The 72089-nt window shown below is 38.0% G+C and overlaps 1 protein-coding gene and 1 long non-coding RNA gene across 3 annotated transcripts; one reads left to right on the top strand and one right to left on the bottom strand.

Moving 5' to 3' along the window:
• The first annotated feature begins 10070 nt into the window (after positions 1-10070).
• Positions 10071-14526, top strand: LOC110737971. 2 transcript variants are annotated; one of them, XR_002514524.1, is made up of 4 exons: positions 10071-10220; positions 10299-10425; positions 11226-11610; positions 13767-14526. It is a non-coding gene; the product is annotated as an uncharacterized LOC110737971 (long non-coding RNA). The 2 variants fall into 2 exon arrangements; XR_002514523.1 differs by having other exon boundaries at positions 11226-13332; positions 13767-14521.
• A 47146-nt stretch (positions 14527-61672) lies between these two features.
• On the bottom strand, positions 61673-63973 carry LOC110737958. Its single transcript, XM_021918301.1, has 2 exons — positions 63885-63973; positions 61673-63167 (listed from the first exon to the last, which is right to left on the bottom strand). The coding sequence occupies exon 2, from the start codon at positions 63090-63092 to the stop codon at positions 62043-62045; it is 1050 nt and encodes a 349-aa protein (XP_021773993.1). The 5' UTR covers positions 63093-63167; positions 63885-63973; the 3' UTR covers positions 61673-62042.
• Positions 63974-72089: the final 8116 nt, after the last annotated feature.

The raw sequence follows: 72089 nt of genomic DNA, 5'->3' as shown, positions 1-72089 counted from the left end.
CTCTACTTAACTTTTAGATTAGTTTTCTCCCTCTTATACTTTGTTCTCAATCTATTCTTAATTCCAGATTTATTTTGGTAACAATTTCTCTTCTCTTAATCTTAGTTGTTTATTTTATTCCTTTGATCATGTCTTGTTTTATTGCTTTGATTAGTTTAGTTTTTATTATGTGTGAGTAGTTCTATTTCTAGGGTTTGTGGGGATCCATAAATAATATGAAGGGGTAATTTATTGTTGTTGATTGTCAATGCTAGATTAATTTCCTATTGATTGAATTAATGCTCTGTGACTAGATTTGCGCAGATCTTTTATGCATGACTTTAACAATATTGATTCGAGATTCGACAGATGAGAATTGATGTTTAGGTCTAGTTTCAATAGGCAGGTTAATTTATAAATGGTTAAGTCGAGATTCGAAAGATGAGATTTAATACCGGTAAACGAATTGTGTGATTGTAATACGTAGCGAAAGCCCTTTATAATCTGATTAATGTATGCATTGATGAATGATTATTATATTCTACCCTGGAATATTATTTATTGGTGAACCTATGCCCTAGATCCTTTTATATATTATTTTCTCCTTATTCTTAATCTTCGTAGTTTAGTTTCATATTCAAATTCACATATTGGTTACTTGATAGTATAGATTACATTAGTTAATTAGGAATAGAAAGACTCGTTTCTCTGTAGATTCCACCCTACTTCCCTATCTACATTAGTTAGAGGATTTAGGAATTAATTTTGATTTGGGGATACGACTTTACCCCGTCAAAGTTCGTACATGCGACAGTATGCCACCCGCAGTCAAACGGCTTGGCAGAATCAGCGAACAAACAAATCATAGGGCGATTAAAAAGAAAATTGAGAATGCGAAGGGTTTGTGGGCTGATTTAATACCAGAAATTCTATGAGCAAATAGAACAACAGTAAGAGAAGCAACTGGGAATCACCCTTCACATTGGTATTAGGAACAAAAGTAGTGGTACCAGCAGAAGTAGGGTTGCCAACATTCAAAATTCAGCATTACTTTGAAGATCAGAATGATTTGTTGTTACGACAACAACAGGTTTTTTGCCTGAAGTATGGGAGAAAGCAGCAGTCAAGTCATCCGCCTACAAGAACAGAATGTCAAGGGCATATAACAAACGGGTTGCATATCGGCCTTTATGTAATGGGGATCTGGTACTACGAAGGACAGCAGCCACGAGAAAGGGTAATGAATATGGAAAGTTGACGGCAAATTGGGAAGGACCATACCGGATAAGAGACATGGTAATGCAAGGGTCCTTCTACTTAGAAGCAATGGATGGAAAGCCACTGAAAAATGTTTGGAATACAGTGTTACTAAAAAAATATTATGTGTAAGAAGTGTAAATTGTTTTGTAAAAACAAAACTGATGTTAGTAAGACCAATATCAATGATGAATATATGAAAGTTATCAGCCAATAATTCTGTTGTCGAAAAAGGCGTCCTCCACTTAACAAATCATCGTTAAGTGGAACGGACAGCTAAAAACCGCTTCCGTGAAGTTAATGCGCTTACAACCTGATAAGTTGTGATCATTAACTCGCGAGGTTGCGGGTTCAAAATATAATTCCGGTAAAATCAATTCAAGTATATGCCAACAAGAGGCATAGCTTTGATAATAATCGCCGAGAGGGTGCCTAACTGACTATGAAATTAGTGCATTAGGTGATCGGTATTGTACTCTAAACCAACAAAAGAAATTCTGACCTAGTGCACATAATTGTTTAACAAATATATGCACTAAGGGGACATGAGATAGGGTTAATTTGATATTATCTTTGTTTTAATTGAAAAGCTGAGCTGGAAAGGGCAACACTTGATAAGTCAAAAGTGTAAAGTTGAGTTAGGACATTAAATCTAGTAATGTTATAACCTTGTAAAATTAGTTAGATAAGTCAGAATGCAAAACGTTTAAATTTTTAATACGATAATTTGAGTACGAAATTTGTGATGGAAGGCAAGAATTGCAGATAACTAAGACGCATGCAATTCATAGTTATGAGACAGAGGCAACATGAGTTATTACAATTTTTTTTTTTTAAAAAAAAAAAACTACATGTTTACAATAGTAAAAGATGACAATCGACAGGCACCACCACAAAAAGGGTATATACCGATAAAACAGCATTGTCAAAAAACAGTATAACAAAAACAAAGGATAAAGCATTTCAAACTAAAGCTAATAAGGCCCAATTACACAAGACCCACAAGAAGATGAGGGGGATGACTGCCTGCCCTTTCAAGCTTGTTTATTCTCAAGCACTGGAGAATCTAGGATGTTGGGATCTTTGGGGCCGTCATCAACACTTGGCTCATAGTTAAACAAATCATCTTCAGCAAATTGTTGTTGCTCAAAGTCGGAAGGTATTTTGTAGGCTTCGTTTTTGAACGCTTTTTCAACCTTAGTCAAGTCTTCTTTTTTCCAGCCGGCGGCATGGGAAATGCATCTCTGAGCAGCTGTCCAACCTCCATCAAAACGATCTTGGAGTCGTGTACAGAATTCTTTGTAAGCCAAGTAACGGCCAACTGCTCTTTGCCGAATGCAAGGCTTGTCAGTCTCCATCTTTTGAGCCTTTTCTTCAAGATTTTAAATTTTAGCCTTGATAGAGGAACGAACTAGTCGTTAATTGCCTATCCCAAAATCAAACACTACTTATAAAATCCTAAACCAACCTATAAAAAGTGTAGGTAAGTATAGGGTCGAACCCAAAGGAGTTAGTTGGTGTTATATTTAGCCTAAATCAAACTATTTCGGAGATTGAAGTGAGAAAATGGTTGGTGTTATGATAGCAAAATTAGACTAATCAAGTAATTCAATAAGCTAAATGCTAGGGATATTGGTTCCACATGCTAATTCAATAATCGTGCTAATCGACAATTTCTTCATTTGATTCAAGCATTGCAAAGGACAAACAATAGTAGCAATAAAGAGAGTTCAAGAGCTATCTCCTAGAGGCCAAACTAGGGTTCACTATGAATGGCTAATCAAGGAAATTCACCATCAAACCCAATCAATTAAAGCAATTCTCAAATTGATGGGTCATGTCATTAAGAAATGCAAAGCAATCTAGATTAATCTTATAGGTTTATCAATCCTAATCTAATTAATCACATGCAAAACTATGTCAACCAATTTAATTGCAACAATTCAATCAATCAAAGATCATCAACTAGCACCAATTATCAATCAAGCATGCTTCCCCTTCTCTTTAGCAACTAATCTACTCACTAATTATGGTGTAACTCAAGAACAAATCACTAGAATTAGCATTGATCATCATTCTAAATCAAAATCAAGAGAAAGCAATATCAACTACAATATCCCATTCAAATCCAAGCAATACAAACAATCAAAGATGAAACTAAATCAATCAAGTAAGAGATGAACTAGAAGAAGAAAATCTTACTAACATTAATGATTGAAAATGAAGAAAATCCAAGCACAATTGATCAAATGTTGAAATACAAATCCAATACCAAGAACTTCTCTCTAACTTCTCTCTCTAAAATTAAGCTAATGAAAATTATCTAAAAGTTATCTTCAAAAAGGAATTACAAGTGTATTTATAGGCAAAGAAGAAAAATGGGATTCCTGCGCCCTCTCCAATAAACCCCGCGCCCGCGGAAAAATGGGTACGGAACCCATTAAAAACTCCGCGGGCTTTCTGGGCAACACCCGCGCTCGCGGGTCTTCTAGCCCGCGGCAAAAGCACCCGCGCTTGCCGCAAAAGCGCGTTGAATCCCCTGCTCCTAAAGGCTGATTAGAGGGTCGCGGTCTCTCTGGTACGAGCGGGCTCTCCAAACTACCCGCGCCCGCGACGAGCCCGCGGAGAGTTCCTGGTCAAAATCTGCCAATTTGGTGCATATGAGCCCGCGCCTGCGGCCATCAATACCCGCTCCCGCGGCAAACTGGCAGGGCTTGATGCCCTCTCCATGCCCTCTCTGAACCCTCTCCATTCCCTTGCGAAAAGGAATAAAAGGGAAAAAGAACCAAATAAAAGGAAAACACGAAGAAAACACGAAAAACAAAAGGAAAGAAAGAAAGAAAGGAATTAAAGGAAAAAGGACCAAAAAAAGGTAAGAAAGCATAAAAAGGAAAATGAAATCATCCTAAAAGACTACCCTATGAGTGCTATAAATGACACTCATCAAATTCCCCCAAGCTACACTTTTGCTCGTCCCGAGCAAAACAAAGGCTAAAAAGGAATAAGAAGGGCTTATTCAAAATAAGAAAAGAAAAATAAAGAGGTGAGAATATACACTAACTCACTTTCATAGGAATCACGGTCAATTTTAGCAACAAAAGGCAAGCCATTTAAACCCCTAGATCACTCTAGAGGACGAGTGATGCTATCGTAAAGGTTTCTTAGAGATAACCTATAACTCTTAAATGGCCGCCTGGGGGTAGGAGACAAATGGCCGCCTGACTCTTCATGGGGCAGGAAGCAAATGGCCGCCTAGGGACATGAGGCAAATGGCCGCCTGACTCTTCACAGGGCAAGAGGCAAAAGGTCACCTGGGGGCAGGAGGCAAATGGCCGCCTGACTCTTCATGGGGCAGGAAGCAAATGGCCGCCTGGGGGCAGGAGGCAAATGGCCGCCTGACTCTTCATAGGGCAGGAAGCAAATGGTCGCCTGGGGTGTTTGTAATCCAATTATACTCTCAATGTCCTTCTACCCCATTGGGAGGACTTGTATAATTTCGGAAGGTAATCTAGGTTAGAACTTTGGTCGATCACCGGCTAACGTCTTTTGGACATCTGGTTCCCGAAGACTTGGTCGTTCTTTAGATTACCCAGGTGAGGCGGCTATGAGTTTACCAATGAGGTCGTTCAATTTTTGTCGCCTACATGCGTACGTAAAACAAACGATAGAGTGCTTTCTACGACGATTGCACCCGGAGGGGTGTCGCCGGACGCCATTGTCCATGTTGGGACAGACGATTTTATGAAAAAAGCAACCATCCGGCCGTTGGCCTCTAGTCTAGGTTGAGACCGGCTGTATAGCCACTAAGCGGTTTTGTGCCTAGTTTAGTTATCTGGCCATTGGCCGCATGTCACTCGGACGTTGAATTCGCTACTATGTTTCAAACTTAGTTTATTATCCGGCCATTGGCCTCACGTCACTTGGACATTAGTTTAGCTACTAAGTTTCAAACTTAGTTTATTATCCGGCCATTGGCCTCACGTCACTTGGACGTTGAATTTGTTACTAAGTTCCAAACTTAGTTTATTGAATTAATAAATCAATATTCAATAATAATAATAATAATAATAATAATAATGATAATAATAATAATAATAATAATAATAATGGTTATAATGAAAATTCATTATAATTATTATTATAAGGGAATAAATTAGTAATTTATTATACTGTTACCTCAAACATTCAATGCTTGGCGCGGCTTTGATTTGCTTTAAAAGTTTTAAGAATCGGAGCCGGAGATATCACAAGCTCCTTGATGTAGTACCATGCGGCATTTGTCATTTCATGCTGCTTGTCTTGAACTTAATTTGCCGCCTGTGCTAACTCATACAAGCTCAAACACAAGTTCTCAAAGGTTGGTCGGCATTGGCAATCGTTTGATTTTCAGTTGCTCTTCACCTATTTGCAGCTGCTTGAGTAAGCTTTCAAAGGGGTGAGCCTGTATAACAGATATCACAATGGGCTTCAAGCTTTAGCTTACAGACGGGCTTTATGGCAGCCGGGCTTGAGCTCAACGAACCGATGCCACAGCCGATCTTGATTGATTGTTTTATATATATATATATATATATATATATATATATATATATATATATATATATATATATATATATATATATATATATATATATATATATATATCATAATAATGATAAATATGACAGCCATTGCAGCCGGCTTTGAGGTTGAACAAGGCAAACATGGCAGCCGGACTTAATTGCGGCAGGAAACAGCCCCTGCTGCCACCATTGGTTGCTCTAACCGGCTCGGGCTGAATTTGAGTCGGCATATTTTCCGCTTGTATATGTGAGTTAGAGGCTAGCTTCTCTAATCTTGAGACATACTCAACATATTTGCCGTCTTGCTATATTGTGAGCTGAACACTTGATGTCGTCTAACAACTTTAATTAAAATGCTCAAGAATGACATTTTACTTGAATTGTTGTTCACATGGAGCTCGTAGCTTCCCACAAATGGATATTGGTCGTATGTAATATTACTGTAATAATGGAGTAGCTCGATAGTGCTTGCCATCTGGATAATTTATTACTTGACTAGTGTACATACAGCCGGGATAAATTGATGAGCAAGGATGCCCCTTCAGCCGGGATTAATCGATGAGCATTTGAGCCATAGCAACCGGTTAACCGAGGCAGGAAACAGCCCCTGCTGCCACCGTTCACAGCTCCGACCGACTGCCACCTTTGATAACCACCACCGGCTGACACTATTGGAGAAAAACTGCCCCATGCCGCCTGCATTAATATTTGCATAACACTAATGCGGCCTGTCAACCAAGTAGTTGTCCAGCCATGATTACATGGCAAACGAGCTTTCGGCATGACACACGGCACCATGGCCGGATGCCTTACCACCCACAATCGGCTTTTGGGCTGCTCTAAAAGCTTAATAATCGGAGCCGGAGGTGTTACAAGCTCCTTCTGTAGCGCCATGTGGCATTTGTCAATTTATGCCGCTTGCTTTTAATTTAGTTATCCTTTATGCTTACTCATACGGGCTAGGACACAAGTTCTTGAAGGTTAGTCGGCTTGGGGATGTCAAGCAACTGACCTTGAAAAATGAGTTTGATCACTGACTATACAGACGGCTCTTCATGCCGTATGTATATTGCCATAATGAGGAACAACGCAACCGGATTTAATTGGTGAAAAAGGCAGCCATGCATCCGGCTTTGAGGATGAACAAAGCAGCCCGCAATCTTCCTTATTTTATTAACAAGGCAGCCACACAGCCGGATTCAATTGGAGAACAAAGTAAAACAACAGCAGCCCCTGCAGCAAGGTGCTTGATTGTGGAACAGAGCAGGCGGTTGGGCCGGCTGACACCATTCACAGTGATTACCGGCTGCCACCATTGATAGCTCTGACCGGCTGTATCACTCAGGCATCCACCTTCTAAGTGCCGCTTGACTCCATTATATAAGTCGACATATTTGCCGCTTATAATGGAGTTAGCTTGGCCCGGCTGGTTGCTTTTATTTGAAAGACATACTCACGTCTCACGAACTAGAGATGACACTCCATTTCTATGAAATAGCGACTTTCGACCTCAAACGCAAATGCTGCATGCGGCTTTTCATATATCTAGATATATGGATATTTGTTTGATAAAGATTAGACATTACAATAATGCCGCATGTATTACTTGCTAGTTGGCCGTTTAAGTATCATGTTGCAACTAAGCTAGCTGCTTAATATTTTGCAAGTGATGTGCTTTGGCTTGATCCATCAGTTGAATAAACTAGTGGATTCTAGTAAATGAAGTATGCTATAGCTGTCATTTACTTATAAAGGTGGGAGTAGCTCTTTAGTGAGGATGTAATTTGTCAGCTCACTAAAGAAATAAAATAGTGTGGTTGGCCAATTTGGCCGGCTCACTCCTTTATTTTTTATTTTTGTTTTTTACAAAAAATGGATTAGCTCATTCTATTAGTTATCAAAACTAGTGGAATAAATAGATAAAGTAGCAGGCGGCTGCCGTATGTATACATCCGGTTGTGAAGCATGCGGCCGACTCATTAGATTGGTCGGATTAGGGTAGTGGAGTTAGCCAATTTAGCCGTCTCACCCCTAATGTATTATCCCCCAACTTAGATCAAACGGCATTGCCCTTTAACCTTCCATTGTGAGAATAAAAAATGCATATCTTAGTCTGACAGGCCTTTTTGGCCGCCTGACTCTCAACATTCAGCCTCATGACGCCTGCTGTACTTGACATCTGGCCTCATGACAATTGCTGCCTCCCGAAGGAGGCTACCCTCTTGAGTCGGTGATCCACTACCGTTGTGCCATTACAAATGTGTCTCCCCACAGACGGCGCCAAATGTTTTGGGGTTTTTTGTACGTACCCGAATGGAGGGTGTGTACGTCCCTCGGGAGACAGATCTGCAATGCAACACTCGAACGGCCCGATCACCTGCAAAACAACGGACCCCAGGGGGGCCGGAGGTCCGCCTCCAACGATCAAGTCAGTGACCGAAATAATGTATTTTAGAGAGAAAGTAGAGAGAAGGGAGAGTAAATGTGGGGGGCATTGCCCTTGGAGAGAGAATTGGATCCCTTGAAACTGATGTAATGATCAGTATTTATAGAGTATTGGGATATGTGCCTCTTAGGTTATTTAACCTAAATAGATTGGCTTCCCACCGTTTTACGGTTTCTAGGGTTGTGGGCTTAAAGCCAATTTTCACCCTTCTATCATTGAGTGACACGTGTCATGCTCTAATTGGCTCATTGAGCGTTGAGCTTGCGGACACGTGTCGAGGTGGCATTGGTCCACATATATAGGGGGTATTTTTACCCCCAAACAGAAGGTATTTACGAAAAGAGACGAGTGATGTGACGATCGAGTCAGAAATCCAACGGCTAGGGAAATTTTAAAATTTAAATGGAAAACCATTAGATTAGCAACACGTGTCTTACCCCAATCCATATTTCCCGCTCTTTCTACTAAAACCTAATAAACGTTTCAACTCCTACACGACTACGTTCTGTTAAGCAGACCTTGTGTCCTGTCGGCGCACAAGGTCACTTGGGGGGAAAAACAGAGTTTTTTCGCTCCAAGTTCTTTTCTTAGGTAAAACTTGTGTCTTGTCGGCACACAAGGTCACTTGGGGGGAAAACAGAGTTTTTTCGCTCCCAGTTCTTTTGCTAAGTAGACCTTGTGTCCTGTCGGCACACAAGGTCACTTGGGGGGGGAATGGAGTGTTTTCGCTCCTAGTTCTTTTACTAGGTAGACCTTGTGTCCTATCGGCACACAAGGTCACTTGGGGGGGAAAACGGTGTTTTTTTGCTCCCATTTCTTTTTTTGAGTAGACCTTGTGTCTTGTCGGCACACAAGGTCACTTGGGGGGGAAAACGGAGTTTTTCGCTCTCAAATCTTTTGTTAAGTAGACCTTGTGTCCTGTCGGCACACAAGGTCACTTGGGGGGGGGGGACGAAGTTTTTTCGCTCATCGTTCTTTTGTTAAGTAGACCTTGTGTCCTGTCGGCATACAAGATCACTTGGGGGGAAAACGTAGTTTTTTCGCTCCCAGTTCTTTTATTAAGTAGACCTTGTGTCCTGTCGGCACACAAGGTCACATGGGGGGGAACGGAGTTTTTTCGCTCCCAGTTCTTTTGTGAAGTAGACCTTATGTCCTTTCGGCACACAAGGTCACTTGGGCGGAAAACGGAGTTTTTTCGCTCCTAGTTCTTTTTATTAGGTAGACCTTGTGTCCTATCGGCACACAAGGTCACTTGGGGGAGAAACGGAGTTTTTTCCCTCCTAATTCTTTTATTAAGTAGACCGTGCCTAAACATGCCCAAAAATAACATCCTGTGTACAAAATACATTGTGCCAGAAGCCATCCTAAATATTACAGTCCATATTTTCGCTGGAAAAAGAAAGCCCGAACATATCATAAAATTAAATGATGAAAATATTAAAACACAGCTTCCTAAAAGAGAAATAGAACCTAAAGTTTGGTCATTATCCTAAAGTGAGAACGTAGATCTATAATCAAACGTCCTCACTTGGGGGGCTAGTTGTATGGGATGATATGTGAAATGGGCTGACATCTTCGTTAATATGGATATGAGCCAAGCGTAACTGATAAATAGGCTGATATGTCCCATAAAGCAAACATATTGGCTTGACGGTACTTGGCATGTGGCAACAATAGCTTGACAGTTGGCAAGAAAAGCCTTGCGTCCTTTGTAGCCACCTGTCATGAGATTTAATATAAATAGTAGGTTAAGCTTCATTAATGGTAAGCATTTATTACTCTCTCTCTACTTTCTCTCTCTAACTTATCTTCTTTTTCTTAAACATATTCTAGCTTTACCATCGGAGTTGTTATCCCCGGACCACCCCGAGGCTAGCTAACTTCTGCTCATTGTGTAGGTTTTCAGCTTGTCGATAGGAGTATCAGGATCTCGGGTTTGGACTCTGCGGCAATCGGATCTTTGCAGAAACACTTTGGTATCAGTTCAACACTTCTTCTCTTCTCTTTCTCTCTCTTCTTTATTAAATGATTTCTAAAATGGTGGATGTTTACAGAAACGAACTAGGGCTTGGAAATTGAATCGAGAACCTGTTAATGAGCGAAGTCCGACTGATCCTGATGTTGATGATTCTTTCGACAATTTTAAGAAGGTTCGCCCTAAAGCTAAGCGATTTTAAGAAGGTTCGACCTAATTAACTTTTCGCTTTTACTTGTACTAATAATATTAATGCACTTCGATTGTTTGCTATTTTCTGAAACAGTAATTAAGTTTGAATTAAGTCCGCGTTTCAGTAGCTAAAATGGCGGATGAAGCAAGCGGAACAGTATGTTAAAGCTTAATTTTAGCAAATTTTTAGTGTTTTTAATTTTAAATTAATGATGCAAATTTTGGCCTAATTTTTTAGTAATTTCGTTATTATTTGTTTAATGTAATTTTTTAGTTCAGTTGAGAAATTATAAGATTATTTCTGAAGGTTATGCACCCAATATGCTTAGCGTTGTTACAGGTGTAAATACCAAGTGATCGTGAAATGAAAGATGAAAATTGTTTGTGAAAATTAGTTCAGTTGAGAAATAATAAGATTGGTTTTTATAAAATAGTTATTCTGAAGGCTATTATTATTTGAGGAATGAGTTTTCCAGTTTGTGGGATGAATTAGATAGCTACTTTAAAATATATATATATAAAAAATGCTTGTACGCCAGTGTCATAAAATGTGTCTGCCAAAAAGATGTGATGGCTGCTTGTGTAACCGGAGGTATTGAGCTACTTTTACATATATAAGAATTCACATACTGATTGGATCTTTTGGCTACGTGATGCATATCAAAAAATTTTATATTCCTTTTATGAATGCCTTTGGTGCATATATTTCAAAAATTGAACTCTTGCATTTTTCATCCCTGCTATTTGTTTCTCTCTTTAGGATCCTTAGTGCACTTGTACTCTGGTGTAATGGGATACTATTCTTTTCTTTCAGTGAAGCAATCCACATAAAGAACTTGATACTCAATGATCTCTATTATCATCTACAAGGATAGTTGGAGGGACAAGACATTGAGCATGGTGCATTCAAGGAGCTTTCCCAGTTCTTATCTAGCTCAAATCTTCTGCAAACATACCAGAAGAAGTGTGTTAATGACTACTCGACAGGAGCCAACAATGCTTACCTATTTGATCTTTGGCGCCTCCAACATGCCATTGGCCTTCATATTTGGGATTACTCATAATGGAAAGCGTCAAAAAAGATAGCAGAGAATACATTATTTTATGTGTAGCGTGCCAACTCCATCCTGTTAATCCTTGGTTCAAGACTACCAGCGTTGCGAGCTCTTGTAACAATTTTCACTCTCGATATGTGGGATGTAAGTTTGTAGCTTTCCTTATTTTTCTTATGTTATCATTGTCTGAGTTTTGGGTAAGTTCTGCATAGTCATAAAAGACTTGATTACTATGATTAGTTCTGTAGTGTGGTTCTTAAGGATAGCCATCTAGAATGTGCATTTGCCCACTTCTCTATGAGTACTCAGTAGGGTGGAGCTACCGGAGCATTTATCTTCTATGATTTCAATTGATCAATTTGGTTGAATTCTGCGATTACATGTTTACTTCTACATTGTCTATTTTACAAACATGCATTGAACAATCCTCAATCCTTTTTCTAAAGGTTGTCTTTCCTATTTCCAATTGGTCTTTTTAATTGCTTACTGTATATTATGTTGTTTATCATATATTCACCTACTTGTTTGGTCATACTAAAAACTTGCAATTTTGGTGTGAAAAACTTGCTTGAGTCTAGACTATTTGGTAACAAGGTTAAAAAAATAATTAGGTCCTTATTTTGATTAGGGAGGTTGCTAGGGAGCTTACAATGTGATACTTGGTATAATACTTAAATTTACTTGAATATGTTAAGCTGATAATCATCTTCAATAGATTGTCATTGTTTTGGTTATGCAATTGGCGAAAGTTTAGTTATCAATAGCATCCTTCCCCCCAAGAAAAAATGTATTTTCTTCAATATGGTTTACATACAATTTGGGCTTTAATCTATATTCAACATATTGCAAGAAACTATGATGTTCTGCTACCGATAATTGGCTGTTAGTTATCTTTTTTTGTGCTTATGTTTGTTATGGTGTGACACTGTCTTGGTTAAAGCTGATCATTTATAAATGGCGATATCTACAATGAGTTACTTCTGGAGTTTCTGTGGCATTATTACCCCCAGGTTTGTGAACTTTTTTCTTTTCAATGCTCAAGTTAAATTGACTTATCTCATTGGGTCGTGAGGTCTTCATCTGTTTGGTTGTTGGATAAGATTGTATATTTTGGGGAAGTTTTGGTGAAAGTAGCTAGCTGAATAATGTTGTTAGTTTGAGATTATTTTGAGCTCCCTATGAATTTTGGCTCACATTACAAGGTAAATGTGATTTTAGTTACGTTTTGTTGTACTAGTAATCTACACCTTTATCCACATTTTATAAAAATTGTATAGTAACCTATTTTTTTTCCTAAAATCCCTTATGGCCTTATGTGGTCTTTGTTGATAACAAAATGATAGACCTCCTAGCTTATCACTGGTGATGTTATGCTGCTTCTTAATATTATTTATTTTTATTAACCTCTAATACATTTTCTTCCTCATTGTCATTTATTTCCCATGTCCAACCTCTATGGAAGTTTAAACTTTAAAGTTCCTTTTAAGGTGAAACCCTTCACCTGATTTTTTGTTTGATTGTTTGTTTGTTTTTTTTTTTTTAAAAAAAAATTTGTTTTGTTTTCTTTGGAGTGATGTACATAACCCTACCAAGTTTATTTCATGAAGACTGTCCTAGATAGACAATTAACTTATTTTAACCTTCACTTTAAAAGTAAACTAAAATTGTTCACTCCTTGGATGTTGTAGGTTGCTCTCCTTAACTATGATGGAGGTTGTTAGGAGTATGTCAGGATCATATGTTTTCCTACTACTATTGTGGATCTCCTACTAAGTAAGAATGTAGCTTCTTCTGTGGGAGAAGTAACTGCTTTCCCAGTTATTGTTTGGGTGTCTCTACTAGGAGTGTAAAACTTTAGTTTTCAAGGTTAGGCTCTAAATTGACAAATGCCTCTACTCTTGAGTGATTTATTGTTTTTTATTGGCATTTGGTGATACTGAACTACTGATGATTACTTGGTGGTTTCTACTTGATCTGTGGTAGCTAACGGTAATACATAATTGAAAAGTGAGATTTGATTCAATTCAGTGATTTGTATATAATAGAAATAACTGGAGAAATGGAAGGGCAACTCGTGTTCTTGGATAATATTTATGAGGAAAATGATAATTAGAAAACAAAAACCTAATTTTTAGGTCTAATTCTTTTGAGATCGTGATGTTATGGTTTTAGTGAAATGAACTGGAATGGTGTAGAAATTTGTGGTTTATGTTAGATGAACTGTAATATTATGGATTGGCATCGTATACATGTGTATATTGATTACTTGTAGTTTTAATTGTAGTTAATTTTTGTTGCAGACAACTATTGTGCTCTTTGGTGATCAGGAGATCCATTTGGTGGCAATGCGTACTAGAAGAACGGATGGTGTATCAGCTGCTTGTATATTAGTTTTTTTATATCAGCTACTTGTTTATGGAAATTCTAAAGTTTTTCTTTTTAAACAAGCTCTCTTAAGTTTTAGTTATTAGTTTATTGTATATTAACTTGTATACTATATTTTTAATTAGATTACACACTATTTGTTTTTTGTAACGGGCATTTTGAAATGTCCGTTACAAATAACCCCGTTATTCAAAACGGGAACTTGTTTTGCCCGTTACGAATTTCTACTTATTTGTAACGGGCAAATGCCCGTTACAAATAACATTTGCTATCCGTAACGGCCGCATATGTAACGGTTGTTGCCCGTTACGGATGGGTTGTTTTTACCCGTTACGGATAGGCTTTTTTTCACTAATGCCCCTAGCTAGCCATGCTAGGCTCGACTTTGTGTGCATGCTAGCTACCTTTGTTTTGGGTGTGTTTGTCCCTCAGGAGAGTCACAGCTCCAAGATTTTTCCGACGCGCTCTGTTCCTGCAAAATATGAAGACTCCGGTTGGTAAAAGCTCTGTCTCTGACGATCAAGTTAGTATTTGTCGAAGAATAAAAAAAGGTGCGAAAAAAGATGAATGTGAAATCTTCTCGGATTATGAGATCGGATGCTTTTTCTTATGTGAGAGAATGTAGGGATATTGTAATAAATGTACCTGCAACAAAAATAGGGGAAATCTTCCTATTTATAGGGTTACTGGGAAAAGTGTCATTTCTTAGGTCATTCTAACCTAAGTTTGGTGGGTTGCGCCGTAATACGGCTTTCTTGGGATTTAGGCTAGGAAGGCAACCTTTTCTCCCATTTTTTTGGAGGGACATGTGTCATTAGGTGAGAGATCCAGCTGGGCCTCTCATAGGTTGACACGTGTCAGCTTCTAATAGGGCCACGCGTCTTGGGTAGTTTTACCCAAAATATTTGCCCCTTAAAGATGTGATGTGGCATGCCACGGGGCATCTGTGACATTTGTCACGCATCTAGGAAAATTACGGGGTTGCCACAGGATTTACCCTCTATAAATACTATCTTTGCCCCATTTTTTGCATATTCACGAAAAAAACTCATGAGAGAATATGAGAGAACCTTTGACTTTTCATAAAAAAAACTTTCCATCTCCCGCTTACTTTCAACTATCTGACACAATTGGCTCAAGCAACTTTCAATTGTACCTTCAAAAGGTAACCATCTGCTCTTTCTCTCTCTTTTTATTTCACTTTTCCGTATGTGTTTGTTTTTCCTCATTATAAATGGTTTCACAAACACAAACGACACGGCCTAGGATAGCAGTCAGCTGGTTACCTAGGACGGCTGAATCTCGTACTAGGGTTACCGCTAGCCCCAATCTGCACTCGTCCCCAATTCCGACCGTCTCTATTTTTGTGCAGGATACTATGGCAAAAACTAAAAGGACAACTCATGCGTCAAGTGATGAAGAGGACAAGATTCCTATTACAGTGCCTAGGAACGAAATCTCCTATCATCCTTCTGGTATCCCAACCACTCCGAATGACTCCATTTTTAGATGAATTAAGAATGAATCTGGTGATGGGTCATCAGGCTCCGAACAGGGGTCATCCCAGACGGATACTACCTCAGGCGGCTGTAAGAGCGAAGAGAGGCCGCTTGAGGCTGTCGAAGAGGAATCTGAGGGGGGAAACTGCCTCTACCGAACGAGGTCAGGAGGAGACATGTTCCTCTCTTCAAGAGCTGTACACCTCATATGTTACTTACATTACCGCTGCAACTCAAAGACTCATGCGAAAAAACATAGAGGATATCTTTTACACCTTAGTGATTGGGCCCAACTATAAAATAAATGTCCGAGCCCTTGACAACACAGTTGTCTGGCCACATGGCCAAAGCTATGGGGACTCTAGCTTTGGCTGTTATGTAGCCGCAATATAGGCGGGCCTTCGGTTCCCTGTGATCCAGCTGTCAAAAGGATCCTTGATGGGTACCGTCAGGGAGTAGGGAAGCTAGCACCCAATTCTTAGGTTAACATTTTCGGATATGTGGCCGCCTGCAGGATGTAAGGAGTAGAACCTTGCTTTGAGGCATTCACCTCTATGCATTACTTAAGTAAGGCTCACAAGTCATCCCGACCCGTTTGGTACACTTTGTCTTGTAACAAAGGTTAAATTATTACTTTGGGGAAAAAGTCTAAGTGGAAAGATTGGAGGAATAAATTTTACATCATCTCTTCCCTAGACACCACCCAAAATAAAAAATTCAACTCTTAGAACCAGAACCCCTATCCCTTGGGTATAAAAGCAATTCTCCTACATGTATCTTACGAAGGTTGGGATCAAATTTTAACGCCAAGGATGTTTAAGGTTGAAATTAAAACTTTACAAGGGGATCTGAGAAGGAGATTATCCAAATGAGTTACATCCCTAGGTTTGAATGGTTTATGGATCCCTTTTTCCTGGGAGCCCATTGTCTGAGCAAAGAAAAAGGAAACGGTGGGCTGCCGGATGAGTGTTTTGTAGAGCATTTAAATTTTTACGTTGCTTTTTTTACTAACCACTCACTCGGCCTTCCTGCAAAAGAAGTTATGTCTCAACTGGACCCTAGGAAAAAGCCTAGAAACTTAGCCAGCGCATACCGTCAGATGATCGGGTAAAAGAGCTAGATCATCAAAAACGATTAACTAGAGCATGTAAGCTCTCATACATCCATTAGATTGTCTTAGACTTATTAGTTACACTTTTGCTAAAAGTTGTATTTTTACAGGAATCATCTTTGAAGCCGCCGGTACTGCCGGATTTCGATTTTGCGAGCAAATCTTAATCCCACCCCTCAACCAGCGGTAAGTCGCCGGCTGCTATAACTCTTAAGCAGGCGGAGGAATCCAAGTCCCCAAACAACAAGCATCCTACAGGTGCTGCCGCCAACTCTCCAGGTGGTCTTTCCAACAGGTATAAGGACAAGAGCGCCTAGGATTTGGTCGTGATACCAGGTAGCACCACCTTGTAGGGTTAAGACTTATTGCCAGTCGCCAACAAGCTCTGAAGCCAGCCGGTCTATTAGAATGATCTATGCCAGCCTCTCGCCAAATGTTTTATGTGCAAATGCTCCTCAGATTACGAATGTGCGGCAAATAGCTAAGCATATTCTCATGGCCGTCTCCGCTGAAAAGCGTGACTCCATTAAAGGAGTCGGCTTCTTTAACTTTGATGCCATACTAGTGACCCTCGTTTTTCTCTATACGACGATCTTAGCCGTCTAAGTACATTAGAAGCAATAAGTCATGTTAATTAAAGTTACACTTATTTCATGAAAACCACCAAGATGTATTACATACAGGCGGATTGCCTACTCCTAGGTAGAGTAGTTACTATCCAATTATATACCTATCTGTATATCTCATTGGGAATACTTTTTATAGGATAATAATTCTAAGTCGTTATCTAAGTAAGGGCATCATGCAAATTCCGGATGTGTTGTTAGACACAACCTCTTTCAAAGTCATTTACATTTCCTTTAGATAACTTTCCTTAGACAGCTATGAGTTAACTAATTTGACCTTTCAATCTTTGCCGTCTATATGTGGTTGTAGAGAACTTTGTCACCCAGATGAGAGTTTCTCTCTACGACGATTCCACCCGGATGGGCATCGCCGTATGCCTTACTTATGTTGGAGCAGACAAATTTATAAAATTATATATCATCCGGCCGTTGGCCTCACGTCTCTTAGACATTTGTTTAGCCACTAAGTTTTATACTTAGTTTACCATTTGGCCATTAGCCTCGTTTTTCTTTGTTACTGGTTCAAATCTAGTTCAAAATTAATTATGATTTAGTTCATTAGAATTGACCGTCTGTACCTTGTACAGATGTGTGAACATCTACTTTTGGCCTCCGTTCACGACAGGAAGTGCAATGACGATAAATAAAACCATCTTTGTGTTTGATCGAAGTGAAGAATGCTTATTGTTTGGGGGTTTTCTATGTGTCCTTCGGGAGAGTTACAATTTCCCAGCAGACTTCCTTCTTACGCCTGTACCTGCTCCTAGCAGACTTCCTTCTTACGCCTGTACCTGCACAAGTAACGGAGACTCCGGATGGGGGTGGGAGTTCCGCCTCCGAAGATTTAGTTAGTATCTTTTCGAAGTGGAATAAGAGCAATAAAAGCTTCTCGGTTCGAGAGCGTTTCAGTAGGTTTGAGCTTTTTTTTGTGTGGTTGCAATTAATGTGTGTTCCCTATAAATGAGGTCTACCCTTACTATTTATAGTGAGGGAGAACTATACCTCAATTAGGGTACAAGGGACACGTGTCGCAAAGGGATTGGGCCTTTGCAGACCGTTGAAAGATTGACACGTGTCAAGCCGTTATTGGGCCACGTGTCTTAGGGTATTTTCACCCTAAACATCTGCCCCTCACAGGTGAGATGTGGCAAACTCACGTGTCACCTGTGACAGACGTAGGGTGCATGGGGTAAGTGACGGTTCGTCTGCTTCCCCTTTTTTTTTTTTTTTTTTTTTTTTTTTTTTTTTTTGAATTTCAAATTTTCGCGCAGAAGGTGACTGTTCGCCTTCTGCCTCTTTCTATAAGTAGGGTGGCTACCTCTTTCCTCCGCACTTTATTTTCTTCAAAATTTTTAAAAATTTCCTGAGAAGCTCTGATACCGGCTGCTTCTTTCAAGACTTTCGAGCATCCGGTTTTCGCAAGAACTTGACATCTGCCTTCCGGCTGAGTGCGGATTTAGTAAGGTACCGTCTGCTTTCTCCCTCTGCCCCTAGATTAAGGGCCTCACTCGGCATTTTGCCGCCTGGGTATATTTTGTCCAAAAGTTCTGAATAACCCCTACCTCATCCGGGATTTCCCGTCTGAGGTTTTTGAAATATTTCCCTAGTTTTAAAATGCCCTCATCCGGCATTTTTCCGCATGGGGCTGGCTTGGGACAAGTCCAAAAATCCCCCTCATCCGGCGTTTTGCCGCATGGGCCTGACATTACTCCCATCCGGCATTGTGCCGCATGGGACCCCTTTGAGCCAACTTTGTTTTTATTCAGACTAGTTACAAGTAACCCCATCCGGCCTTTAGCCGTATGGGGGTGGTCTGATCAACCTTTGCTTTCAAACATCATTCAAATTGCCCCCATCCGGCATTTAACCGTATGGGGGTAGTTTGAGCAGCCTTGGCTTTTTCTCAAACATCATTCAAATTGCCCCCATCCGGCATTTAACCGTATGGGGGTAATTTGAGCAGCCTTGGCTTTTTCTCAAACATCATTCAAATTGCCCCCATCCGGCATTTAACCGTATGGGGGTAGTTTGAGCAGCCTTGGCTTTTTTCTCATACATCATTCAAATTGCCCCCATCCGGCATTTAACCGTATGGGGGTAGTTTGAGCAGCCTTGGCTTTTTCTCAAACATCATTCAAATTGCCCCCATCCGGCATTTAACCGTATGGGGGTAGTTTGAGCAGCCTTGGCTTTTTCTCAAACCTCATTCAAATTGCCCCCATCCGGCATTTAACCGTATGGGGGTCGTTTGAGCAGCCTTGGCTTTTTCTCAAACGTACAAATAGCCCCCATCCGGCATTTAACCGTATGGGGGTCGTTTGAGCAGCCTTGGCTCAAACTGTTTCAAATTGCCCCCATCCGGCTTTTAACCGTATGGGGGTCGTTTGAGCAGCCTTGGCTTTTTCTCAAACGTACAAATAGACCCCATCCGGCTTTTAACCGTATGGGGGTCGTTTGAGCAGCCTTGAGCTTCTTCTCAAACATACAAATAGCCCCCATCCGGCATTTAACCGTATGGGGGTTGTTTGAGCAGCCTTGGCTCAAACTGTTTCAAATTGCCCCCATCCGGCTTTTAACCGTATGGGGTTCGTTTGAGTAGCCTTGGCTTTTTCTCAAACGTACAAATAGACCCCATCCGGCATTTAACCGTATGGGGGTCGTTTGAGCAGCCTTGGCTCAAACTTTGTTTCAAATTGCCCCCATCCGGCTTTTAACCGTATGGGGGTCATTTGAGCAATTTCAAGCCCATCACTGCTAACCCTCATCCGGGAATCCACCGCTTGGGGAGCTTTTGAATGAGCTTCTATCAAATACGTCTGATCTTATGTATATTTCAGCTTAAAACACATTCGGAGACTTCCGCCTGTGAAGGTTTCAAGCAATCAACTCAGCAAATTTCAACCTCCAAAGGTACCGTCTGCACCCTGTTTCAATTCTTTTTGTTAATTTTCCGGTTGCATAGATAGGATATGGACCCTTCAATTATACACTCGGCACAGCCTATTACTGCTGTCAGGCGGTCACCAGGCACGGCTGAGTCTAGGACTGGGACTGCCGTCTGGGGGTATTTGGGCGAACCTTCACCTACCTCGAATCCGACCGTCTCTGTTCATGTGCAGGACAGAATGGCTCGGATAAGATGGACGGCAGTTGACCCGGATTACAAGTCCGACGACGCAGCCGAAGATCCGGCTGATCCCAGAAACGAGGACCAGACGGCAGGACCGTCTGGTGAAATTCCTTTAGAAGAAACCCTATGGACTCGTCAAGATTCCCCGAGCGGTCCGAGCACACCGGGTGACAGCATATTAGAAGACTCTGATTCTAATGCCGAAGGATCCGGCGATGAATCTGCTGGAGAAGAGTCTGGGTCCGAATCTGAAGCCCCTGCACAGGAGGCTGAGCCTATTGTTGAGGAGGCCTACAAATGGCCGGCTAAGGGGGATCCGACTGACATGACCATGTCTGCGAGAGACGTGGTCACCCTTACTGCAACCCTTCCTGCCTTTCTTTTTAAAAGGAAACCAGTTGGGAAGGACTGGGAAATAAGAGTCCCGCCTGTTAATGCAGCCGTCGTATGGACGGACGACTTGGACCATGCTGATGATTTTTTCGGCTGTTATGAGGCGGCATTCAAAGCAGGCCTCCGGTTCCCCCTTCACCCCTGCATCAAGGACATATTGCTGGGGTATGACTTGGGCGTATGGCAATTGACTCCTAACTCTTGGGTCAATATTTTGGGGTACATTGCCGCATGTTAGCTGCAGGAGGTAAACCCCAGTTGGGAGGCTTTTGCACACATGCATTACCTCAGCCGGGCTCCGGGTGGGTGGAATGCCTGGTACACCCTTACCACCAACCAAGAATACATGATGACTTTGGAGAAGCCATCAAAGTGGACCAACTGGAAGAGCAAATTTTATGTCGTCTCTTCCCCTTCCACTTCCCTTAATCACCGGCTGCGGCGGTATAATAAGCACCCGGCATTGCTGGGCAAAAAATGCGCGCTCCCGAAAGTGCCGTCTGAGGCCTGGGACCAAATAATGGAGACGGGTCTCTTCCTCAAAACGACCCATCTGATGGAGGACGGTAGTGAAATCATCGTCCCAAAGTTCTGGGTACCCCTCCCGGAATGGTTCAGGGACGAGGCCTTTTTGTCCCTTTGCAATCTAAGTTCAATGTTTAAAAAGAGTAGGTTCATTAACCCATCCGGTTTTCTGACGCCTGCCTATGCGTACACGTTCTAACTCGAATTTCCCTTTTTGCAGGTAAAGCTAAAAGAATGGTGCCTCCCGAAAAGACACCTGCCTTCTCAGCCATTGAGCTGAGAAAGAAGCAAATTGAAGAGAAGAAGGCGGCACTGGCCGCCAAGAATGCTGGGGTAAAACCTCTTCCATTTCTTACCGGATGACATATGATGAGCTGCCTTTGTTTCTGACCGATTGCTTTGTTTTGACTATTTTCAGGGTGGAACCCAAGGCATGCCAAAATCACTGGCAGGCATGCACAAAAGACCGGCTGGTGTGATACCCCAGCCGGCTTCAAAAGCTCCAAGGCTGCCGGGTCCACCTTTGGCAGCTAGTCCTGCAAAGAGGACGTCTGACCCTGCCAGGCCAACCACTGCAGGGAAGAGCCTGCAGCTAACGCCGAGTGCTTCGGCGGGCAAGACCCGGATGGGATCTGGCTCAGATGCGGCTGGGGGGGATGGCACCCCACAGCCTGAACAAGGTAAAACCTCTGCCTTTGACCCCCCTGGCCGCTTGGGCATATGAGAGTCAAAACTCAAGCAAGCCAGTCTGGGGGCTCCTCTGGCAGCCGCATGAATATAGGCGGCGCATATGCCCAGTATTTGACAGATAACCCTTCCTTTGCAGATGACTCTACCAGCCGGCCCGACTACAACCAATACGCCAAGAGAATGGTCAAGACTCTGACCCGTTCTGAAAAGGAGGCGGTGCCGGCTGTACACCAGGTTAACCTGGATCGCATCAACTCTCTTCTTGCTGAGGTAAATAACCCGAATGCCCTATGCTTGTCTCAAGCTCTGCTTTTGCCGGATGAGTAGTAATTATCATCAATAGTTCTAACTCCTTTTCCGGTTGGTACCATAGGTGATGCTGAGAGTGGACGGGCTCCGAGTCCCCTTGCGTAAAAAGCAAGAGGAGGTAAGAGACGCTCAGAAGCGTGCCCTTGACCTAATTGACGTTAGTCAATTTCACACTATTAAATATGATTTGGCAACTAAAGAGAGGGAGTTGCAACAGGAGGAATTACTGAAAGAGGCTGTGCTGGCTGGGGATGAGGCCAAGAAGAAAGTTAATGAACTTGAGCTCAAGGTCAAGGACCTCCAGGCTGATCTTAGAGCTCTGGAAGGAGCTGACAAGGAAAATGCCGACCTCCGCCAGAAAAACAGCGAGCTTACTGTCCAACTGGCTAATATTCAGGCGGCCCACAAAAAGGAGCTGAACGAGGAACTCAGCCGCCTGATTACAGAGAATGAAGCCGACTGCGAGGAGCGCATGAAGCTGGCTTGGGGCCTCATCCATCCGGACTCTGACTTCGACTATTTCCACGTCCGTTACTTGTATGCTTCTGAAGTTTATGAAGCTCGAGTACTCGGCACTCCTGCCCCTCCTCCTTTCGACGAGTGGGTTGAGAAGGGGTTAGGGTCAGAGCCGGATGGGGTGCCAATGGGTGACCAGCCGGAACAGCTGCAGGAGCAGACGGCTGAGACTCAGGTAGCTCAAGGGTTGGAGCAGCCTCAGCAACAAGAGCAGCAGCAAGATCAGCAACCATAAACTCTCTTTTTTTACCGGCCTGCGTGCCGTGTATTTTCAATGTATCTTTCCCGGACGGGGGTCCGGCTAACATTTCTGTTATTAATATTAATCTATTTAACCGACAGTCGGTTTTGCTACCTATTATTAGCAATTTTTTTATATATGCATTTTTACAAGTATTTCAGCCGTTCTATATATGCCGGATGAAGTAGTGATACCACAATATGCCCCTGAAATGGCTACCTGTTTACCCCAACAGTAGACTGGCAGCCGTTTCATGGTACCGGATGGGGGGTCAGTGACTGGCCTAACCTTGCCCCGTCTGGTACAATAAAAAGCCGGATGGGGGGTCAGTGACTGGCCTAACCTTGCCCCGTCTGGTACAATAAAAAGCCGGATGGGGGGTCAGCGACTGGCCTAACCTTGCCCCGTCTGGTACAATAAAAAGCCGGATGGGGGGTCAGTGACTGGCCTAACCTTGCCCCGTCTGGTACAATAAGAAGCCGGATGGGGGGTCAGTGACTGGCCTAACCTTGCCCCGTCTGGTACAATAAAAAGCCGGATGGGGGGTCAGTGACTGGCCTAACCTTGCCCCGTCTGGTACAATTACATATAGGATGGGATGTAAAACCGTTTAGATGGTTACGGTGGCCCATTAGGAATTTCATTTTTCCGGATGGACCTCTTTTGGGTCCTTGCCGGATGAATGCTAGATGCAAAGGATCACTCTAACGGCTGCAAAATTGTTTTAGACAAATGCCGTTTGAGTTATTGGATCGCTAGAACAATGTTCCACCCAGAAGGGAGCTGTTCTCTTCGGTGATTCACCCGGATGGGTGTCACCGGATGACTGCTCTTTTTGGAGCAGTGGTTTTAACGTGTTCTTCCGTCTGTGTTCTTGCACTAGACAGGTGCAAATACAATTGTATGAATGGAAATTATATGCTTTCATATTTCAATACAAAATTACCAATTCCTTAGAAATAGTACTTTTTCAAGTTATCTACATTCCAGGTACGAGACAACCGCATTCCGTCTGGGGTTTCCAGGCGGTATGTGCCGTTTCTAACTTCTTCAAAAATCCGGTAGGGTCCCTCCCAGTTTGGGGTCAGTTTCCCTTGTTCGTTTGCCCTACCGGTTGCTTCAAGCTTCCGTAATACAAAATCTCCAACTTTGAGGGGGCGTTTACGCACCCTTTTGTTGTAGGCCCTCGTCATTCGAAGGCGGTAGATTTCATGACGCAAGGCGGCGTTGCCCCTTCTTTCTGGAAGAGTATCCAGAGACAGGCGCATGGCTTCCCAATTTGCCTCTTCATCATACAACATGATTCGAAGTGTTGGCTCATATAATTCAATGGGAAGCACCGCTTCTGTGCCATATGCCATAAGGAATGGAGTTTCACCGGTTGACCCCTTCTCAGTAGTTCTGATGGACCAAAGAACGTGAGTCAACTCTTCCGCCCAAAGCCCGCCTGCCTTCTCGATCTTTTTCTTTATGCCGCCTGAGATGAGCTTGTTAAAAGCTTCAACCTGACCGTTTGCTTGCGGACGGCCAACGGATGCAAAGTAGTGGGAAATCCCTTGATCTTGCAACCAGGTCTTCAGGACAGGCGTTTCGAACTGGGGGCCATTGTCAAAGACCATTGACATTGGTACACCGAACCGGGTGATGACATTTCTCCAGATGAAGGAGATGACATCCTTAGTTTTGATGCCCTTAACCGCCTCGGCCTCGACCCACTTGGTGAAGTAATCAACAGCCACTAAGATGTATCTTCTGCCGCCTGGGGCAGGAGTGTATGGCCCCAAAATATCCATGCCCCATTTTGCAAAGGGAATTGGACTGTGAATAGCTGTTAAATCAGTTGCCGGCTGCCTTATCAGCCGGCCGAACCTCTGGCACTTGTCACATCGTTTCACCAGATCTAATGCATCTGCCTCAAGGGTAGGCCAAAAGTATCCTTGCCGCCGGGTTCTTTTGGCGAGGGTCCTCCCGCCAATGTGAGATCCACAGAAGCCGGCGTGCAGATCTTCCAGTATTTCCTTACCCCGTTCCGGGGTAACACACTTGAATAGCGGCTGCAAGTAACCCTTCCGGAACAGTTCACCTTTGTGCATTGCGAAGCTTAATGCTCGTCTTTTAAGAGCAGCTGCTTCGGCTGAGGTTTCCGGTAGAGTGCCGTCTACCAAATAATTCCGGATGGGGTCCATCCAAGTGGAGCTTCGATCTAGAACTCCAATGGGGTCATGTTCAATGCTCTTCTTTTCCATGACTTCCCAGAAGACTGATCTAGGCGTATCACATGTGGCGGATGATGCGAGCTTTGATAATGCATCCGCCTGATTATTCTCGGATCTGGGTACTTGACTTAGGTTGAATTCATCAAATGCCCCAGCCTCCTCTTTGGCCGCCTGAAGATACTTAATCATCACCGGATGGGTGGCCTCGTAGTCACCGTTGTACTGGCTAACGATGAGTTGGGAATCTGAGCAGGCATCAACTTTCCTTGCCCCGACTGCCTTACACATGCGGATACCGGCTAGCAGGGCCTCGTATTCAGCTTCATTATTCGAAGCTTGAAACTTGAATCGTAGAGCATACTCGTATTTGTCCCCCTCCGGAGAGTGAATAATTACACCCACTCCGCAACCATTCAGTGTAGAGCTCCCGTCTACATAAACCCTCCAAACTTGATCAGTATTATCCGGCTGTATTGGCCTTGTCATTTCAACAATGAAGTCGGCAAACGCCTGACCCTTCACTGCTCGCCTGGGTTCGAAAGTGATTTCTAAGCTTTGGATTTCCACAGCCCATTTAATCATTCTTCCGGATGACTCTAAAGTGGTCATAGGCCTTTTGAGCGGCTGATCAGTGTAAACGGTCACCGGATGTGCTAAAAAATACGGTTTCAGCCGCTTGACTGCTTTGAACAAAGCCAGACCGAATTTTTCGATCATGGGATAACGAAGTTCAGCATTCCGGAGGACATGGCTTATAAAGTATACCGGGAGCTGATTACCGTCTCTCTCAGCAAGGACAAGCCCTGTTGAGGTCCGTGTAATCTACACACATCCGCCAGGTTCCATTCGGCTTTTTCACAAGGACGACATTGGCTACCCAATCCGGGTAGTAACATTGCCGGATGAACCCAGCATTCAAGAGTTTCTTGACCTCGGTTGCTGCCGCCTGGGACCTTTCCTCGCCATGGTTCCGTTTCTTTTGCCTGACCGGCTTCTTCTTAGGATCCACAGCGAGTCTATGTACAGCAAGATCCGGACTTACACCCGGCATCTCTTCTACTTCAAAGGCAAACACATCTTTGAACTCCTTCAGCAAAAGGAGCAAATCTGATCCCAAACTTTCAAACGCAGCCGTTCCAACCTTGACGGTTCTGTCTGGCCGGTTGTCTTCAAGGACAACATCAACTATTTCTCCAGCCGGCTGAGGGCGAAGGACGTCTGTCCTCTCCCCGGACAGTGATTGCTATTGTTTCTCCTTTACAGGCGCCAGTTGGTCCGCCTTCCTCTTTTTACCGGCTGGCTTTGTAGCCGGTAAGCTTTGATCACAGTCGTCAAGTTCAACGATTTCTTTCTCTTGACCGCCTGTGTCAAGCGTTGGTTTGGTGTCCGAGAGGTAACACTCTCTCGCCATCTTTTGGTCCCCACTCAAGGAACCGACTGTGCCATCATCCCTTTCAAACTTAATCAACATTAGAGATGGGATGATGACTGCCTTTGAGAGGTTAAGGGTTGGACGGCCAATAATCAGATTGTAGGCAGTCAGCTCTTCTACAACAAGAAACTTGACAACCATGTGCCGGCCCTTACCCTTCTCTCCGAACCGGATGGGTAGATCAATCATGCCCACCGGATGTATTACTCCTCCCCCAAAACCTACAAGAGGGTATGAGGCCGGATGCATGCTACTGGGCTTATACTTGAGTTTCTCCAAGCACCGGTAGCTGATGAGGTCGGATGAGCTCCCGGTATCAATCAAGATCCGGCCAACTCTTTGATTGGCGATTTTGCACTCGATGACTATGGGGTCATCATGAGGCCGCCTGACCTCGCCTCTATCTCTCTCGGAGATGTTAACTTCCGGAAATGAATATTCAGACGACTGGCCCTCATCCACCGAGTTGACCAGTTTCCGAATGTTGTCTTTTGTGCCCCGGATGGTAGGCCCACCTCCCGCAAATCCACCGGCTATGGTGAGGATGGCTTCCTCATCCGTATCCGATTGAGTAGCCGTCTTCTTTGGGGGTGGTCCTCTTGCTTGTTTAGGAGTACCCCTTGACTTGGAAAGATAAGATTTGAGAGCCCCCTCATCAGCGAGCCGGTCGAAGAGCCGCCTGAGGCTAAAGCAACCCTCAGTGTCGTGGCCAATTTCCTCATGAAACATACAATATTTGCTCTTATCCCGGGCGCTTAGAGGACTCTTCATAGGAGACGGTTTTTCAAGATTCAACCGGTCCTTTACTTCGTTGAGAATGGAGGCACAGTCCTTGTTGAACTCGTACTTTGGCACATACGGATCCGACCTCTTCCTTTTCTGGAAAGGTTGTCCGGGTGAGTCTGCCGCCCATACCCCCTTTCTCTTGTCTTCCTTTTTGGCCGACTGGGTAGGCCGACTCTCTTTTTTATCGGATCTTTTGTAATCCGTTGGAAGTTTAACAGCACACAATTCCACTGCCTGAATGTAGGCCTCCGCCTTCATGAGCGCCTCGTGAAGAGTGGAGACCCTCTTCCTAACCAAGTCAAACTTAAAAGTTGATCCATCTTTTAAGCCTTTGAAGAAATCAGTATAGGCAACGTCATCAGACAATCCATGGATTTGGATCCTCATCAGGTTAAACCGCCTGACATATGACCGGAGCCCCTCTTTATCTCCCTGTTGTATTGCCCCTAGATCAAGGCTTGTTTTCTTGGCAGGGATGTTCATAGAAAAGTTGGACGTAAACCAGTAGGCCAAGGTCCTGAAATTATTGATGCATCCGGCTGGGAGGTTACCAAACCAACGTTGAGCAATCCCTTTCAACGTAGCCGGAAAGCACCGGCACCATGAGGCGTCATCCAAACCCTGCAAATACATCAGGTTGGTGTATGCCATGAGGTGATCTTCCGGGTTGGTGGTACCGTCGTAGGCGCCTACCAACACGTTTTTGATTTTAGACGGCTGGGTCATCTCGGTGATTTCTCTGGAGAACGCCGTTGGCTGTTCCCCAAGGTTAAGCAGCCGGAGCTGCCAGTCCATAGGCTGGACGGGCGGCTGATGCTGCCCCCCGAAAATACCTGCCTGTGCATAGGGGGATCCAAAGGGCGTATACGGTGTTCCATGCACCGCCGGTTGGATCATATGAGGGCCGGATCGAGCGGAAACCTCGCTCGTCCGGCTGTCATTGTTTGTTCTCGAGTGCCTTCCTGAGGTAGCATCGAAGCTGTCTCGAAAGGTCGATGTTGATGCCGACTCGGATCGCTGAGTCTTTTTATCTTGGATGAGCGTCCGGGCGTCAGAATAGACTTTCTTTGTTCCATCCGGCTGAATGTGCCGGACGGGCTTTCTTACTCCATCTACAGGAGTGTGCATCTTTGAGAAATCAAAGAGCCTAGCCGGCATATTTGACTTCGGATGCGGGGTAGATGCTCTACCCTTTACTGTTTTGGCTGTCTTTTTACCGTGACGCCTTTCTTCCGCCTGACCCTTACGGGGGCCGGCTGTATTGTCAAGAAGGCCTTTGATCTCTCCTTTGAAGCTCATCATCATATTCATGAGCTTATCTCTGGAGACTGGGGAGTCTCCAGCGGTAGAGGTTAACCCAAGCGGCCCCCTAGTTGGCTTGCTAGGAGCCGCCTGGTTCCCTTCCCGTTCTCTCTTATCTTTGGAACGGGTGTTCTTGGTCCTTAAAGAGCCATCCGCAGCAGTGTAGGCTTCCAAGTCATAGTTATCGGCTGTATCTTGGTCCGAATTGACCTCAACCTCCCCAGTAGGCAGATTGCCTTTACCAGGTAGTATAGGCTCAGATGTCATCTAGAAAGTACTCTCCCCACAGACGGCGCCAGATGTTTGGGGGTTTTCTATGTGTCCTTCGGGAGAGTTACAATTTCCCAGCAGACTTCCTTCTTACGCCTGTACCTGCTCCTAGCAGACTTCCTTCTTACGCCTGTACCTGCACAAGTAACGGAGACTCCGGATGGGGTGGGAGTTCCGCCTCCGAAGATTTAGTTAGTATCTTTTCGAAGTGGAATAAGAGCAATAAAAGCTTCTCGGTTCGAGAGCGTTTCAGTAGGTTTGAGCTTTTTTTTGTGTGGTTGCAATTAATGTGTGTTCCCTATAAATGAGGTCTACCCTTACTATTTATAGTGAGGGAGAACTATACCTCAATTAGGGTACAAGGGACACGTGTCGCAAAGGGATTGGGCCTTTGCAGACCGTTGAAAGATTGACACGTGTCAAGCCGTTATTGGGCCACGTGTCTTAGGGTATTTTCACCCTAAACACTTATGATCACTAGTTAAAGCACAAAACACAAAAGACTAGCCCAAACAAAGAAAAAAAAATCCAAAAAAAGTCGAATTAACTAAATCAGATCATAATTAGGCTTAAGCCCGTACTTAAAATGAAAGGAATGGTGTCCTTCGAACAAGTGTATTATTCTGATAACGGGTTCAGAATTATTGGAAATCTAATATATTCAGCAAGGTCAAGTGATCGGAATGCCTGGGTGGAGGCCGCTTCCGATCAGTAATATTAATGTATAATTAATATTACAGCTTAATCTTGACTAAACCCTTCGGGTCACAACCTAGAAAATATACGAACCGACTCGACGAATTAATTCGGAAGAGATTAATTCGTCGCCCGAGTATTAAATATTTAGACATCGAAAATTCGAGCTTGGAGCATCGAAACCGAACGTCGGAAGTCGAGTCAAAATAATAAAAGATGAGACACGAAAATAATAAATTAACAAGATCAAAATAACCCTAGCATCGGAATGCACCTAGAAAACCGAGTGCTAGGGTCATTTGGTATAGCATGTGGCTAGCATGTGCACCAAGCCGAGCCTAGGCTGGTGGGTGCTAGCGCACCAATGCTAGCATAGCGTGCTAGCAGTGCAAGGCCAACGCGCGCAAGGTGCAAGGCACTCAGCAAGCAGCCCGCATCACTGATGCGCGACTTGCTGGCCGAGTGCGCAAGCAGCCCGCACAAGCTGTGTTGGGCGTGATGGCCAACAGCGCCAAGCTGCCCGCACGCTTGTGCTGGGCCTGCTGGCAGCCGTACATGGCAGCCCACCTTGGGGTGCCTTGGTGCCCAAGTGTGGTGCCATGTGGAGCATTGTCAGCAGAGGCTTGAGGTATGAGGTGGCCGATTTTTGGAGAGGGAGTGGGGAGCAAGTTTGGTCCCCCTCTCCTCCAAATGGTCCTCACCTAACCTCTCTCATGAGCTTGCCACTTGTTGATTTATTACTAGTTTGATTATTTATTTTATTTTAGCTTTAAAATAAAATGGAAAAATCTAATTCTCCCACATTGATGGGAAAGCTTTTTCACTCTCAAGTTTTCCCTATAAATAACCAAGTTGGGGTATTGGGAAAATCACTTGAGTGCAAGTTGAAAAAGGCATCACCATTGTGAAAACCTTTGAACTCATTTAATCACTCGGGTTTTGGACGGACCTTGCTAACTCCAAGGTAAGCGCACCTAAAAAGTCGGTGTTCGTCCTTTGTGGGTGGATACCGTTGGAGACTCTCGTGTGAGTGGAGCTAAAGCTTTCAAGTAAGAGCCCATTAGGTCGGGCGAAGCACGCGTCAAAGGTAAATTACAATTCTACCCTATTATGTTTATTTGTTATGCTTTATGGTTTTATTAATTGCGAGTAGTTCTTATTGTCAAGGTCATTTCCGCGGTAAGTAGGACTTACCAAACCCCAACATAAAACCCAATAATGACGGATTTAGGATCTCCTAGATTAAAATAAGCGTTGCAGCAAAAAATAACGTGTGCATCTCAAGGAGTTGGGCAAGGTAGATGCGCGCAACTAATTCAGATGTGCGTGACACTCAGCGAACTGCTAGAGTTGCGCTCGTGAAAGATTCCGGATTTCAAAAAATTGGAAAATCGAATCTTGCAATAAAGCCTCGCGCAAGATAATTAGTTGCGCTGCCTATTGCAGCGCAGCTCAATCACCTGAGCTGGGTTGCCGCGTGCAACTCATCTAGTTGTGCGCGACACCTGCTGCGGCAGAATGTTCATAACCCTAAACCTACCCATTCCCTATAAATGGAGGCTTAATCAGAGGCTTAAACATACACAAATCTACCCTAAATTGTGGCGGAAAACTTGTGAACCCTTGCTACCTAATCCCTCTTGTCCAAAACATGGAAGAAACGGATGAACAAGGTTTATGAGTTTTCCTAAAACTCATTGGCAACTCTTACTTGTTTCTTATAAAAAAGCGTAATGATAGAATCAATTCTAATTCAAGGTCTCCCAAACAGTCAGTAATTCAAATCCTAATACACCCTAACAAGTGTAAAGTCCTAGGCTTCTCAAGGGACAATGGGCATCTAAGGAGAAGATCCCCTACGATGGGAACACCCTCCTTACAGTGGCGACTCCACTGGGGACTTAGAGGTTACATGATTAGTTCTTAGTTATGGTCTAAGGTTTCCAACACTAGGTTGCCTATGGGTTGTAACGAGAATTAACTTAGATAATCTCTAGTTAGAGAGCGAGACTTGAACGCATAATATCTTTCTTTTTCACAAAAGTAAAAACCAAACAAGAAACATTGCATCATTTATAATCATATCACGTTTCAACCTTTGGGGATTGGCTCGTTGATTAGGGGTCGCCAACACTAGACTTCTATCCCAAAATCAATAGCAATCATCCCACCCATATCGCCAACAAAATGTTGGGAGAGCGATATCATTATTCAACACGTTAAGTGATTGATTTGTGCGTCGTTTCTTAAAATATGGTACCTTTGGACACCCAAGCCTTTTGACCTTAGAATGGCATTGCGTGAATCTTGGCTTATAACATGCTTTATGTGATTATGTGACTATGTTAACGTGTTAGGATAGTCTTCTTTTTTTCTTTTTTTTTTAGTTTAGTCTAGGTTCCCAATTACGAAGCTGTCTCTTCGTAATTTTTAGTAGTATTTGAAGGGTAACATAAAAAAATTCAAAAAAAAAAATGACAAAACAAAAAAAAAGCGCTCGAATTAAAAAAAAAATCTTACGAGCAGGTGGCGCGCGCAACCCCTACCAGCGCAAGTGATTCTGATGCGCGCGCCAGTCGCACGCCGCGCCCACTTTTACGAGTTGATTTGATTTCTGAAAAAACAAACTAACTCATTCTAACTATATCTTAATTGAAGAATTGTGAAACGGTTATGTTATCTATTCGAATATATCTTGCGTCATTTCCTTTTTTTTCTTTCTTTTAAACAAGCATGTCGTCTTACTTATCCATTGTACTTCTTTTAGGGCCGGTTTTCACGCTTGGGAATGAAGACTCCCGGGCGGTCATATTCTACGTTTATCATCAAACAATCCACCCCTTTCAAACCACCTTATCTCGACAACTAGTCTTACTCCAACAACAATGTAAACTATCGAGCAACTCCAAGAAGAGATTGCTCGCTTGAGAGAAGAAAAGGCTCAAGAGGCTGAGGAAAGAAGAATTAAGAAACTTGAAAAGGATGAAAAGAAAATTGCCTAGACTCTAGCCTTGAAACAAAATATGGAACAATTATCCGTCAAAGAAAAGTCGTTGGAGAAGCTTGTTCTTTGTTCCACCATGGGGAACAAGTACTTCAACGCTGAAAAGTTTGCTCCTCCCCCAAGACTTGCTTTATCGGAAAATTTTCCAATATTTAAAGTGACCAATAATCCACAAAACCACTTAATGTGTTTTACTGGCACCATGGCATTAAAGGGAGTTGATCCTAAGCTTTATGCTTTGACTTTCCCATTATCTCTAGACTCAACCGCGAGAGAGTGGTACTATGGGTTAAATCCAAAATTCAAAACAACATGGGAAGATGTAGTTTCGGCTTTCATTACCCAATATGAGAGTAACGTACAGTTCAAATCGACTCTACGCGAACTTGAAATGCTTAAGCAAGGCGACGATGAAGGTTTCCTTGCTTTCTATGGTAGATGGCAAGAAAAGGCGGCTCACCTTGCCCAAAGGCCACCTGAACTCGAGTTAGTACAAAAGTTCATTGACAATTGTCTTGAAAAGTAAAACAAGCATCTACGTTACCTTGGTTCAGACACTTTTCAAAAGGTCTATTTTGTGGCTACTAGGATTGAAGATGATCTTGCTAAAGAAAAATCAAAAAAACCTTATCATCATTAACCTAGGAATAACTACAAAAAGTGGAATGATAATACTTCATCCTCTATTGATGTATTTGGGACATCCACGTAATATAATAACAGTAATGATCCACGAAGAAGATGGACAAAAGAAAGAAAATTCACACCATTTCCTATAAGCTATAAAGAACTATTAGAAAAATTGAGCGAAAAAGGCTTACTTGCACCTACAAGGGCAAACACCACCCACTCCACCAGAAAGAAGGTTTGCTCAATGGGATAGTAATGCTTATTATGCTTATCATAGCGGCGTGGGGCACGATACTGAACGTTGCTACGTCTTAAAACACAAAATACATGATTTAGTAGACGATGGGAGAATTCCCACACCTAAACCTAACAATAATGCAACCCCATTAGGGGTGTTTCATATTGATGAGGACCATATGCGAAGTGATACATTCAATCCTTTGGATTATATCACACCTATAGGACAACTCTAGCCACAATACTCATAGGGGCAACAAATGAAGTATGTGGACTATGGGGCGACGACTTTCAAGACTTATATGTCTGTAAGAATGCTGTCGTCCCACCTCCGTCTTGTTTACAAATTGAGACAAATGGAGCGCTTGATTGGGATCATTTCTTGGAAAAGTCACAAGACTTATCAAATCTCTCCTTGGATGAACAATGGCATCAAGCACTACTCATTGAACATATTGAAATGGAGGCACATTCAAAGCCTCAAGAAGAAAGTTGGTTCACGAGTCCTATAACTAATCCAAATGAGATAGATCATCTAACTCGTTCTGGGCGAGTTTCCCAACCACCACCAAATGGATATTCGACCACACAAAATCAAACTCAAGGTCAAGTGTAAAATCAAATACCACCTCCACTTGAGGTGTAAGATCCATTGGTTAAACAACTTCTCCAATCCAAGGCGAATGTTAGCATTTGGGAACTCCTAAGTACTTCTAAAAAACATAGTAAGTCTCTTATGAACGCTGTAACGGCTTTGTCTGTAAGCACATATACAACCCTTCAGGATCTCATTAGTTTTCTTACTAGCTAGAAATCCGACAAATCAATCATTTTCACTAATGATGATTTTCCTTCTAAAGACACGACCCACAACAATGCATTATACCTAAATGTGGGGTGCAAGCGATACAATATCCCTCTCACTTTAGTAGACAATGGGTCGGCTGTAAACGTGTTCCCATTAAGAACAACAAAATATCTAGGCCTTAATCCAAAAAAATATTTTCATTCAACAACACAAAGCATTAAGGCCTTCGACAACTCGAGAAGATCGGTGTGTGGAAATGTTAAGCTACCAGTCACCACAGGCCCAATTAAAAAGACGGTTGAATTCCATGTTATGGATATTAAACCCACATTCAACCTTCTACTTGGATGTCCTTGGATACATGAGCTTGGTGCAATACCATCCTCACTTCATCAAATGATTAGGATAAACTATCAAGGGCTTCCTATGACTATACATGCTTCTCCTCTCAAAAAAGCTTTTAATGACCAATCACTTGTAGAAATAAACCATGATAAGGATGAACAGGATATGTGGGGATTTGCCGCCGAGCCAATCTATACAATTGAAATGAAAGAGAGCCTTGAAGAATCATTCAAGCTTGATACATACTCCACCTGGATAGTAACCAACATCTTGTTTAAGAGTAGTTACTTTCCTTGGATGATTTTGGGAATAGGAATGAAGAAATCTCTTTTACTCCCTATCCTAAAGAAAAATATCTCCTTTAGATTGGGATACAAACCAACCAAAGAAGAACTAGAGTCTCACGATGCTAAAAATAAAGCACGAAGAGATAACAATAAAAAGGGGTAATCACTTTGCTCCCATCTTACCAATAAACCCTTAATGGACAATTCATTAGAGGGGGAGAAGATTACCCTTGCTATGACTTTCCAGAACCACTAGTTATGGAAGGAATCAAGAAGCCCGGATTCGAAATATTTCATGATTGCTACTTCTTGAATGACAATTTTAAAATCGTTGAATCTAAACACCCAACTCCTAGGTGCTATGATGGGTAAGCATTCAACTTGCTATTTGGACTAGAGCAAAATCATGTCGCTAAAACGACTAATCAAAATGCCATTCAAGATGAAGCTTTTGACCCAACCTTGTTGATCACCCCTTTTAGTGAAACCTTTGAGCATGGATGGAAGAATTCTTTCAAATGGACCAATCACAAAGGCGATAAGCAATAAAGCGTCACACGCGAAGGGAAGATGTTTGAAGAATCGGACAACAAATCTAGTATAGACTTTAGGGAAGCTGAAAATCCAGGCCTTGTGGCCATTATTGAATCTTTATTTTCTAGTTATAAGGACAAAGATCCCAAAAAGGATTCTTCTCTTGATGTACTCTCTTTTGAATTTAATAATATAATCTCTATATCCGAGTATATGCGTTCTCTTGAGTCTTTTGAATGCTATAACAATCAATCTAATGAAGATGATAATATTAATAAATTGGTTAGAGTAATGAATGAACGAGAACAAAAGAACCCTATAATTGATGAAACTGAAACAGTCAATATAAAGGGCTTGATGCATACGCTAAATGCATCCGTGATTCCTACGGAAGTGAGTTAGTGTACAATCTTTCTCTTTGTTTCTATTTTGTTTCTTTTGTTTTCAATAAGTCCATCTTATTCTCTTTTGCCTTAGCTTTGCTCGAGGACGAGCAAAGGTTTAGCTTGGGGGAATTTGATGAGTGACATTTATGTCACTCTTAGGAAGTAGTTTTAGAGTTATTTTCGCGCTTATTTTCCCTTATTTTCCCTTTTATTCTCTTGTTTTCTTTTTAATAAAGTTTCTAGTTTATTTCTTAGTTTTAGTATGTTTTAATATAATTTCATTATTTAATTAGTTTATAGTTTATTTTCATATTTTATTTTCTTTCGATTTATTTTATTTCGTTCCTTTTCTTTGTTACCTTCATAGTTTTTATTAGTTTTAAGTTTATTTTGTTATTTTATTTTATTTATTTGTATAGTATTATTCAATTTTTATTAGTTTAGTGTTATTTCTTTTATTTTCTATTTTATCTATTTTATTTATTTTTATTTATTTTATTTTATTCTTTGTCCCACTTTTATCCTCGGGTTTATTTATGTGTAGCCTCAAGTCCAAGGTCCAAGTCGAGGCTTTTCAATTGCAACCCAATTAACTCCACCTCATAGCTGCCACCTCCAATCACCAATCACCCCAGTAACAACCACCCAACTTCCTCATCACAACCACACACATCACCACCAGCACCCACAAACCGCAACAACAGCAACCTCCACCTACAACCAATCAACCACCTGACCACCAACGACCACCCCTGCTGCAACCACCAACCTAATCAGTCCACCAAAACCCACACCAATTACCAACCTAGCCGCACCTGAACCACCATCACTCTACCAATTCGCACCAATCAACCACCAAAACACCTACGCTACCTGCTGCCTCCCTCACGCAACCCCTGCACCACCATCCACCCAATCCACAACGACCTTAGCAGCTTACCCTGTTCCAATTCGAAGCAGTAGCCACTCAAATCAGCGTAGCAACGCCACCAAAACCCACCATTTCCACCCACCTAACAGCTCCCCTGCTACCACTAGATCCACCACAACCCAATCAACTCCACCTCACAACCGAGCCGCACCACTGCAGCATCTCCCACCTATCGCAACCTTCACGCAAACCACCAAAATCCACACAAATAAACCACCTTTAGCCACCCAAATCGGCGCACGCAGCATCTCCACCTCTCAAATTCCCTGCTCCACACACCTAGCAGCCACAGCAGCCACCCAAACCAAACCAAAGCAGCCACAACAATTAACCACACCTGAACCACCATCACCCACCAATTCCACTCACCCTCACCAACACAAGCTGCAACCCAGACCACCCAATTTCATCAATACAATCACCAATTTACAGCAGCCCTTCACCGCATCTACAACCACCTGCACCACCGTCAACAACCAGCAACAACCTGCAAATATTAATCCAATCACCAATTCACACGAGCAAAATGGATTCCAATTGGGTTCGAGCAAACCGTTGAGAGTTCGGTCGAAGTATGAGTCAGAGACTTTCAAAGTTCTGTAAATTGAAGAGGGTGGTCGAACATACCCATGGTTCGACCGAACCAACCCCGTAGTTCAGCCGTACTAACCCATGGTTCGACCGAACCATTTCACGAGCTATGCACATGATATTTAGTGAGATCGAACGGTTGAGATTGCAGATGAAAGATGATGTTGGATGATTACCCTTGATGATTGTTGTTGATGGTTGGTAAACGGTGGTGATGTGATGAAGAGGCACTTCAATGGAATTCAAGCAGCCAACTTCGAAGAAGCTTGAAAGAAGCTGATATGTTTTGGGGATTTATTTTTCCTTTTTCTTTTTTTTATTTCTTTTTTTCTTTCTCTTTTATTATTTCTTTCTTTAGTTTTATTTTATTTCTTTTTATTTTCCTTTTCTTTCTTTATTTTTCTATTTCTCTTTTATTTTATTAGCTTAGTATAAATACCCAATTTTTGGGGTAATTAGAAAAAAAAAACATTTACCATCTATTCTATTCTCTAATTAGTTTTTTAGGAGAGCTTCTCTCTCTAGGTTTAGGTTAGGATTAGGATAGTTTAGAGAGAGAAAGTAAGGGTTTCACCATTGTTGAGCTTGGATATTGAAGAAGAAGATTGATCATCTTGTTTGTAGATTTTCACATTCAATAAATGAGAATCTCTAACTCTCTCTCCTCTATTTTTATTTGCTTTATTTTGATTATTATTTTAGTTGTTGGTATTGCTTGTTAATCATGTTTATTCTTGATTATTTGTTAATTAATCTTGTTATTAGCATGATTAGTGAGTAATTTCCCCATTAAGGGGATGGTTGTGGTGTAGTTGGATCTTGAGCATGTTCTAGGGTTTAGAATGGATTTATTTGTGATTAAAGTCTTTATTTGCTTGATATTCTTTAATCTTCTTGCAAGTGCACATTGTTGGTTGATTAAAGGTCGATCTTTGCTAACAAGAAACGGAAGTTGACTTAGTTAAGGTTCATTACTATCGATTGTTATTTAATAGTACCTCCTAGTATATGGTTCTAATGTGGAAACATAGAAGCTATGTTTGGAGAAGCTAATTGACCCCGGAAGGCGGCTAGATTGGATCCTTTGTTTCGATATTCGAGCATGTTTATTTCATAATTAATTCAATTTCTATGTCTTTGTTTATGTTCAAGTGAATGCTATACCTTAACCACTTCCCTTAATGTTTTATTTCTTGTTTTAGCATATTTAGACTTTAGTTTATTTATCTCTTATTCCGGACTAGCTTAATTGTCGATAACATTTTGTGGTGTTTGTCCGTACTTTGTGGTTCGACCCCTATGCTTGCCTTACACTCGTATTAGGTCTGTTTAGGTTGTATAAATTGTATTTGATCTAGGGATAGACAATTGACGACACATTTATTCCCTTGTCAAATTGGCGCCGTTGCTGGGGAACGGCTTCCATTACCGTTATGTTATCTTATTGAGACTAGTCCATTGTTTATAATTTTCTTTGGATTTGTTGGTTTTTATTTGTGTTGCTTTATTTGTAAAATGGCTTATATTTCTATTCCTCAATTTGATAATGAACCGTTTTGGGTGTATTTCAATAAACTTGAGGATTTCCTAAATGGTGTTAAAGGTTTAACCAAGAGTGATTATTGTGAAATCATTAATTTGGGATTAAATGAGCATTTTAGAGGAGTAGTTGATAATATGTTAAATGGTAAATTTCAAGACATGTCTTCGGATGAAGCTTGGGATTTCTATTCATAGTTAGCTAGGGATAATTATGATTGGGAGAGGGCCAATCATGAGACTTATGTTCGGGATTCTCATGCTTTTAATGTTGATGATAATTGTCATGATTTGTCTAATATGAATTCCCATGATATGCTTGATGCTCCCCATAGTGACCATGTAATGTATGATTTCAACTCCCCTCCCTCTATAGCTCAATGTAATGAGGTACATTCTAATGATGATGAAGTGCATGTTTTTTCTCATATTGCATCCGATTTTTGCATGAATTCTAAAGGTGTTCCCCATAGTCCCCAAGATGATTCCAATGAGCAAGCTTTTGACTCGTCTATCCATGATGATTTGGACTCATTCGAGATTATGGCCTTTATATTTCTTGAGTTTCAAACGGTAGCCCATAACCTTATGAGTGAGCTCATTGATAAGGATTCATTAGAAATAGATGAGTTTGAGAGAAATTTGCCCCCATTCACTCTTGATTTTGAGATGGTAGGCCTTGAGAAATTTAAGGGAGATGTTGTTCAAGATGGTGAGGAGGAGGTTGAGGTTGAATTATTTGGAGTTTTTGAGCTTGAGAGAGATGTAGAACATGAGGGTTTTTCATTTGAGGATTCCATGATTGATTTTCATTCCCTCATTAGTGATGTGAGATCTTATGATGAGGGATTAGCTACCCCTTTTTCCCTTTCTCATACACCTTTCTCCCAAAGGTTTAACCATATCTCCTACTATCCTATATTCCTCCCTTCTTTTCTCAAAGAACCTCTTAGGGATCCTCTTCCTATCCATGCTTCCGAAGCCCCCAACTCTTTCGTTGTTGATGAGGAAAAGAGTTATAATGCCAACCAAAAAGATTTTTGTGAGGAGAGTTTGCCTCCCTATTTTTCTTTTTATTCTTCTACTTTTTTTTCTTATTTTCTTGATTTTTCTTTTGTTTCCTTTACTTTTTTTTTCCCCCTTCTCTCAAGCATAAAGTCTAGCTCCTTGTACTTTATGTTGCTTGTCATATGAGCATCGTGTATGCTCTATTTCTTGATATGTTTGCCGGTGCATATGTCAAGCTTTTGCGTTCTTTGTCGGGTTATTTACTAGATTGGTCATGCTTGGACGTTAAGCAAGCCTTTCTCGGGAAGTAACCCGTGTTTTATTGCTTTCTTTTTCTTTCTTTTGTGTTTCTCATTTTTGTTTACTCTCTTGTCTATGTGTATAGGTACTTGATGCATATACTCATGTGCAAGGATTTTGGATTGAGATCCTTGAGAAGAAGCATACCAATGATTGCTTGCATTTGGAAAAGCAATAAAGACGAGGAATTAGATGAAAATGTGGACAATGTGCTCACTTGCGGGTTTCAACACCCACCTCGTATTTGGTTTACTCTTTCCTTCTTCCCTCATCTTAAATTTGCTTTCTCAAATGCATGTGGATTGAATGAATTATAATTTGTTGTGTGAATATTTTTTCTTTCTTACCCTCCCTCCCACCTTTATGCCTTTATTTTGAGCATTGAGGACAAAAATGATCCATTCTAGCTTGGGGGAGTAGCTATTCGCTAGCTTGGGGGGGTATCTATATCTCTTGGTGGTTTCTTAATCCATAGTCTCATGATTGCTTGATTTATTTCTCTCATACTTGCCAAAGTCTATTATTGAGATTGGTTTTATATGTTTGGATGACCGTGAGCGCCTTATTGAGTTGACTTTTGGTATTTGTAGATTTGATTGATCATGCTTTCATCTTGCACAATTGTATATGCATTCTTGAGTATTGTTGGTTTTGTGAATATTTGTGTGTATAGTGTCTTTCCATGGCATTCAAGGCAAAGTTTCAAAATGTTTTGTTTTAAACTTGGACATAATTGGGCTTTATTAGCACCTAGAATACCCTCTTTGCTAGTTGTTAGAGGTTTTCATGCACTTGAATGTCGAGGTTGGTTCACACATATAACATTGCCAAGGTAGTAGAACTTAAGGGCTATGAGACCCTAGATCACTCGGTTTGTGGTAAGATGGTTGTCGCTCTCTAGCTAGTTGAAGCTTTAAAGGTGATTTTTGCTACTCCACTACCGTCATTTTAGTGAGGATGTATCTATATTGTTCTAGCCTTCTACATTTCTTGCATGTGTGGCGTTTGGATCCTTGGCATTGCTAGCTTATATCAAGAATTTGGCTTAATCTACCCAAGACCGAGACCGAACAAACCTAGGGGAAGACGAAGGCAACTAGGATTTTTGTTTAGTTTTATTATTTTCTATTCTTTTATTTTTCTTTTGCATTTGCTCATTTAGCAACCCAATTTGAGCCATTTTCCCTTCTTTGGCATAAGCACATTACAAACTAATGGACCTTTGCTTTATTTTCACCTTTATTAGTTTTTTTGAAGCATTCTTGGGACTTGATTTGTATTTTTGGTTAATGAAAGTGAGAAAAAGAATGAAAAAGAAGTGAAAAACTCAAATTTTGGTACTTGTGATTATCTTTGTTATGTTGAATGGTTTGAGCAAATGAGAAGAAAATAAAGGAAATGAAAGAAAAAGCCGCTCAAAGTTAAAAGAGGCGAGAGCAAAGAATAAAATAAATGAAAAATAAAAAAATAAATAAATAAAAGAGAGAGAAAAAAAAATTGAGTAAATACAAAAATATTTGTTGTTTGGTTGAAAAAGAATAAGCTTGGGGGAGGATTTGCTTGAATTTTTTGATTTGAAAGTTAGTAGTTTATTGAGTTTGAATTGAGGAATGATCAACCTTTCTTCACTTCTAAGTTTACCACCAATTTCCAAATTTATTTCCACGCCTTTACCCTAGCCTAAACGTTTCAACCCTTTTAAGACCTTTTGACCTTAGTGAGGTTTAGTTACTACCGGTGGAGGGTAATCAAGTCAAGCCTATTGAGCGAGCTATCAATGCCAAGATGTCGGGTAGCCTAAATGTTTTTCATTGTTTATTTATTCCGGTTCCTTTGAGGAATCTCGAGATCGATATCACCTTAAAAGTGGATGCAAAACTAGTGAGGACGCGGAAGTTTGGTTTGAGATAAGGAGGAGTGTAAGTCCCTCTAAGTTCTCTACCCTTTGCATGCTTTATGTGTGCACCAATCTTAGCTATTCTTTTGCTTGGCTACCTTTAATGTCTAGAATGGATTATATTCTTGTGCATTTAGCCCATTGTTTGTGTTTGGTTTGAAATATCAAAACTCGAGTTTTCTTGATTTCACCTTTGCCTTGAATGTTATGTGTTGCCAAGAGTTGTGGGTTAAACCTCTTAGGAAACCCTCACGAGAGCTTACTCGTCCTCTTTGGCGACATGGAGGTTTAAAGGGCTTGATGCATACGCTAAATGCATCCTAATTCCTACGGAAGTGAGTTAGTGTACAATCTTTCTCTTTGTTTCTATTTTGTTTCTTTTGCTTTCAATAAATCCATCTTATTCTCTTTTGCCTTAGCTTTTCTCGAGAACGAGCAAAGGTTTAGCTTTTGAGAATTTGATGAGTGACATTTATGTCACTCTTAGGAAGTAGTTTTAGAGTTATTTTCGCGTTTATTTTCCCTTATTTTCCCTTTTATTCTCTTGTTTTCTTTTTAATAAAGTTTCTAGTTTATTTCTTAGTTTTAGTATGTTTTAATTTAATTTCTTTATTTAGTTATTTTATAGTTTATTTTCATAATTTATTTGCTTTTGATTTATGTTATTTCGTTCCTTTTCTTTGTTACTTTCATAATTTCATTAGTTTTAAGTTTATTTTGTTATTTTATTTTATTTATTTGTATAGTTTTATTTAATTTTTATTAGTTTAGTGTTATTTCTTTTATTTTCTATTTTATCTATTTTCCTTTGCTCCTGTCAAAATATATATATATATATATATATATATATATATATATATATATATATATATATATATATATATATATATATATATATATATATATATTTTATCTATTTTATTTATTTTTATTTATTTTATTTTATTCTTTGTCCCACGTTTATCCTCGGGTTTGTTTGTGTGTAGGCTCGAGTCCAAGGTCCAAGTTGAGGCTTTTCAATTGCAACCTAATCAACTCCACCTCATAGCTGCCACCTCCAATCACCAATCACCCCCGTAACAACCACCTAACTTCCTCATCACAACCACGCACATCACCACCAGCACCCACAAACTGCAACAACATCAACCTCCACCTACAACCAATCAACCACCTAACCACCAACGACCACCCCTGCTGCAACCACCAACCTAATTAGTCCACCAAAACCCACACCAATTACTAACCCAGCCGCACCTGAACCACCATCACCCTACCAATTCGCACCAATCAACCACCGAAATACCAACGCGAGTTGCTGCCTCCCTCATGCAACCCCTGCACCACCGTCCACCTAATCCACACCGACCTTAGCGGCTTCCCCTGTTCCAATTCAAACCAGTAGCCACTCAAATCAGCGCAGAAACTCCACCAAAACCCACCATTTCCACCCACCTAACAACTCCCCTGCTACCACCACAACCCAATCAACTCCACCTCACAGCCGAGCCGCACCACTGCAGCATCTCCCACCTATCGCAGCCTTCACGCAAACAACCAAAATCGACACCAATAAACCACCTTTAGCCACCCAAATCGGCGCACACAGCAGCTCCACCTCTCAAATTCCCTGCTCCACACACCTAGCAGCCACAACAGCCACCCAAACCAAACCACAGCAGCCACAACAATTAACCGCACCTGAACCATCATCACCCACCAATTCAGTTCACGCTCACCAACAGAAGCTGCAACCCAGACCACCCAATTTCATCAATACGACCACCAATTTACAGCAGCCCTTCACCGCATCTACCAACCACCTGCACCACCGTCAACAACCAGCAACAACCTGCAAATATTAATCCAATCACCAATTCGCACGAGCAAAATGCAATTCCAATTGGGTTCGAGCAAACCGTTGAGAGTTCGGTCAAAGTACGAGTCAGAGACTGTCAAAGTTCCGTAAATTGAAGAGGGTGTTCGAACACACCCATGGTTCGACCGAACCAACCCCGTAGTTCGGCCGCACCAACCCATGGTTCGACCGAACCATTTCACGAACTATGCACATGATATTTAGTGAGATCGAACGGTTGAGATTGCAGATGAAAGATGATGTTTGATGATTACCCTTAATGATTGTTGTTGATGGTTGATAAACAGTGGTGATGTGATGAAGAGGCACTTCAATTGAATTCAAGCAGAGAACTTCGAAGAAGCTTGAAAGAAGCTGATATGTTTTGGGGATTTATTTTTCCTTTTTCTTTTCTTTTTTATTTATTTTTTTCTTTCCCTTTTCTTATTTCTTTCTTTAGTTTTATTTTATTTCTTTTTATTTTCCTTTTCTTTATTTATTTTTCTATTTCTCTTTTATTTTGTTAGCTTAGTATAAATACCCAATTTTTAGGGTAATTAGAAAAAAAACATTTACCATCTATTATATTCTCTAATTAGTTTTAGGAGAGCTTCTATCTCTAGGTTTAGGTTAGGATTAGGATAGTTTAGAGAGAGAAAGTAAGGGTTTCACCATTTTTGAGCTTGGATATTGAAGAAGAAGATTGATCATCTTGTTTGTAGATTTTCACATTCAATCAATGAGAATCTCTAACTCTCTCTCCTCTATTTTTATTTGCTTTATTTTGATTATTATTTTAGTTGTTGGTATTGCTTGTTAATCATGTTGATTCTTGATTTTTTTGTTAATTAATCTTGTTATTATCATGATTAGTGAGTAATTTCCCCATTAAGGGGATGGTTGTGGTGTAGTTGGATCTTGGGCATGTTCTAGGGTTTAGATTTGATATATTTGTAATTAAAGTCTTTATATGCTTGATATTATTTAATTTTCTTGCAAGTGCTCTTTGTTGGTTGATTAAAGTTGAATCTTTGCTAACAAGGAACGGAAGTTGACTTAGTTAAGGTTCATTACTATCGATTCTTATTCAATAGTACCTCCTAGTATATGATTCTAATGTGGAAACATAGAGGCTATGTTAGGAGAAGCCAATTGACCCCGGAAAGGGGCTAGATTAGATCCTTTGTTTCGATATTCGAGCATATTTAGTTCATAATTAATTCAATTTCTATGCCTTTGTTTATGTTCAAGTGAATGTTATACCTAAACCATTTCCCTTAATGTTTTATTTCTTGTTTTAGCATATTTAGATTTTAGTTTATCTATCTCCTATTCCGGACTAGCTTAATTGTCGATAACATTTGGTGGTGTTTATTCGTTCTGTGGTTCGGCCCCTATGCTTGCCTTGTACTCGTATTAGGTTTATTTAGGTTGTATAAATTGTATTTGATCTAGGGATAGACAATTGACGCGTTTATTCCCTTGTCATTATCCATTACTCTTTTTCCTACTTTGTTTTCAATCTTTTGTTGAACAACTTCTATGGGCAGAAAGTCTAGATCATTTAACTTCATTAATCCAATTTGTTGATATAAATCTTCCTCTATAGTATCATAATTATTTTCCTTTATTTCCTTATCAGAAGCAATCCCTTTGTTAGAAATTAAGTTCATGATTTCATTAAGCTTATTAGGGTCTTCTTCTTCATCAAATAAGACTTGTAATTCGTTAAGTGTTTTCTCCTGAAGATAAGGGTTCATCTTTAGTCTCTTTATTCTTTTCTTGGTTACGCTAGTTGGTCTTTTAGGGAGTGTTACAGTAAACTTTTTATTTTTATCTAGATTTTGAAAAGGATATTTATATTTATTTGGGACAATTTTCTCTTTATTAGGCGATATTTCTTTTCCAAATTGATGCCTAACTTCATTTGTTAAAGCAAGTTGAACTTGTTTAACCTGTTCATTTAGATCGCTTACCTTTTTATTAATATCGGTTGTGGTTATTGATATTTTATTCTCGATATTAATACAACGAGCATGTATGTTATCAATTTCCGATCTTAACTCACCAATTTGATCTACTATATAATTAAGGATTGGGCCAAAATTACTAGTATTTTCAGGAATATGATAATAATGCTTAAAATCAGGTTTTTTACACTAAGTAGAAGGTATGTTATTCTCTAGTTTTACCTAATTATTAAATCAACTTAATTAATCTTTTAACCGTATGGCTCTGATACCAAATCACGTAGCTTAACAGTTTCTAATTTATAATAACTGTATTGTCTTCCTTAATAACATATTTCACTTGTATAATAACTGTAGTCAAACATAATACTTAATTTTTAACACAAATACTTATCCTTTTAATGTATAAGTACTACTGTTAAGCTACGTGGTATGGACCTTCCTAGTCCCTACCTGGTAGTGGGCAATACTTTCTCCTGCAGTTTATGATGATGTTGGCCACTTTTATATCGGAAGGTAACATACTCATAGGAGTCATAGCCTATGTTATTTGGATTCAGGATCTCATATTCGATATGAGTATGCGTTTAAGTGTTACACTAGGCCATTTTTAAAAAAAATAGTTTCCATACAAAAATAAGAGATACTAATCATGATCTGACACGAGTAGCAAATTAAAGAGCATGAGTAATATAGTCATCACATACAATCTTCTTTCTATCCGCAATTGTTTTATGACACTAGGCATCCAAGTTAGAAGAGTAGAAGTTCCATAGTTAGAGTAATACATGAACAAATAAAAGTGTTAGAATAAATCATATCATATAACTAATATTTAAAGCTAAACTTTTAGCCATGTCAGGACATTGCGACACTTAGCGTTTCAATTTTTCGCTAATTTTCGCGTTACGTTGGATAGATTTAAATAGACTTTATAAGATAAAAAAGTTAGTTTGGTGGAGGCCCGACCCCCGTGGCCCAATTGTCAACCCTTTATTTTTAAACCTGCCCCCCTCAATAAATAGTATAAAATGTTAATTTATGTATAGTTATAGACTTATAGTGATGTTAAGTTATTAGCTTAATCATATAACTAATATATAAAGTTAAATTTTTAGTCATGTCACGACATTGCGATATTTGGCGTTTTAATTTTTCGCCAAGTGTTGCGCCACGTAGGATAAATTTAAATAGACTTCATAAGATAAAAATTAGTTTAGAATTCTATTTGGATAGAATTTTAGGATAAAATTGTTAGTTTAGAATTTTATTTTCGATAAAATACCAATTTTTCAAATGTACAAATTGAATAATTTCATTCAAAAAAATTAATAGACAATTATTTTCAGAAATTATCATATAATTTTTTTTTATATCATAAAATTTTTTGGAGCAAAGGAAGTAGTTCAACGCGTAAAACATACCTATATAATATAACTAATAGTTAAAATAATATACTTCACAATCTAATAGAATGGATACCAGGAAAATATGGTTCGATCATGAAACATCTCGGATTGGGTCACTTTAGGTTACGAGTCAAGAAATGTTCAACTCTTATCCAAAGTTTTGGATAGTCAATCCAACGTGCTTTGAACATTTAAATTTATTTAGTTTATTTTTTGCTATTTTTTATTTTATTTATCTATTTTAATGTATTAAAGCGAACATTTTCACCAACATTATTATTAGTCATTACATGCCTACTAGATTACAAATCGTCAAAAAAAGCACATCAATTCCAAATTAATTTTTTATCCATGATATATTCTAAATTTTTACATATAGATTCTAAATTTATCTTAAAATTCAATAAATAACCCGGGCATTGCACGGGTCACAAAACTAGAAACTAATATATAAAGCTCAACATTTAGCCAGGCCACGACACAGCGATACTTGGCGTTTCAACTTTTCGCCAAGTGTTGCGCCACGTTGGATAATTTTAAATAGATTTCATAAGATAAAAAGGTTAGTTTAGAATTCTATTTGGATAAAATTTTAGGATAAAATTATTAGTGTACAAATAAAATTATTATTTTATTCAAAAAATTATTAGATCATAATTTTCAAAAATATGATATGAATTTATTTTTTATATCATAATAATTTTTTGGAGCGAATGATGTAGTTCAAAGCATAAAACATACATTTACAATATATACTAATCGGTTAAAATAATAAACATCCCAATATAATAAAATTTTATAACTATGCAAACATGTCAAATAGGGTCGGGTCATGAGTCATCTTGGATTGGGTCACTTCAAGTTACGAGTCAAGAAATGTTCAACCCTTGCCCAAAGTTTTGGGTTTGGGTCAACCCAACGGGCTTTGGACATTTATATTTTTTATTTAATTTATTTTTTGCTATATTTTTTTAATGTATTAAATCGAACATTTTCACCAACATTATTGCTAGTTATTACAAGCCTACTAGATAGCAAATCGTCACGAAAACACATTAATTCTAACTAATTTTGTATCAATAATATATTTAATTGTGATACTTATTCTTCCTAAATTACGAAAACTACAAGTTTATCACCTTGACAAATAAATGCTAGCTGACTGAGCAATTTTATACTATTTTGTCATTTGATATAATAAATTGTGGCTCCTTACGCAATTATACAATATGAGAAACTAGTCATATAAAAAGATCTCTAATTAAGCAGAGTCGATATTGATTAAGATTTTAGTGCTGGTATCTATCACTAAATAGATTGAAGCAAAAAACAAGTAATGCAAAAAAAAAAGCCTAATCAAACCGACCAAATTGAAAATTTTGATCATCTTTCAATAATTTTGAGCATCTTTTTTGCCGCCCTTTTGTCGGGTGGCCTTACGTTGCCAACGCAGGGAAAAGGAACTTGGCAATTTGATCTAATTAAATTTTCGACAATTGAAAAAAAAATTAAATAAATAAAAAATTCTTCCATAATAAATTATTTACTCGTACAATGTTTTAACATAAAACTAGTTTTTGGGTCCGGGTGATATCCCGGATTACTTCAAGAAACTAACGGATCATTAATATATATTGTATTATATGATTTAATTTTCTTTGAACGAATATGTGTTCTTTTTTTAAAATAATTATACCATGTGTCTGTATATATATATATATATATATATATATATATATATATATATATATATATATATATATATATATATATATATATATATATATATATATATATATATATATATATATATAAGGGAGGGATTTGGTAAGAACACATCTTTATATAACAACCTTAGTTATATAAAAATAATCTCATCCGTAAGATTAGGTTAATTCAGACGGTTGAGATCAAAACAAAATCCTCCCTCAAACCACTAACCCACTGTTCAAAACTTTCTCTCTCCTCAAACTCAAATTTTCAACCCTCTTTACTTTCTCTCTCCTCAAACATCTCAAAATCTAACATAAATTGCTGCATAAACAACCTAAATTGCTTAAATCGGGTACTTTTTTCTTAGATTTTGTTCTAATTTCATAAATTTCGCATGATATTCAAGTCGATGTCTACGATCTTGCGATTTTGATTTTCGCGAATTTGATTTTTGCGATTTGACTTTTGCGATTATGTCTTGATTTTTTTTTGTTAGTTATAAAATTGTGGAGCGTTTTTGTCAATATATATTTTTGCGATTTTTGGCGATTTTCTATTCGATTTCTGTTCAATTTCAAGAGGGTAATATCTTTTAGATTTCTTCGTTTTTTATTTTCTATTTGTTCATTTTTATTGTTTGATTTTTGTGTGATTTTTTTGGTGGTTTTTTAGAACATAAGTTGAATAAGTCTAGAACATAGTAAAAAAATTTAGAACATAAGAATAAAAATTTAGAACATAAAATTAAAAATTTAGGACATACGAAAAAAATTTTGAACATAGGAAACAAACTTAGAACATGAACATAGCAAAAAGTTTACAACATAGGTTGAATAAGTCTAGAACATAATAAAAAAAATTTAGAACATAGGTTGAATAAGTCTAGAACATAATAAAAAAATTTAGAACATAGGTTGAATAAGTCGAGAACATTATAAAAAATTTAGAACATAGATGTGGCACTTGCCTTTGGGAGTGCGATTGACTGGCTTTTTGTTCACAATATAAGAAAAAAAAAAGTTAGAACATAATGAATAAGTCTAGAACATAATACAAAAAAAAAGTCTAGAACATAAGAAAATAATTTTGAACATAAAGTATTTTTAGCATATGTTTAATTGTTAGGTATGCTAAAACCTATTAGCTCAATTGGTAGAGCAATATGCAAATGCATAGAAGATGTAGGTTCGATTCCTACATAGGTTTTATCTCTAAAAGTATCAATATATATATATATATATATATATATATATATATATATATATATATATATATATATATATATATATATATATATATATATATATATATATATATATATATATATATAAGAGTAAGCCAAATTATCTTAAAACAAACCATAATAACTAGAAAGGTAAAGAATAGATTAAACTACTGCTATGTTTTTAAAACTAAAAATTGACTTCTAATGATTATGCAAATGCATAGGGATGTTGGTTCGAACCCTACATAGGTTGTCTCTAAGAAACGATCAATTAATCAATCTTACATAAGTGGGGGTTGTTTTGAAGAATAACTAAAAAAAAACTATAAAAAGTAATTTAATATATGCTAAATAAAAATTAAGAGCATTCGAGTCTGTTAAATAATATTTTAGAACATAGTGAAATACTTTAGAACACAGTAAATAACTTTAGAACATAAAAAGTAAACTTTAGAACATAGAGAGAAAATTTTTAGAGCATAGAGGGAAAACTTTAGAATATAGTGAATTACTTTATGTTCTAAATTTGTTTAGAACATGGTGAATTACTTTAGAACATAGTGAATTACTTTATGTTCTAAATTTGTTTTAGAACATAGTGAAATAATTTAGAACATTGTTATGTTTTAGATTTGTTTTTGCTTAGAACATAGTGAATTACTTTAGAACATAAATGATTAAGTTTAGAACATAGTGAATTACTTTAGAACATAAAGATAAAGTCTAGAACTTAGTGAATTACTTTCGAACTTAAAGGATAAAGTTTAGAACATAGTAAACTACTTTAGAACGTAAAGGATAAATAAAGTTTAGAACATGTTGAACTACTTTAGAACATAAAGCACAAAATTTAGAACATAAAGAGATAACGTTAGAACATACGAGGTCAAGTTTAGAACATTTTTTTTACAGAAAGTTTAGAACATAGAGAGAGAAGTTTACAGGAAGTTTAGAACATAGAGAGAGAAGTTTAGAACATAGTGAACTACTTTAAATTCTAAACTTGCTTTATGTTTTAAACTATAAGTTTTATGTTAAATTTATATCTAAATTTAAAAAACACAGCAATTCACTTGTTTATGAATGGGTGTCATGTTATTGTGAATTAGGAATTTATAATTAAGATTAATGATAGATATACTCAGGAATTATCATATGTCGTATATTCATTTCATATACAAGCAGTATTTTTTTAAAAAGATTTTTAACACAACTAATACTTTATAACTGAACAATAGTACCAAAACTAGAAGCAATTACTTATTAATAGCTTATAATCCTATTCCTAATAATCTTCCAACCCATTACTAACCAACTATAACAAGCCACAAGCCTAATTAACCTTCAAACACCCCTCCCCTAAAATTTCGCCAAAAAAAAAAAAACGAAAATATATCACCTGATATTTCGACCAAACAATCAAAATATAATAATCAGAAATTTTACCCAAAAATATCGAAAAAATTAATCTGAAATTGCAATAACTAATTTGATCTTAAATTTAATATACTTACAACATAGGCTAGAAATTTAATTTGAATTGCAAGTAATTTCGGCATGTCCAATTGCAATTTTGGTAAGTATAAGATAATTAACTTAAAATATGTTCTGATGGAGGATAGTTAGCTTAGATGTTGCTTCAATGGAGGATAGTTAGCTTAGATGCTGCTTTAATGGAGGTTCAAACCTTCAAATTGTTGCTTCAATGGAGGAGAGAGAGAAGGAGAGAAGTAGATTGCTGAATTCAAAGAGAATACATAAAATAAAACGTCAACTTGTCAAAGTAATACATTTGGGGGTGTATGTTCTGCAAATTACAAAAATGTCATTACTCACCAATTAATCTCAGCCTTTAGATGAAATTCGGTCAATGGTCCAGATGGGTTCTTATATAGAGGGGGTCTTACATAAGCTTTTATAATATATATATATATATATATATATATATATATATATAGGGAGGGATCCGGTAAGAACCCATCCTTATATAAGAACCTTAGTTATATAAGAATCAATCTCATCCGTAGGATTAGATTAATTCGGACGGTTCAGATTAAAACACGTATCCTCCCTCTAACCCCTTACCCACCACCCAAAATTTTCTCTCTCTTCCTCACGTTTCTTTCCTCCTCTCTCTCTTCAAACCCCAAAAATCTCCCTAAATTAGCATGATGTTGAAGTGGATTTTGTTTTTCTTTTCGATTTTTTTGAGTTTGATTTTCGAAAATATTGGGCTCGAATTTTTGAACTGTTGATTTTTTTTTCTTTTCAATTTTTGTTGAAAAATTTTATAGTTCAATTTTTGTTTTTCTTTTCGAATTTTCGAACTGTTTTTCTTTTTTTTTTTGTTCGATTTTCTATTTTTTTTGGTTCGATTTTCTTTTTTTTTGTTCGATTTTCTTTATTTTGTATTTGATTTTCTTTGTTTTTTGTTCGATTTTCTTTATTTTTGTTCGATTTTCTATTTTTTTGTTCGACTTTTTTTTTTGTTCTATTTTCTTTTTTTTTTGTTCTATTTTCTTTTCTATTTTTGATTTTCAAATTATATAGTTCGATTTTTTTTTCGATTTTTGCTAATATTTTGATTTTTGTTCAATTTTAGTTCGATTTTTGCTAATATTTTGATTTTTGTTCAATTTTAGTTCGATTTTGTTTGATTTTGTTCAATTCAATTTTTGTTCAATTGTTGTGGGGTAGAGGATTGTCGTGAAAATGGAGCTATAATTGATGCCAATAATCTACTTGAAATGAAGGTGGTTAATTGGTTGTTGCGGGATAGGAGTGACGGGTGAATAGGTGGCTGATTACGGCATTGAAGGAGGTGCACAGGTGGTTATTGCGGCTGTTGCTGGAGATGTGGTGCGAAGGTGGTGTCAAATGGTGGTGTTTATGCGGAGGAAGGTAGTGTGCTGTTGGAGTTGGTGGTTTGGCTGCAATTGGTGGCAGAATAATTGTTGTTGGTGTTGCTGGTGGTGCAGGGCAGCAACTAATTACGGTTGGTGGTGTTAAAGGGGTGTTGCGAGTGGGCTGCTCGGGTGGTGTTGAAGGGGTGTTGCGAGTGGGCTGCTTGATGTGAGTTGGTGGAGTGAAGAGGGCAGCAAGCTGGTGGAGTAGGGGAATGAATTGGGGAAATGAATTATTTTCTCTATTTTGCATGAATTATTTTATCTATTATTTTATGATTTATCATTTTCATTGTTGATTTTGTTCGATTTTATATAGTTCAATTATGTTCTAAAGTTCAATAGGTAGAAAAAATTTAGAACATAGGAAAAAAAAACTTTAGAACATAGGTAGAAAAAACTTTAGAACATAGGTAGAAAAAACTTTAGAACATAGGTGTAGAATATACGAACAACGTTAGAACATAGGAAAAATTTGGGACATGAGAAAATGATTTGCAACATAGTAAAAATTTAGAACATTGGGAAAAAAATTAGATCATAGGAAAAAAAATTGGAAATTTAGAATATTGGGAAAAAAATATTGGGAAAAAAAAAATAAGGGCATAGAAAATAAGTTTAGAACATATACTAAAAATTTAGAACATAGTGTGAAAAAATTTAGAACATAAGGTGAAAAAATTTAGAACATAGATAGAAAAAATTTAGAACGTACAGAAAAAAAAAATTAGAAAATAGGTAGAAAAGATTTTGAACATAGGATAAAATTTAGAGCATACGGAAAAAATTTAGAGCATACGGAAAAAATTTAGAACATAGGAAATAAATTTAGAACATAGACAAAAAAATTTGAATATAGGATATATATGTAGAACATGGACAAAAAACTTTAGAACATAAACAATAAAATGTAGAACATAGGAAAATAGTTTAGAACATATATATATTTAGAGCTTAGATTGAAAAATTTAGAGCTTAAGCAATAAATTATAGAACATATGCAAATAATATTTAGAACATATGATAAAACCTATTAGCTCAATTGGAAGAGCACTATGCAAATGCATAGAGGATGTAGGTTCAATTCCTACATAGGTTATCTTTATAAATAACTAAAAAAACTTCAAATGTTTTTTTTTTAAAAAAAAAAATCCAATAAAACAAATTAAATTAGCACTAAGTTATATGAGCAGAAAATAAGTAGACTAAATTTAGAATATAGGAAAAAAAAACTTTAGAATATAAGTAGACTAAATTTAGAACATAGGAAAAAAAAAATTAGAACATAGGTAAAAGAATATTTAGAACATAGGAAAAAAAAAACTTTTAAACATAGGTAGTAAAAATTTAGAACATAGGAAAAAAAAAACTTTAGAACATAAGTAGACTGAATTTAGAACATAGGCAAAAGGTAAAAGAATATTTAGAACATAGGAAAAAAAAACTTTAGAACATAGGTAGAAAAAATTTAGAACATAGGAAACAAAACTTTAGAAAATAAGTAGACTAAATTTAGAACATAGGAAAAAAAAATTAGAACATAAATAGACTAAATTTAGAACATAGGAGTAGGCAAAAAAATTTAGAACATAAAAGAAGAATTACAGAAATGCCATTACTAAAGGATCATTTTAGGTGGTTAGATCAAAACTAATAAAGGGCTGAGATTGGTTCTTATATAAGATTGGGTTCTTATATAGAGGAGGGTTCTTACATGAGCCTTCCTCTATATATATATATATATATATATATATATATATATATATAAGAAGGTTCCGCTAAAAACAGAGCTTATGGTGAAAACTAAAAACAAGCAATCTTAGCCATTCATTACTAGCACAAAAGATCAGACGGTTCTAAAGCCCTAAGATCATTCCAACCTTACATATAATCAATTCAACCGTTTTAAAGGTTTTTTTTTTTTTTTTTTTTTTTTTTTTTTTTTTTTTTGACAAACGCAACGTTTTAAAGGTCACTACATGCTAAAATAAAGTAACTTTATCTAAATTGACGATATTTACATAGAGTCACTATATATAAAAATAACGTAACTATATACAAAAATAGGGTAGCTATTTCAATTTTTACAATATTTACATTAAGGTCACTATATACAAAAATAGGGTAACTATTTCAATTTTGACCATATTTACATAGAGGTCACTATATACAAAAATAGGGTAACTATAACAATTTTTACAACATTTACATTAAGGTCACTATATACAAAAATAAAGTAACTATATCGTCTGAGTTTTTGACACCATTTACATAAAGGTCACTATATACAAAAATAAAGGTCACTATATATAAAAATAAGGTGACTGAAACAAAATTTACAACATTTCCATAATTCTAAGGTCATTATATCGAAAATAAGGTAACTATATATTAACTTCGGGTAATTATATCAATTTGACACCATTTACCTAGAGGTCGATAAATATAAAAATAAGTATTAAAAAAGTCTATGTAGGATTCGAACCTACATCCCGTGATTACACGGTGCTCGACCAATTGAGCTAATAGGCTTTCAACATACCAAAAACGTAGAGGCTTAAGACCAACACAGATTTTAGATTCATAAACATATTCACCGAAGTCAAGTACCTTTACAAATAAACTCCTCCCAGGTTCTCATGACACAGGCCCTAAGATTATAGGAGCTCCGGAGAAATATTGTCATCATGTATACTCAGATTACCTATGGCAGCCTTGAAACTCAACGAAGAAGGAAACACCTAAGCAGAACAACTTCAGATCAGCTAAACTAAATTTCAAAAGAACGAAAGCAACATACACAGCATAATTAAATATCAAAGTAAGAGGTAAGATCAGGTGAAGCTCAACATCAGTAAGAAGATTATCTTGCGACAAAGTGGTGAGCTTAGTTTTATCCTCCATCAAAAGAACTATTTGTACACATGCCATATTCAAGACCAAGCTCAAAATTACTCTAAACTACCCCCTTCTTAAAAGACCTTTGGCAAACAGACAGTGCAACAGAAGTTGATGGATCAACACCGTTGTTGATGAGTGTCTATTGATTTACTGTCACTGCCAGTTTCATATCTTGCTTCTTCAACATTTGATACCACACATAAAATCCATAACAGCAGTAATTGTAGGCCTAGCGACAGAAAATGATATGGTGCTAAAGTAGTTCCAGGCTCACCTATCTAACTTCTACACAGTTGGTGCCTCAATATCAGTTAAATTGATGCTAAGAATAAAGATGTGAAACTTGCAGATAAACTCCATTTATGTGTTAGAAGCATTTCTAATGTTATCAAAGATAAAAGGAAGGTATTATTAGTATTAGCACCTCAGATCAAACTCAGATTCACGTCCAGGGGTGGTTTTCTCAATTACAAGTCTGTCTAATACTCCTCCCTTTGAAGATCCAGTAGCTGACACAGCCATAAGGAATCCCGGTGGTGGCACAATCCTTTACAAAAATAATGTTTATCCCCTGGGCATAAATCCAGAAAGATCATTCCAGTAATAACATAACACATTCTTTTAACAAACCACAGTCAACTGCTCCAATGAGTGAAGATAAACCAATCAAACATCCAAATAAATCAAACAATGAGGATTAAAAGGGGAAAAGGACATCCAAAGTTTGCATCACTAAAGCAACCAAGCGAAAAAAATCATAATTTTTATCTTCCAATTGGAATCAATGAACAAAAAGATTAGAGAGCATAAGTTCAGCAATAAGCATGTAACATGACTAACATCAGTATATTGCTTAATATTTTACCATATACTCCTAAAACACCATATGAAGCAGTATATCGCTTTCTGCATAAAACTCCTTAAACCAATTTCATTTGTGAAGGCATCAAAATGCATCCCATGGTGAAGCTCCTTGTATCCTGCAATGCAGTCTTTATGCAGTTGTCTGCAATCACAAATGAAAACGGAAAAGGTCATTGTTAGCAAAATATTGATAAGGAAAATTTAGAACATGAAATTGAACAAAAATCACAAATGAAAACGAACAAAAACCAAGCAAAATCAAACAGGAAATCGAACAAAATTGAACAAAATCGAACAGGAAATCGTAAAATTAAACAAAATCGAACAAAATAGATAAAAAAAAAGTCGAAAAAATTGATGACCTAAGTCGCAAACTCGCAGTGGAAATCGAACAAAATTGATTAACAAAACACACAAAATCGCACAGAAATCGAACAAAATCGCAGAAAAAAAAATTGATAAAATTGCCAAATGATATCGAAAAATAAACATCTGAAATCTAATCAAATTATGAAAAAAGAATATTCAAATTTGATGAGAAAAAGTCGAAAAATCGCACTAGAAATCAAACAAAATTGATGAACAAAACACGCAAATCGCACAAGAAATCGAACAAACTCGCAGGAAATTTTTTTGATAAAATTGCCAAATAAAATCGAAAATTAAAAATCTGAAAATCGCATAAATCAAATCTCAAAAATCGCAAAAATTAAAATCGGAAAAATCAAATTGAAAAATCGCAAAATCTAGTTGAACATCATGCGTTTTTCATGAAAATTTGAACAAAATCGGAAAAAAAAAAGTACCTGATTTGAGCAATTTAGGTTGTTTATGCGAAATTTGAACAAACATTCTTCAATTTCCAGCAATTTGTGTTCAATTTTGGGATTTGAGGAGAGAGAAAGACAAGAGGTTTGCAAGTTTGAGGAGAGAGAAAATTTTGGACGGTGGGTTGGGGGTTTTTGGGAGGATATGTGTTTTAATCTCAGCCGTGAGATTTGATGGGTCATAATCTACGGTCTTGATTGTCCGTTTTCATGTTTTTAGCTATAGGCTTGTTTTCACATGATCCACACTCTATATATATATATATATGTCTAATAATTAACTTAGATGGCTAAATAGGCAATTTTGTTGTTAGTGAAGTGACGTGGCGCCATCAAGTGTTAGTGAAGTGACGTGACATCATGAATTGTTAGTGAAGTGACGTGGCGTAATTTGGAAGAGTCTACATGGTGCATGAACGTTTTTATAAACGCCTTTTAATATATTAGTATATATTTGATTAGAAAATTTCTAGTCGTTACAAATAATTTAAAACAGAGATGGTAATTTTGGTCAAGAATTTAATTCGTACATTTTTTGATTGAATTTTTTCATTTCTTTTGGGTCCAATATTGCTTAATAATTGTTGCTTAATTTTTTTAATTTCTTTTGGTGAATATTGTTTCATGGTTGTGCTAAGAGACATGAGTTTTTTTTACGTTCTCTTGGACATCATATCGAAACGCCACAAATTAACTAGATGGACTACTCTCTCCGTTTTTAAATACTTGCTCCATTTCTTTATGTGCGGAGTTTTAGGAGAAATTACATATAGTAATAAAATATGGAGGTAGTGGGGTGGGTAGCTAGAAGAATTAAAAATTGTACTTCCTCCGTTTTTAAATACTTGCTCCACTTTCCTTTTTCGGCCGTTTTTAAATACTTGCTCCAATTCTTAATTTGGAAAGATTTTACAATATTTAACTAATTTCTCTCACCTAGTGGACCCACCACATATCTTCTCTCCTATCCTCTTCACTACTTTTCCTTTCTACATTTTTTTTATTCTTCTATTTACCCCACTACCTCGATATATTATTATTTTCTCCCATTTCTCCTAAAACTCCGCGCATGGAGAAATGAAGCAAGTATTTAAAAACAGAGGGAGTATAATGTAAAAGTAGTGGAGAAAGAATATGAAACTAATAAAATATGATTTATGTTGGGTCCACTAGGTGAGAGAAATTAATTAAATATTGTAAAAGTTTTCTAAATAAGGAAATAGAGCAAGTATTTAAAAACGACCGAAAAAGGAAAGTGGAGCAAGTATTTAAAAACGGAGGGAGTAGTTTTGTGCGGGACGATATCCGGATTGTTGGTAAAATTTTTTGATAAACTTTTTGACTTTTGATAATGAACGACATTTAAATTAAACATACAATATTCTATCGCTTGTTTTTTATTTATAGAACAAACTTTTGTATACATTCAATAAATAGTAATATATTAAAGTATCGAGGTAACTTCTATTGAATTAAGGGTAAATTTTGGACTTTTTTTGGGTAACTTTTATCAATATAGCATAAATACTTTTATTTATTTATAAAAGTTACTTTAGGGTAACTTTTAATTATTTTAAGGTAACTTTATAACGGATGTATATTTTTTTATATGTTTGTTTTAATAGAATAATAGGGTACTTTTTATGGTTTTGTTTGTAAATAGATACTACCTCCGTTTGTAATTATGTACAACAAATTGGTATTATTTGTGAGATATAAAATATTCCTTTGTTGCACATAATAAGAAACGGAGGTAGTATCTATGTTATTATTAACTTGAAATTATTGTTATTGAACTTAAATTATTTATACCAAACCAAAATTATTTTTAATGATTTTATATTTATTTTTTAACTAAATTAAATATATTATAATTGGATCTCATTTTAAAGAACTTTTTTAAACGAACTTTATGATTAAAATAAAACCGAGTTTTATATATGATATTTATTAAAAGTTATGATTAATTTTCTACCTATAAAATATTAGAAATAGAGTGATAATAAAACTTTATATAACATTTTAATCTTAAAAATTCTATCCAAAACTGCTAACTTTATCATCATATATGTCACAACAATACCTGTTTGTCACCTACTTGGCGCGACACTTGGCGAAAAATTGGAATGCCAAGTGTTGTTGTCTTGTGGCTAGGCCGCAAGACCGGCTTTATATATTAGTGATGATATGATATATTGTGACAACTAACAACAACAAAGCTCATTTGTTACTTGTTAGTACTGCTGCTTTAAGGAAGAGCAATAAGCTTAGTGATATAGGGTGTATGTCCCAAGCATGTGTGACTAATGACGGCAAGGGAAGAATATGTCAAAACAGAAAACAACTTGTTTGATCAAGGGCTTTCTATGTCATGGCAACTTTCAGCATAGAATGCAAGCATCAAAGAGGCATTAGGCATGGCGGCCGCCCACCGGTGCATGCTGATACATGCCCTTTTTATTATATTCCATGGACACATTATTTCTGGTACTTCCCACAGTTGTATGTATTAGATTGTGCACTGAAAGAATTATAGCATCATTGACTCATTGTCAATGTCTATTGTAGCCTTGTAGGTTCGAAGCGTGAGGAATGCCATGGCATGATACTCTCTCTGTTTACAAATAATTTTCATGTATTCTTTATTAATCTTCATGTATTCGTTGTAGACACATAATTGTGTTATTTATTTATTTGGGAAATTCTACATGGTAGCCTCAAGATTTCAATTTTTCTATGTGGAAGACGAACTTTTTTCCAACTCTCTTAATTGGCACCCAAGTTTTGAAAAATCAAGTATAGTGGCCTTTTCTAGGTTTAATGGCTAACTTATTTAATTTTATTAAAAAAAAAAACAAAACCACCACTCAACCACCCACTTAGCCACCCAGCGAACCCCACTGCTGCCTGTCGCCGGCGCTCCCCGATCTCTTCCCCCGGTGCCACCTCGACCTTCCTCTCTTCCCCTTCCCCAACCACCGTATCCCGATCCTAACTAGGCCAATCTTGTAACCCAAAGTCACAACCTCCACCCTTCGAAAACCCCAAAAATTCGTTGGAATAATTCGGCCGCCCCTCTCCCATACCTCGATAAGTTTGAGATTATGGTTTCATGTGTTTGGGGAGGGGCAGCCGGAATATTCCAACTTCTTTTAGGGGTTTTCGATTGATGGGGGTTAGGATTACGAAATTGGTTAGGGAAAGGGAAAGGGAAGGGAGGGAGGTCGGGTGGCGCCGACGCCTAGGGAGAGGGTTCTGGGTGCGCCGACGCCAGTGGAGGGGGGTTATGGTGCGTCGGGGCAGTGGGTACGACTGGTGCCGATTACCGTGGGTGGCTTGGCTGGTGGTTTTTTTTTTTTTTTTTTTTTTTTTTTTTTTTTTTTTTTTTTTTTACTTATGGTTAACCAAAAACAATAAAAGTTGCCAAAAAAATAAAAAAATGGGCACTATGCGCCACATAAGAGAGTTGGAAACTTGGAAAAAAATTCTTCTTCCACGTAGAAAAATTACATGGAATCCTTGAGACCACCATGTAGAATTTCCCATTTTCTTATAAAGACCATAATGTGCCTTGTTTTGAAAAGCTACTAAACAACGACTACAGAACTAATCACAGGAACTGTCCAAGGAACATTGAGAGAATGAGATTGTTATACACATGAGATCAAAAGCTCAATCAAATAATACCCATTTTTTGTAAACTATCCCAAAATACAATTAGTTTATAATCTTGATCAAATTCTAATTGAAAACTAAAAATCTTGAAATAAGAAAATCATTCCCAGCAAGAGTACATCTGTTATCCAAATGAAGCGATAGATCATTTTAGCTGTATAACTCAGGCTCTAATTGGACCTTGGCAAGTTTATTCCTTAGTAAGATAAGATGAAGCTGCTAAATTGTACACATAAGACTTCCATAATTATCAGCAATAATGCATTAAGTCCATACCCAATGCCTCTAGATAAGCTCCTGCCCTTGGATCAATAAGGAGGTGCAATATAAAAAACCTTGCCTCTGCGACAAAGTGGTTTCAAATCGACAATTACTTCAACCCAACAAACCAACTATTGTCTATTACTTCACTTCATAATAAAAGAAACACATACGGTTGAATCAATATAATCATGTTAATATAGTTCACTATGCCCAAAAGCCAAAAGATACCGCATCACTCAATTTTCTAGCAAGTTATGATCTCATATGTAGGTACAGAGCTTCTAAGCGAAAGTTTGAACAAAGAAAGAAAATAAAATGTTAAATGTTAAATCATGACTAGAATCTAAAGGTGGGTTTTAAGCCATTCAAAGATTTGATCTGACTGCAAGCTTGTCATTTCATGATATGCATAAGCCAGATTCAGCTCTTCTTCAATGTGATGCATAAATTTAGATCCGTATGGCAAAACAATGTCGCTTTGCTTCAGGGCTTCTCTCCAAGGAGTCACACGTCCATCATTTTTCATATACCCTTTGGCATCAATAAAACCTCTGCTGCGGAACAGTTCAAATAACCTGGATGATGTGGTCTGGTTTAAGCCCTCAACTCTATCACCTAACCAATGTGATGTTACCGGAAATTCAATGCACTTGATCTCCCGAGTTTCAACACCCTTCTTTCTTAACATCTCAATGTGTCTGTTAATCCTCCTTCCCCTTTTGACATCCTTAGGCATGTGCACAAACAGTGTAGGAGGGTAGTTGTCTGGGATGCTATCCATCTTATCAAACAGTCCGCAAGCAATCATAAGAACAATTCCCCTAAATCTTACCTCCGTTGCAAGCACAGATAGAAAATAACCACCAGAAGAAGCCCCTAAACCAACTAGCGGAAATTTCACTAAATCCTGCTTTTCTAGCCACCATGTCATGATTTCTTTCACCCTTAACCCATCTTTTCCGTATGACCAACAAACATCAGTGCTTGTAATGACAATAACAGAAAATTTTTCAGCAAGAGCATCAAGAACGATTTGCTTTTCTTCAGGCAACCCTACACAATTTGGACACCCAGGGCATCTGTCCCAAAAGTTAAGGGCACTGCCACCACACCCATGAGCTATTAAAAGAACGGCTTTAGGATCAGATGGTATTTGCCAAATGACTTGTGTTTCCTTTACAATTTCAACAGTCGGGTTGGGAAGCACTTGATAATCAACCCTTTCTGTTGCATGATCATTATTGCTTTTATCTGAGGCCGAATTTTCCCCAATGCATAGAGTATATAGCAAAGCAACAAAGATGACTAACCCCAGAAGTGCAACAACACCAGGTAACTGATAGTTCCGAACTGATCGCCATAGAAAAAGTGATTTATTTCCTCTTTTAAACATAGTTTATTCGCTTCTCTTCTAAGCAGATCGCGTGAGATTGAGTGGAATCAACATCGCTCCTAAGTAGTGAAGTTGCTACAAACATTGCATCTATCATTACGTATGTATCAAAACTTTACCATATCAGGCTATCAGCTACGATTAAGAAAATTACTTGTATAACTTTTTATGCAAGAATCAAGTCCCATATACTAAAATATAACACATGTCAAGCAATAGATAAACATGGTTTTTACAATATCGAATCGATAACTTAACAAACCAGCCCACGAATAAACAAAATGTTCATATCTTCTAAAACTATTCACAAATCTGGAAAACAAACTGATTCATCAAAAATAAATAAATAAATAAATAAATAAAATAAATAAATAACTAAATGAAATTAATTTGCTAAACTACTAAAACACATTTAAATGACCAGACATAATAGAAATCAAAAGATCAAAGCTTCCATAATCTATATCCAAAAATAATAAACACGAAATTTTACAGCAAAATAAAAAATTTATCTAAAAATTCAGATATTATCCAACATTATGGTTTTTACACCTAAATATTCAACCTACAGTATCAAATTAGGCTAATTACATAATTCAAGATTGCTTCACTAATTTCAGTCTGCGTTAAACGAACATAAATGAGGTATAATCCAAATATTAATTGAAATGGTAATAAAATCAACTAATATAATCAAGATCAATTATATGGTTGCGTCAGTCGATCAAAAATTAAGAACAATGAAAAATTGGAATTATGACAGTAAATTTGGTATGGGAAAAAGAAATTAACCTTACTCAATTGACTTTCTTCTTGATCTCCCAGTTGGATAGCTGCCCCAGAAAAATGAAAACTTCAAATAGCTTAGAACCGTTGATAAGCTGTTGATAATAAAACACCAACCGTTTGATCAGTTGCTAATCACTTTCATAATGTACTTATTCATATTAATCAAACCGTTTTATAATAATTGCAATATTTTTCTTTTTACGTCTATTTTATACTCCGTATTTCACTATAGAGCTTTCAATTTGGGTATTCAAGTCGGGTTCGGGTCGGGTCTAATAAGGTTTCGGGTTGAATTAGGATCAGGTTATGTCGGGTCAATCTAGCCTCAGATCAGGTTTAGGTCGGGTCAATTTCCGTTTAAATTATTCCGGGTTGTTTACGTTTTCGGATATAGGTTGGGTTCGATTCGAGTCAAATTCAGATTGGGTTCAATTATTTCAGATTCGAGTTGTGTTGAGTCGGGTTTGGGCGGGTTAATAGATGGTACATTCGGGTTCGAGTTAGGGTTGTGTTAGATAATTATTTGGTCGGATAATCTTAAAGTTAGATCAATTCGAATTAATATTGACGTGTTGAAGCCGAACCTATATTATTACGCCATTTATAATTTGATCAAACATTATCAAGATTTTATTAAGCCTATATGCGAAGTAATAGAGAACAAAAGGTATGTAAGCTGAACAAATTGTACCAATATTTTGTTAAAGATTGAGGGTTTACAGAACTGTACCAACTGAACGAAAGGTGTGTGAAATTTTATTTATACTTTCATGACTCGGGTCAATAACAGGTTGTGTTGGGTTATAATCGTCTTCAGGTTAGGTACTAACTCGGGTTCAGATTGTTGTCGGGTCGAATTAAATCGGTTGACGGTTACTATAAGATCGGGTGCAGGTTCGGGTTTAGATCATAACGTATTGGATCAAGTCGGTTGTCGGTTAACATCAAGTCGATTCATGTCGAATTACAGGTCACTAATTTCACCCCATTGTTCGGGTACAGATTAGGTTCAGATCATTGCCGGTTCATGTTGGGTTCCCAGGTCGGGTCAGTTTTTGACAACTCTGTTTTACTATATAACTAGTTTTTGGCCTGGATAATGCCCCGGGGCCCGGGTCATTACTTATATTTTATTATATTGTAGTTATTTTTTTAATAATTCAATATTAATTGTTTAATTAGTCACTTTGATTAGACATTAAAGGGAGTAAACTAAAAATTATAAGGTGGAAATATTTTATCCCATCCGCGGTTACGAATTTCAAGATTGAATTGAAATTGAAATTAAAAAAAGAATTTAGATATGCTTGTAGACACCCAAATGTATCTCCCCTAAACCAAACCTAGTGATGAATGCCTTTCACGTCATTTGATTATCATACAAAGTGAAAGTGTGAAAAGTCTAGTGATGAGGATGTTTATATTAAAATATTTCTCTTTCTGTTTTCAAAAATATTTTTTTCTTACCCTATTTATAAAAATTGTCAGTCCAATTTGGTTTGATTCATGATAAGGGTCTGTTAATAGTGTGGTTGGATTGGGCTTGAAAAAAGCTTTCCAATGATATATTATAAGCCCAATTCCGATGAATAATGAGGAGGTTATGGATTAAATTAAATTAGGCCCAATGATTTAAAATGTGGCCCAATGATCTAGAGGAGAGCCTATTATTCCTAAAGTGATTAGGATTGATTTTAATCTTCTAGAAATATCTAGAAGGTTCTCTTTAATTCTAATAAAATTAGGATTGATAATTATATTTTTTAAAAAGATGTTTTATTTTGAATAAAATATATTGAATCTGATTTTAAATCTGCTTGGATACAGAATTACCTGTAACCGGTTTAAAAGGTGATTCAGCGTGTAAAAGCCCATTGTACTTTTGAACCAGCGTAAGACGACAGAGTCGTCGCCTGGCGCTGACTTTCATCGCCTGGCGCTGACCTTCATCGCCTGGTGACGAGCTCGTCGTCTGGCACTGACTCCTGTCGTTGGCGACAGGATGTATTTTATTCCGAATATGATTTTCTTTGATCCCGTGCTATTTTTCCTATAAATAGGGATCGTATTTCCCTATTTTCAAAATGACCCAGAATTCTCTAATTCTACTATCTCTCTCTAAAAACTAGAAGCTTTCTCTCTATATTCTTTTTCTAAACCTTACCTCTCTCAAAATTCCTTACTCATTAGTACTAGAAACACCTAGCCAAGTTCGAAGTTGCCTTCTCCCTGGACGTGAAAAGTTTGATATTTCTGAGGGTTTGATCCCAAATCTCTATTTCTATTATTCTTTAATTTAATTTTTTTGAATTATTATTTTCCTTGAATTTACTATAACGTGTGTATTTTGTTATTAGAGAGAGATACGAGGCATCGAAGTAAGTACTTTAATTGTTTTATTGATCTTTTGATATAGAATTCATGGTTAGATTATTTTATTGATTCCTAGTATCATGTTAGGATGTCTTATTGCTTCCTAGTATCATGTTTAGGGTAAACTAAATTTCTAATATCAAGTATGATTATTATGATGCTTCCTATTTCTTTCCTAGTATCATGTTAGTGTCATGTTAGGGCTAATTGATCTTTGATGTTTAGTGACATGCTAGAGTTTGTTATTAATCTTGTTATTAGTATCATGCCTAGGATCTTGCGAATAATATTATGCTTTAACATGATTATTATAATTGTTATTATTTTTATGATTATTATTATTTTGATGATGATTATAATTATTGTTATGATTTTATGTTGCTTGATATTATATTTATTACTATTTTTATTGCTTGATCACACCTTTTATGCATGGCTAAAGGGAATTTGTACTTGTAATCACGCTTAATAAGATAATTAATAATCTTGTTTAGGGCTAATATGATTATAATTCAAGTGATCGCCAATAATAGTTTTATTTGTGCATTAATATTCAACCACCATAGATAAACAAGTTTAGGTTTAACCTATTAATTGCATGTTAGTCAGAAAGCGCACATGAATACGAGAAGAATAAAGTAGAGGCCTATTATTAGGGCAGGTTCAAACTCTTTAAGGTTGGATTTGTACCTTCATCCCCGAACTTCCAGTCATGGTTCCAGACATATTGGAGTTAACGATCTCATGGGTCATTAAGGGGTGTAACCTTCACCCTGTGAACGGTTTACAAATTCCTAAAACTTGTCGGTGACTCTTTTGCTCTAGCTTCCTTCCCTTTGGACGCCACCATGCTTAAGTTTATGATAACAGTGGGGCTCAAGTGTGGGATTGCTTGAAATATTCCCTACAATTTTTTGGCGACTCCACTGGGGAGGATTTCTATTTTAATTCCTAAAATTTATTTTGGCAATAATTTAGAATGAGTGGATGAGACTCGAAAAGTTATAAGTATTTCATGTGTGTAATTTTGATTAACATTATTGGCATAAGCATAAAAAGGTTCACATTGGAAAGACCATCCGTAATGCGTCAAAAACATAGGATTTTTACACATAAGAATTTAGGGAAATATCTTTCACAACTAAAGTCGAAATAATGCTACGAAAAAAAAACTAGAAAATTCAAGAACAAAAAGCTGCCGAGGCATATAGGAATTAGCGCTGAGAAAACAGCGTCAGCCTCAAACGATGGCGCTGTCGCCTGGCGACAGTGCCAACGTCTGGCGACGACGCTATTTTCTCGCGCCAAATTCTACCAATACCGAGCCAGAATCTACCTTCTTGTTTCGACTAGTTTTCTAGTACTATTTGCTCGGTTTTACTTCCGATTGAGTTTTTCCCTTTTTTCTGAAACCCATATGTGTTCTACATATGGCCATAACCCTCTGGGAATTCACGCTCCATCTACCCAATCGAACGCTCCTGGCAACAAATTATTAAAGTCTAATAAATTGATCAAACTTAACTTAGTATGACTTTTAGGCTTGTCCCTTTAGAGAAAATTTTTGGAAACAGTCCCAGATTGTTGTTCCAGAATGGCGCAGAGATTCGGACTGTGGCGCCACGCGCTTGTGATTGGCGCAAAGCGACGATTTCGTTGTCTGGCGCTTACCTTTAGCATCTGGCGATGGTACTGTCGTCTGACAACAGCCTGTATTTTGTTCGAGCCTTGACGAGTAAGTCTAATCAATTTGCTAAAACGGTTTAATCGGTTTATTAATGATAGTAATCATGTCTAGTTATTAATTAAGTCTAGGCACATAGTTCCATGGTCTCACTTAAGAGTCAAAGTATGTCACTCACATTCACCACTAAAGCACACACATAATAAGTCACATTTTGACCATGTCTAGAGAGCCTTCTATGCGTGTATTTTCCGTCATTTTTTTTAGGGGGGGTAAGTTAGATATTAATCCTCCAATTAAACCATACTTATTTAAACCCTTGCTTGGTATTCAAAAAAATACACCCTATATTGCTTTTTTGTTGTTAAAATCAATAAAGTCAAAGTCAAATTTGAGTGAAGTCATTAAAACAAATAAATGGTTTAATTTACATCGCTTGGTTAAGAAAGGAAGTGCGGTTAATCAAAGACAATACATTAGTTCAAATACTCCTTTTTGACAAACCCATCACTCGGAAAAGAAAAGCTAAGAAGATCATGGCGTTTCAAGCAGAAGTTAATGAACTCAAGATGGATGTAGCCAACCTAACTGAATTGATGAAGAGTATAGCTCTTCAAGTCAATGACCCTGCGAGGCAACAACAAATGGAGCTCATGTAAGAAAGCTTGAGCAAAATATCCAATGACTACATATTAATGATACGTACCATTGATTTAGGAATTGCAATTATCGATTGAGTTTGATTTATGACGTTCCTAGTTAGTGTCTCTCGTAGTTGGCGCTAGTTAGACCTCTAGGAGATAGCTTGTCGAGCTCTTTTGATTTCTCTTACCATTAGTATTCGCAACCATTGATTTTCATATTGTTCCCGAGTTGCTAAAATTTTCATGATTACTTGTTGATCCCCATTCCCTAGTTCTTTATTTGTTTGGTTTCTTTGTTTGTTAGTTGTTAGTATTCTCTCTTTATCTTTGTCTTTGACCTAGCTTAGGCGCATAATTGAGAGCGCTTGAACATTATAGTTCCTTTGGGTTCGACCCATGACTTGCCTCTATACTTGTATTTAGGTTTGTTAAGTGTTTATAAATTTAGTTTGACCGAGGGAGGATTAGTTTCAACGACCTAGTTTTACCCCTCGTCATCCGGATTTGCTCCAAGACCTCAAGGCAATGGTGATAATTCTTATGCTCAACCCCCATCTTCCAAGACTACCTTAGTGGAGATCATCGAGAACCAAACCAAGATTTTGAACACTTACATGTCGGTGAGTGACAAAAAGTTTAATGAGATGATGACACACAATACGATGCTTGAAATACAAATTGCTCAATTCGCTAACACCTTGAAAGAGAGTGTGAATGCTAGCCCTTCTTCTTTAACCTCGCAAGGAATGACTCAAGTGAGGAAAATGAGAACGAGGTGTCAAGAAGTATGAGCAAGGAGGAAGTTCAAGAGAAAAAGATGAGTGATGAGTCCAGCAAGATGAGTGATAGCTATAATGAGAAGAGTGTTGAGAAAGAGAGGAAGCAAGATAAGGATTTCAAATCGAAAGTTCCATATCCCCAAAGGTTCAATAGGTACAAGTTGGATGAACAATTTGAGAGATTTATTGAGATGCTAAGGAAAATCCATCTTTCTATTCCTTTCACCGATGTTTTGAGAGCAATGCCTAATTATTCTAAATTTCTTAAGGAAATCTTGAGCTTTAAGAGAGATTGAAATGTGGTTGAACCAGTGAGTTTGGGGGAGTGTTGTAGTGCCTTTATCCGTAATGACTTTCCCCCAAAGATGAAAGATCCCGGAAATTTCTCCATTCCTTGTAATATTAATGGGAAATTGTTTCAAAATGACCTTTGTGATCTTGGTGCTAGTGTTAGCATCATGCCTTACTCCCTTTTCAAGAAACTCAAGTTAGGTGAGCTCCTTTCAACCAACACGACCCTTCAATTAGCCGTTCGTTCTATTAAGTTCCCAAAGGGTATAATTGAGGATGTGCCCCTCAAATTATTAAAGTTCACTATTCCCGTTGATTTCATTGTGCTGGAGATTGCGGAAGATGAAAATATTCCTATCATCTTAGGGAGGCCATTCTTAGCAACTTTGGGTGCTTTAATAGATGTGAAAGGTGGCATGATTACCTTGTGTGTTGGTTATTAGTAAGGCAAGTTTTAAGCTCAAGTAAATGCATGAGTCTTTATCCCTTGTGAAAGGAATCATGTGTGTCAATTCCAATCGCTCCATTGATAATGTATGCATGATTTATTCTTCAACTAACGATGTTTCTTGAGAATTGTGATGATGCGCTTTTGATTTTTGGTTGCAAGAAGGTTAGTGAAGAGAAAAAGATGTTTCCCAAGCCTATGGACGAGGAGATGATTGACATTCCTAAATGGTTTGAGCTTAGCCTTCAAGAGGAGGAGGATGATTCCAAGGATGTGGATGGTCTAAAACCGTCTACTAGAAGGAACAAGGCCAAGAAGAAGGCGGGAGCTTCTAGGAAGAAGAGAATGAGAATGAAGTTGAAGCACGAGAAGTTTGTTTATGAAGCTCAAGAAATTGAAGTTTCATCAAGCAACAATGTGAAGTTGCTAAGAATTGAAGAGGAATTTGTATTCCGCCACTTTGAATAAGGCGGTGTTCTTTGACCCTCCATGATTTGGAGGAAGGGTCTAGCCAAGGACCTAAAGCAAGCGCTTCCCGGGAGGTAACCCGGTTTTCTAACCCTTTTCTTAATTTTATTTCTTTTATTTTCCTTTCTTTCACTTGTTTTTCTTTTGGATTTATAAGGTGATTTCATGGGAATTGGATTAATTTAAGTGAGCATGAGCAATGGAAAAGTGTTTTGCAGTTTTTGATGTGATTATGTTCGATTTTGTCGATTCTTGAGGTAAAAGAATAAGGAATTTTAGTGAGGTAAGTTAGGGAAGAATGTGCTAAAATTTGAAGAATTTTAACTTGGTGGGTTCATTGTGGTGCTATCATTATTTTGGGATGTTGAACCCACTATCAATATGTTTTGAAACTGCCATATTTGGTGGGTTCAATAATCCCATGTGATATTGAACGAAGAGCCCACAAGTGCACGCACCAAGAAAATAAAAAAAAGGGAAGCTTAAGGGCGCGGGTGCGCCAGGCTAGGGCGTGGCAGAGCGCAACACTAGCGCGGGTGCACTTCCAAGCCGCGCAGCCGCGCAATTCTGCTGCCGTGCTCCTTTTCTTCTTTCTTTTCCTCACCCCTTCTTCACTATCATACACGACTGCACCTTTCTCACTCTTAATAAACACCGAAACCCTAACATCTTTCATCATCAAATCTTCCAAATTCCATCAAAAATCATCAAAATCTTTCTACAAATTCATCATTTTCAACAAAAATCATACTACTTTCCTCCATTTTAATCTCCAATCTCTCTCCTCCATTGTTGAAGCAATTTGGGGTTTTTCGTTCTTAAAGGATTTGGTGGCCAAAACTTGTTCAATCTTGCTTCTTGTATATTATAATCATCTTATTTTACTCTTAATTCCATAATTATATCATATTATTGCAAGAATTAGATTGTTTATGGTTGTGAATAGTAGTAGTATGTGTTTTGATGATTTTGTTAATTGATATTTATTTTTGGTTGATTATTTGTGTTGTTTGATGATTTTTATTGCCTCACATTGTGTTGTTTGATTTTTTTGTAGCAAATTTGTGCCAAATTGTTATGAATTACGGAAGGTGATTTTTGGTAGTCTTGATTGTGAAGTGAAATTGATTGGTTGAGCCAAGTGGTTCTTGTGTAGTGTTGGTGGTTGAAGTGTTCTGTGAAGTTATTTTGTGATCGTGGTTGTGATAAATTGTTGGAGCAAATATGTCAAGAATTATGAAAGGTATCACTTCTAAAACCAAAAAGAGAAAAACAAATGAGCCATCATCTTCAAACACTTCTTTTCCTCAAAAACAAAGCCTTGAGCCCCTTCCTCTCCCTAAACCTAATTTCTCTAATCAAGCGGCTAAACCTCTATATTCAACTTTCATAAAGAGATCGTACAAGCCCTCGCAGCATTACCATCAACATAGCATGATTAAACTGGGGATCGATGAGGATTTTTGGTCTCTCTTTGATAAACTTGGGATGAGTACCTTTGTCACTCGGAGTTATAGAACC

Source organism: Chenopodium quinoa, unplaced genomic scaffold, assembly GCF_001683475.1.
Source record: "Chenopodium quinoa cultivar QQ74 unplaced genomic scaffold, ASM168347v1, whole genome shotgun sequence".
In the NCBI taxonomy this organism is placed as follows: domain Eukaryota; kingdom Viridiplantae; phylum Streptophyta; class Magnoliopsida; order Caryophyllales; family Amaranthaceae; genus Chenopodium; species Chenopodium quinoa.
Note: the sequence above shows the minus strand (reverse complement) of the source record. Positions and strands in the feature narration are given on the sequence as shown.

Coding starts and splice junctions, on each gene's coding strand:
- LOC110737958 (XM_021918301.1), bottom strand. CDS start 63,092: ATGTTTAAAAGAGGAAATAAATCACTTTTTCTATGGCGATCAGTTCGG.